Below are 72,089 nucleotides of genomic sequence, written 5' to 3'. Positions count from 1 at the left end.
GTCAACATCATCCTCCTACATGTCAAGAAGACTTGTTACGCTGCTGTGTCACTGTTCTTGTTGTAGCCATAATCATCCATGCAATTCTTTTTTCCCCATACTTATCTTCAGCATTGCTTAGGCTACTGTTCCTTCTAATACTCCTCTCAGGCCACTCAATGTCTCATTTTTTTTACTTTGTTTTTCATATGCTGCTACTGCTAGTGTGGTACCACTCCTACTAACACCACAACAACGGAATTTCGGTCCGGGATGGCGTAATCGCCATTTGCCATGCAGCCAGCGCTGTGCCTAGCTCTATTCTCAAACACGAATCACAGGTAAGATAAGCATTTTGGTGAGGTAGAATAATGGGCTAGGACTCAGAGGAAAGACTGACAGTAGTACTAGTAAAGTACTAGTAGGCCAATTGAATTCACTAACTCAGTTAGTGGCACTTTTGAACATTTTTGGACGTTTTAGATAATTCATCCTGGTAAGTTTGAGGAAACCAAACGTGCCGTAACCCCCGCCCACCACCCCACAAAATAACATCAACGCGTACACTATGTTGAAGCATGTAAAATAAATAATTATATATTTACCCTAACAAAAATAAACTAGTCCCACCCCTCCCTAACCCAAACAATTGTCCATTTCAAATAGTCCTCTGAAAAGTCCCAAATAATCCCCAACTCCCGATTCCCACCCCCCCAACAGTCTTTAAAAAAGGGCCAAGGGACACAGTCACTTCCGGCGGTGTGTGGACAGGCGGTCCCACCGCTCCTTGCGGAGGTCCCAGAGCTGTTGCTCAAGATTGTCCACCTTGCGCTCCAGGTAGTCCACTCTGAGGCGTAGGCGGCACAGGCTCTGGGGGGGCCTGCTGCTGGTGTTGTTGCAGCTGAGCGGTGGCGGGAGGCTGTCTGAGCAAGGCGCCGTGCTGGAGGCTGCTGGCTGGTGGACACGGGGGCACTGGAGGAGGTTGTTGACGCCCCCTCCTCCTGTTCCCGAGCCCACAGCCGGAGATATTCCACACAAATGGCCTCCAGCTTCTAGGCCCTGGCCCGGGCATCCATCTCCTGTCTGGTGAGCTTTTTTGGAGCATCTATATGAAGAAAGAAAGAAAAATAATGTAAACAATACTCTTTAACAATAACACTAAATTAAACAATTCAACAGAAAGTTGTCTCACAGTAACACTAACAATTTGCAAGCACAGTATAACATTTTGGCATGTATCTTTCCGCCGTCTTTGTAGGCCTATAACAGTGGGAGTTTCACGAATTCTACTACCAGGCAGCACTAGTATGGACTCAATACATAGTCTGAGAGTCAGAGAGTACACCAGTATTCTTCTTTTTTTCTCTAGTTTTGCGAAATTAATTACTTGTACGTGAACTTGTGGTAGCCGGCATAATGCGAGCTCAGTCAGCTTGCACCCAAGAAAAAGAGACACAAGCCATGATGATGCAGACTTGCATGCATTACTTTAAGCAGTACATGCAGGTGGGGATAGGGAAGCTCTTACTTTTGTATAGGGGTGGCACTGGCCATACTCGGTTATATCAAGGGCTACTGCTCAATGTAATTTATATTTCGCACTGCCCCCCTAGGCCTTCAGTACTACAAAAGGAAAATGAAGATTATTCATTTCTGATCATGTATCCAGCCGATCACATGATCTCTTTGATTATATGATGGATGACTTTAGGTGCTTTGTTGTGATAGATTGAGTGAACAACAGCGATAGTCCACCCATGATTAACACAGCAGAAAGAAAATTATGAACATAGGGAGTGAGTGTGGTAACCATAATTGCCGGAGGAAGGGACTTGACTTGATATAATTGTCAACTATACAATACATACACAATATATGCTGTGCTTGCAAAGTAAACTACTGTACTGTTACTTTAGGCAAGGGAGAGTTTCTGAACAATCACAACTTGTAGTATTTGGATTTCCTCTGCTTTGCTACTCTGGCACGGACATGCTGTTTGAACAAAGTAACACTATTCATGCACTGAGCGTTTGCTCTACATACACCTCTGCTATGTATGAGGAAGAAGATACCATCCAGGCTTCCAAAGTAAACGTCTATCATTCTTCTTAATGTCTCAACTGTAACAACTTTACTTTTTCTCAACAACCGAATAACACCCTTTTCATTTTATTTGGTAAACCACCGTCTTGACTTGCATTTAAGTTTCACCCAAATGATATATTGCAATGCACACCACACACAAATTTTCTAATTCACCCACACAGGCAGTAATTTTTTCTTTCTCCTCCAACCATCCTTGCTTCAAGCAGCCATGCATCTGATTCCTTCCTATCAGCCACCTCTGCCTGCATTCAAAAATACGTATAATTCTTTACAGTCATAAATGTTACGACTCGCTCGTCCTTCCATTGACCCTAAGTTCTTTCCCTTTTCGTTCATCACATCCCTCAAGTTCATCTGATATGACTTGGCTTCACAATAAAAGTTTCCCAGCTGATTTGAAGTCAAATAGAGGGGGGCATTGCTTACTCGAGAACTACCGCTGCTAATGCTATTGCTAAGTCAAGGGTGACTGTCTTCTCCGTGATTGGCTAAAATGTAGCTCTAAATCAGTAACTGTTCTTAACAGTACAGTGAACTTGTAGTAGTGTACTGTCTACTGTACAGTACATCATACACTCCTTTGGGAGCCTACTTTAAAATGTCAATAAGTAAGGAGTATAATAATAAATTACCACCGTCCGCCGCTGCTGAGCCATCCCCCTCCGCTCCTCCTGGTGGCACTTGTGGCGCCGCCGCATCCGCCCCTGGAGTGGACTCCTCCACGCTGCTGGCCCCGGCACTGGTGGTAGGAAGTGCCGCATTCGATGTTGTGACGCCTAGAAAATACAAGTCATATTTTTAGATGCCATACACCACCCCCTATTTCGTCTCGTAATGGAAGAGAAAATGTTAAACAATTTTTAATTATTGGGACTGAAAAGAAGTCACGGTTTTGGGGAGGGTGTTAACTTATATGCATAGCCATAACATGCAACTCTTTTTGGCACAATTGATGAATGCTTGCTCTTTAACGTGCAACATTTTTATAATTACAGACAGAACCAACTACTCCTCATCACCACCAGGAGGACTTGAAGTTCCAACAAGGTGAGGGCTCCCGAGTCCTGCACAGTTACTTCTGACTGAGGTATGTGGAAAGTCGAACTGCACCTATCATCAACAATGTCCTATTTCTCTTGTCCATACTTCTGTATGTGCAGAATAGTCCCTGAAACACTAGCGGTATGGTATGTGCTACTATCAAATCAAAAAGCCAACTACTAGCTTATTCTTGGTGGACATTGACATTTTTTTGTAGGAAATTGTCAAAGCACTAAGATTAAGAAGACTGGAATAGACAGCAAGGGCAACCCAGAGGACTGCACTGAGTACCTCTAGAGCTATTGCTGGATCAGAGTTTTGTTTAACACCGTTTGCCGACTGGGCAAGCTTAGCTACCTACACAGACCGACTCATAATAATAGTAAATAGTAGCAGCACAGAGAGTGATGGTAGAGAGGCAGGATAAGTATGTAGAAACAGTCTACAAGAAGATCAAAGACCATTTTGTAAAAAATAGAATTAGGAAACAGTTTGGAATGAATAGGAGCTGTAAAAGTTAGGGAAGTATAATTATATTAACAACAGAACAACTTACTGGGGCCAGCAGAAGAGCCTGCAGAGGACCGTTCCTGCCCACTCTGTTCCGCAGGAGTCTGAGGTGTTGCTGTCTTTTTGCCCCTGGGAGGTGCTGATGATCATGAAATAAACACAAACATGGATGATTGTTTTTTTGTAATATTTGATTTCTTTGACCACAATCTAAAATTATCTCGGGTAAACAAATTAGCAACAATTGTACTACATGTATTGACCTATCTGATCTGGTCAACTAGGAGGATAGTAGTACAGTATTGCTGGATTCGCAGACCGTCTACTTAGAAAGTTATGTAAATCACTAACTAAACCAACAACCAAAAGGTTCTACTACGACTGCCAGCACTCAGCAGCACACAACGTGACAGACACAGTCCGTCATCATGATTGCAGACCACTAAAAAATGTCCTACTACTAATAACAAGTCATAATATACTCAACCTATCAATCCATCACTATCTCTTCTTCTTAGGGGCAGCAGGAGTACAAAGGAAGGACTAGACTTGAGTCTCTATTCTCTCTAGCATTACGCAGTTCTGTAAAGTACTACACTCATACATATTCAGGCCAAATGAGCACAAAGTTGCAAACAAGTAAGCATAGTAGCAACGCCACTGAGGAGGCGAGCACCTGCAATCACAGAAGCTATTTAAACATTATTTTACCTGCAATGTAATCGAATAGGCAGCATTCTTGCTCTTCGGGAAAAACATATATTAGCAATATAACACAGAGCAGAAGAAAACAAAGTAGTTATTAAATAGCTACTCACCAAGGCCAGGGATCTCCATGCCTAGCAGGTCGAGCAGGTCCTGCTCCCGGTCGAGGAGGTTAGCCCACCGGTGCGTCGCTTGGTCATAGGTGCGCCGGACCCCCGACTCCCTACGCATGGCCTGGAACACCTTATCCCACCTCTGGCGACGCTCCAGAAGGACATACCCTTGACCGGGCCTGCCCCCTGCTGCCACGGTCTTAGGGAGGTGGGGCAGAACAAAAAATATAAGAACGGCCACCTCCACCGCGGTGAAAATCTCCCTGGCCACTACATCCTCCCCCCTCAATCGCCCACATGGGAGCCGGGTACATGGTGCGGGACCCTTCCCCTTGCTCTTCCCGGCTCCCTTTGCCATGGTCCTGGACAGCTGAAAAAAAATAGGAAAGAATAGGGAAAACATAAAGAAAAGAAAAGAGTTTAAAAATGTAGCTTTAAAAGTAACCAAAAGTAGAAAAAACACAAAATATTGATGTAAAAAAGAGAGGGATAGATAATGAGTAAAAAAGATCAAAAAAAGGTTCAAAGAAACAAAGGATTGGAAAGATTAGGGGAGGATTGAAAAAGCATGCCCAGAACCATAGCAATGAATGAAAAACAAGATGGCCGCGCCCATTGAGGACCGCGTGGGTAAGTTTGCGCAATATTTCCCCCGTGAGCACGCAAAAATGCACGCAAACACGTAATCGCGCCCTGCGCACAACGCGAGCATGCAAATAGCGACCAGAAACGGAAATATGCAACGTGAACAAGATGGCCGCGCCCATGTACGACCGCATGGGTAACTTCGCGGTCGATGCGCTGCAAGCATCCTGCGAACACGCAAAAAGCCCCGCGAACACGCAAAAAGCCCCACGAACACGCAAAACCCAAAAAATCCGATAATTCGCACGAATTCGTGGATTTTGCGGATCGCGAATTCGAGCATTTCGCCCATACTTACTTTAAACACTGAAAGCACTGAAATGGTAAACCCACTGTGACTACTACCACGATCAATAGCCTATGATCAAGAAAACATCCTTTCCTATTTTACCGTGTGCAAAGAGTGCACTTTCTTATTGTCATGGAAAGGCTCATTCTTTGAAGGTAGATATGTCGCTGTGAATCTGTGCCTGTGCTATGTAAGAAATCAGTCCTGTTTAATGATTGAAGTAATTTTAGCACGACATTTCTTGTTTAGCTCAAACATTCCCAAAGTGTAAACAGTGAAATCATCAGCACTGTGCGTTCACCTCCGGACTCGTGCAGATTTGTGTGTCAGACATAGGAACACACTGGTATAGCAGCATGAACAAAATATAACCATAATACCAATATTCATTGTATTTCATTCTGCTCCTTGCTAAGCAAGCCATCTAATTATTGTGTACCCTTTACTAAGCAGTTCAGATCCTATGAAGTGTACTGCACAGGACTGTAGTTTTTTATGCAATATCGGCACCAATAATTGAAACATTGCTAATGTCATCAATTTTGATTATTCTTCACTGGTGGCTCTTCCTGTAAATGCCACAAAACATCTTACCTGCTCCATCACAGCCGGGGAAATGCATACGTTCTCCTACCTATCGTATCCTCGTTCACGATGCCCTGCAAACCTCCTGACTGAACTACAATAACCTTCATTCCATTAGCTGCAGTAGTTTGGTGCTGCATGTTAGAACTGTGTGTGGTTAGATAAGAGGCATCATATTTCAAAATAAGAATTGATTGCTACTTTGAACTTTCTTATTCATTTCCTCTGCAGGTAGCTCAGTGGGTACATTGGACTGCAGCAGGAGATGTCTGCATTCTCACTTAACATGCAGCCAGTTGCATGTGACGCTCAAGAAGTCATTGCATCCACCTGGCGTCCGATTAAAAAAAAGCACTGTATGTGTATAACAGTGGCACCGGGCTGTAATAAACAAGATTTGAGTATAATAGCCGCAGCCCATTATTCAATAGATTTCTAACTACTCCAAAATTACACTGAACAATACATGTGATTAGATAAGCCCATTTCAATACGTGTACGTGTTTTAAAACGTGCGTGTGCCACTGCATTTCAATGTTGTGTTTTACAGTACACACAGAGCGGTGAGCATTTTGAAGGAATAGAGTGTAAGCAGTTTGGATTCTTAACTTTGAAAAATAGGGCAAGCCGACTGAGCACGTGGTATTTTCAGTGGCAGGAAAGATTACAACGTACAGTTCGCCAGGAATCTCAAAACACCCCCAAAACTCGCAGCTGATCGTAATTTGAACCCGCTTCACATGATCATGTTTGCCCGATTTTCCGTGTATAAGAGTGGCTGATGGCATCCACAACACTCGCTAGGCATCACTGTCCTGATTTTGCCTGGCCCTGCCTAAGCGCACACGCTTTTTATTTGTCACACGTCACACGCTAGTTCAAACCATTCCAGACGCTGACCGGTGCAGCTTTTATAACTTCCCCACATGGCATTCACACATCAGTTACTCGGGCCTGCTAATGTACATAACAAAAAAAGGTAAGTGCATGTCTTTATAACGGAGCCGTAGTATGAAAAAGAAAGAATCGCAGGGTGAAAGGAATGAAAAGAAAGCATTGGGCTAGTTAAAGTTACAGTACTAGAGCAGAACTTTTCCCACATTCCCAAGAAGTGCCCGGCACCTCTGGTGAGTTCTGACGGCGCACTGGGGTGCTGCGGCGCGCTGTTTGGGATCTACTGGTTTACAGTAAACAGCCCGCCCATTGCTTATCATTTGTTGCAGTGAGTGTCACTATTCTTTGTTGCCTCCTAATCAGTCAGCGCCTCTCAAATGTTACTTCAATTCCATTTTGTAGAGCAAGGCCCAAGCACAGATTGATTTAACTTAATCAGCCATCCGCTGCTCGCGCTCTGATTGTTTTTTTTTTTTAGTTTCTTCTCTATCCCATCATGTACATGTTGCTGTTTATTGCAACCCCCTGCCCTTCGTCCGTATTTCTTGTCCCTCTGTCGTGTTGCTCCTACTCACCATTAAGGGTCACTCTAAGAGTCGGAGACACAAATAGGCACTCTGAAAAATTAAAAAATACAACTTGACAGCTCTTCAACAAAGACCATAGGTGAAACTACTCCTGAAAGACGTTAAGCTTGTTCTGAACGGATTGTTCAAAATGAAACTTTTATTAATTTACACAAAGGGTCTCCGTGTGATTAGAATCTGACAAGTCTCCGAACAGATTTGCCCACGTGGTCTACTGCTAGACATCACCAGCTGCCCATGGAAATCAAAGCTGTGATACTGCTCAACTCCCACCCGGCATAACTGTAGAATGTCAAAACTTGTCCCAAACAGTTCTGAAGTCTGTGCTGCTCATGAGCAGGTCTGCATATGTTTCAAAGCTTTTTCTTAACTATTACCGATTTCGAAATCATCAAAATAAATCCATCAATAAATGCATCACTAGTTTTGTTTCATTTTGCAGGGACGGCTCCTCCATAATTGCAGTAGTGTCCTGATTACAGCCCTGGCACTTATTTACAAATTAGGCACTGGTTCAAAGTTGGTGGGGCATGCGGAACAGTGGTATAGGTTATGTACAGTAAAGTACCTTTACTTTTGTTTTGATGCCCTGCATATCAGTGCAGTCTCCTGCAGACCATAATTGTTTTCATTGTGAAAACCTGATGGGAAGGCAATGACTTTTCTTTTTTTTACCCTGAGAAGGCTTGTGGGGAAGTGCAGGCCCTCACAGGACAGTACATTGTTTCTTAGGCCTTGCCTACCAGTCACGGCTCGCATTACTCATGAGGGGGGGGGGGGGGCGCACAGGGGTGGGGGCTGGGCCGGGGGGAGTTTTATAATAAAATAAAAAACTTACCTTACCGGGTCTGCGTCGCCTCTGCTTCGGGGTCCTGTTGGTTGGTGCCTACAAACAGCTGAGTCACTTCTGGCAAACCCTCTCAGTCAATCCTGGAGCTGCTCCAGCAGCACCAGGATTGGCTTAGCAGGGCTGCTCGCTGCCCGCCTGCCTATTAGGAGACGGAGGTTTGAGCCTTTGCTCAACCCTCGCTCTCCTAATGCTCAGCCAGAGCAGACACTAGTGCGCATGACTGGGCTGGTCAGGAAAATTCACTGACCTTCACCAGTCATGCGCACTTGTGCTGCTGCTGCCCCTGGTCAGACCCCCACCCACACCAACCGCCTACTCCTGGACCAACATCAACGACGACAACACCATCAAGATCATGGACACCATCCACTCCGGATCACCATCAGACCCATGCCCACACCACATCTTCAAGAAAGCCAGCACAGCCATTGCACCCATTTCCGGAAAGTCATCAACGTCTCCTACGAGACCGCAACCTTCCCGGAGAGATGGAAGCATGCTGAGATCATCGCCTTACCCAAGAAACCCAAGGCAGACCCCAAGGACCTCAAGAACTTCTGGCCCATCTCGCTGCTCCCGTTCCGGGCGAAGGTCATCGAGAAGACCGTCAACAAACAACTGTCCCGCTACCTCGAGGAGAACAGCATCCTGGACCCTTCCCGATCTGGGTTCCGCAGCAACCACAGCACCGAAACTGCACTCATCGCCGCCACCGATGACATCAGGACCCTGTTAGACAACGAAGAAACAGCTGGCCTCATCCTCCTGGACCTGTCAGCCGCCTTCAACACAGTCTGCCACCGCACACTACGAACATGCCTCCACGACGCCGGGATCCAAGAGAAGGCTCTGCACTGGACCACCTCCTTCCTCTCCGGCAGAACACAGAGCATCCGCCTTCCCCTATTCTGCTCCGAAGCCACCGAGATCATCTGCAGCGTACCCCAGGGCTCATCCCTCAGCCCTATGCTGTTTAACATCTACATAATTTACAACAAGGGGTGGTGATGGACAATATGTTTAACATCTACATGGCACCGCTAGACCACGTCGCCCGACTGCACAACCTCAACATCATCTCCTACGCCGATGACACCCAGCTGATCCTTTCCCTCACCAAGGACCCCCACACCGCCAAAACCAACCTCCACGAAGGAATGAAGGCCGTCGCCGAATGGATGAGGAACATCCGACTAAAGCTGAACTCAGACAAGACGGAGGTCCTCATCCTCTGCGCTACCCCCTCGGCCTGGGACGGCTCCTGGTGGCCGACCGCACTGGGAACAGCTCCAACACACACCGACCACGCACGCAACCTAGGGATCATCCTTGACTCCACCCTCTCCATGACTAAGCAGGTCAACGCCGTCTCTTTCTCCTGTTTCAACACCCTCCACATACTCCGCAGGATCTACAAGTTGATCCCCACCGAAACGAGAAGAACGGTCACCCAGGCCCTCGTCAGCAGCAGGCTGGACTACGGAAACGCCCTCTACGCAGGAGCCTCGGCCAAACTCCTGAGACGGCTTCAACGCATCCAGAACGCCTCTGCACACCTGATCCTCAACATCCCTCGCCGCAGCCACATCACACCCTGCCAGATAGACCTGCACTGGCTCCCCGTCACCAAGAGGATAACCTTCAAGCGCCTCACCCACGCACACAAGGCACTCCACAACAACGAACCAGCATACCTCAACAGACGACTCAGTTTCTACACCCCCCCCCACCCGCCGGCTCCGCTCCGCCGACCTCGCCCTCGCCATAGTCCCCCACATCCAAAGAGCGACCTCCGGCGGCAGATCGTTCTTCCACCTTCGCCGCCAAGACCTGGAACACCCTTCCCATCCACCTACGGCAGACCCAAGACCTACTGACCTTCAGAAGACTCCTCAAGACCTGGATTTTTTAGCAGTACCAGCATTCCCCACCCCCAGGGCCTTGAGACCCTCGCGGGTAAGTAGTGCACTTTGTAAATGATTTGATTAATTGATTGATTAATCTGCGGCCAATTGCCATACCGCTCTATGCGGACGACATGGTGATCTACGTTAGAGACCCTGGTACTAACCTCTCCCTAATACTTCGGGAATACATAAAATTTGGAAGACACTCGGGTCTTCACATAAACTGGTCTAAGTCAGCGGTGAAACCTTTAACAGCTAATACCAAAGCTCCCCCAATGGAGTTCCCATTGATCTGGCAAGAAGACCCTATAAAATATCTTAGATACTATCGGACTCTGACTTAGTGATTCGACATAACTATGGTACAACAAAAGATAAATTAGAAACGCAAATAGAACGTTGGAACACCCTGCCATTGTCATTAGCGGATAGAATCTCATTAGTTAAAATGGTTATCCTTCCTAAACTGTTATATTTATTCACTAATATCCCCATACCCCCCCAACTCCAGTTTTTAACCGACTACGCTCGCTTGTGAATCAAGTAATATGGGCGGGTAAGCAAGTCAGAATCATCTTACATACAATGACATTACACTGAGGGAGGTTTTACAGTCCCTGGTTCTCTATCTTTACTATCTGTGTGCACAGGCGCAATATGCGTATTCTTGGTACCATCCGGTGCAGTATCTTCCACACCTTGCAGTGGAAGATGGGGACGCTCACCCCATTTCTCTCGCACATATATTGCCACATACAAGGCATCATCTGACAAAAAAAGAAATTAATACAGTTCGCACGACGTCCCTAGCGTGGCAGAGAATTGGCCAATTTACAAGTAAAATTCCACTCTACTCACCAAATATGCCAATAGCACAACACGCTGCCTTGTCGGTGATGCAAGAGAAGAATAATATGGGGCTCCTTGAACAGATTGGTATTACAATCATGGGGGACCTTTACCCAAATGGGCAATTTCTGACTCCAAATGACTTGACTTATGTAAACAATCAGACGCTATTGTTTAAATTTACTTATCATAGACTGAGAGCGGCTATCCAGGTATTATACCCTACATTCCCGGATGAGCCTCCCTCCCTAGACACGTTACAATTACTAATAACTGCCGAAGATAACAAACATATGGTGGCTCCGCTCTATAAAGCCTTGCAAAAAGAAATCGGTTTTAACACTCAAAAAGCGCTTAATAGATGGAATGAGAGATTGGACGTCCCACTGACAATGTACGAATGGCAGACCTGTTGTTCGCTGGCTATGGTAACCTACGAATAATACATTTTAAATACATACACCAAGTGTACCACACACCTGCGCATCTACATAAACACGGTCTGCGCGATGATGCAAGCAATGTAAGGCAGACGCAGCTGACTTTGTGCATCTGGCGTGGCAATGTGCGAAAGTAAAACTGTTCTGGGACCGAGTAGTGCAACTATTAAATGCAATTCTGAACTGTAAACTGGCCTGTATGTTACAACTATGTCTGCTGGGACACTTGACACAGTTAAAGTCTGCAAAGAAAAAGTTAGCTGCGATATTGCTGCTGCTGGCAAAGAGGAGAGTAGCTATACATTGGGACAGCAAAAAGACTCCTACCATGACTTAATGGGTTCTAGACTCAATTTACTGTAAAGATAATTTCCTGATGTATGCAGAGGAATTACTCACAGCTGCTAAACCCAATAGTTTCTGGAAACCTCTCATTGATTATTTGCGTGAACATCCTGATCTGTTAAAGGATAATAGCTGAATGATGTGTATACCAGGCAGATATAAAATTATTGTTCTATGTCAATGTTATATTGTACAATAATAACATAACTGTGAGGCAGAAGTGTAATGTATATGGAATGTATACTGCAGAATGACAATGATATTGGACTATGTATGATGTTATATATGTTAAAAATCCCAACCCCGCCCAAAAAAAGGTTGCAGCGTTCCATATTTAAGTTGTTGTTGTACCACGGTTTAGATATTTTTGAAGAGCCATTTTTTGTTGGAGTGGTGCAATGTCATCCATGATGTTGGAGATGGTAGAGTTGTAGGACTCAGTAACTGTACCTCAACCAGGTCAGCTTGGGAGGAGAGGGCAGATTTACAGTGGGCTGCTAGTACATCTGTATTTATTGATTGGAGGTCCCTTTTACATATCTTTGATTTTGTTGGTTGAGCCTTCCTCAAAGAAACCTTCCTGTTAATATGAATGAGGATGCTATGGTGGTCGGACCAGTCGCAGGGGGTAATGGAGTCCAATGTGATGGTCTGTTCTTTCGAGATGATGAGGTCTAGAATTTCTCCTTTATTATGAGTTGACTGGTCACAGTGCTGAATCAATTCTTGATCATTTAAAAATGATTGAAGTCAGGTTACAGCATGGTCACTGGGGTTAGACCAATGAAGGTTGAAGTCGCCAAGGAAGATTTGGGACACTGCTGAGTCGACATTGCCAGAGATGAGTTCCATTAGTTGCTCGATGAAGGGTAGATTGTCACCCGGAGGGTGATAAAAAGTGTGAAGTTTACAAACCAGCAGGTTATTACTTGAAATGCTGAGACCAAGGTATTTACAGGATGAAGGCGAAGAGTACTTCATGAGAGAAATAGAGAGTGAGTTCCTATGAATACAGGCCAGGCCACCACCCAGCTTCCGAGCTCTGGCTAGCCTAATTATGTCATGTGTAGGAGGAACTTGGATGTCTAGGATGGGAGTGGAGGCGGGATTTAGTCAAGTTTCAGTGAGGATGATGATGTCTAAATCATTGTCTTGGATGAGGTCAAAGATATCGGAGTCGTGTTTACTGTCTGACCTGCAATTGAGTAGTCACATTTAAGTTGTACTGGGTTAAGGGGGGACGGAGTCTGGATGACGTTCACTCTCGTGAGGTTGTCTTTACTGATGACTCTAGGATTATGAGGGGGTACACTGTTTGGATTAAAGTTAAACTATTATTTTTAATTTATGTTAAAAGTTTAAAATAATATAAAAAATTACAATATATTTTAATGATTTAAAATATAAAAAAACAAAAATCTAAAATACATTAAACATTAAATCCTCACAGCAAACCCAGCCAGAGAAAAGGACCACAGACCATCAGCTGGACACCAACTAAACAACTGGTAAGTGTGAAAAGTGTATAACTGCGGGGTCAAAGACGAAGAAAAACAGCATGTATCAAACAGGCGGATACCCTTAGACACCGGTGGAAGGGTCGCCCAGCAAGTAATCAGAAGGAGGACAAGTATGTAAATGAGATACAGGATGTTACGACAACTGGAGGCTGCTCCCTTTCGTTCCTAGCTGCACAAGATTGGAAATCCCTACTACTGCAACCGGCATTGCGGTATAGGCATGTGTACTACAGAGGCGGAGGACAGATTAAGGGAGGGTGAGGGCTGCCCCAATATGGAAGAAAAAAACTTGTGAACACCATGAAGCGGACACCATGCCTGGTACAAAAAAAACAACAAAGCACATGACACGAAGGGCCTAGATAACGGAGTGAGGGGGAACAGTGGCCTGATGCAGAAAGTTGACTGTAACTGAAAGAAGTAGGAGGGAGGAGGCCGCAGCTACAGCCCAGGGAGCGAGCGTTCGCATGAATTGCAGCTCTTCCCAAAACCTTTATTAAAGCCATTAAAGTGGAAGCGCAGCATGGGCCACTTTACATACTTTGTTAAAGTAAATGTGGTCAGCCACATGTAAACAAAGGCGCACGGACGCCATGAAACTAAAAGCACAGTTAAAAAAAAACTAGAACTGGGCTTGTGTGTGCACAGTGCTGTGCACACCTGTGTCCTGTTTATTGATGTCAGACATTGTGTGCACAGTGCTGTGCACACCTGTGCCCTTGCTATTGATGACAGGAGCTGTGTGTACAGTGCAGTGCACACCTGTGTCCTGCTTATTGATGTCAGACGTTGTGTGCACAGTGCTGTGCACACCTGTGTCCTGCTTATTGATGACAGAAGCTGTGTGCACGGTGCTGTGCACACCGGTGTACGTGTTATTGATGTCGGGAGCTGAGTGCACAGTGCTGTGGACACCTGTGTCCTGTTCATTGACGTCAGGAGCTGTGTACTCAGTGTTGTGCACACCTGTGTCCCTGTTATTGATGTCAGGAGCCGAGTGTACAGTGCTGTGCACACTTGTGTGGCTGAGTGTACAGAGCTGTGCACACCTGTGCCTCTGTTATTGATGTCAGGAGCTCAGTGCACCGTGTTGTGCACATCGACATTGGTTATGGATTTTCCCCTCACACAGCACTAAAACTCAACACCAATAGAAGTGCTTATGACCAACTCCCTTCACTCTTCCACACACTTTAGAAATAGTTCTTATCACGGGAACGTCTGGAAGGTGCTTTGGGTCTGTACCAAGAGGCAGGACAGCACCGTAGGCATACGACAGCACAGCTTTCGAGACTGTGTTAGCAGTGTGGCAGACAGTGCGCATCCTTACCGCCTCTTGTGAGCTGTGCACACTTGCTTTCCTCGGTGGCAGGTTGGTGACCTTACTGGTCTTTGCAGTCGCTTGGCACCCTCTGCTGTCAATCTGCGCGCATAGCGACAGCCATGCTACTCTAGAACACGCCTCTCCCACGCAGCTGCTGCCAGCCTCCCAGCACAGCGCGACTTCACTCTGATTAAACATTAACATGTGTGACGAGAATAATTCACCTGTGCGTTCATGCTCTAAGAAGGTCACAGGTTAAAAAAAAATAGTAATGGAGTTTATCTGCACATTACTGGAAAGGAACCGAGACGGCGTGCATCAAGTGGTGAATCTATAGCTTCACACGATTGTACTAGTGAGCACATATTAACAAAGGTATTTCGCATATTTATATTTTTTGGCACAGGGATGTTGCAGATTTGCCCATTTTCTCAGGACACCTGGTTCTTAAGTCTGCTGCTCAGCTGCCAGACATCATCTGTTTCTTAGAAAAGTTAAAGTAAATTTGGTTAGCCAATTGTAAACAAAGTGCACGGACTCCATGAAACTAAAAACACAGCTTAAAAAACAAGGGGGCGGGGGGGTGCGGGAGTGAAACCGATGGCGATCGCTTTTGGGAAAACAAAGCAGCGAGTGGTGCCATATGCTTTCAATTATCGTGCCTGTGTATGGGCCCGATAATTGAAACCATATGCCAGAAATGTGCGTAATAGAACACCAATAGGCCAGGGGCGGAGCGATGCTCCCTCCTCTGACCTATTGTGTGCTCTCTTTTAAATAAACTCGCAGGCAAAGGCCAATAGCAGGCCTCAAAAGTAAAAAAAACACGCATATCTGTAGTAGGTGTATGTACTGACTACTGTTCTTTAGCGATTTTAGTGTTGTTCTGTCTGTATCTTTTGTGTAACTCATGTAATCTCTTCCTTGAGTGACATTACAACTTGTACATTTGCAATTTTTCCCTCCTTTCACTCCACTTGTATATTTACAATATTTCTTTTTATGTAAATCATATAATCCAAAGTTCTTATGTAACTTAACTGATTCTTTTGTAAAGTGCTCTGACATCTTCAGGTAATTTTCGCGCTATATAAAATCGCATTAAATAAAATAAATAAATAAAATAAATGAGCGTGTTCATTTCCAGGGTCCATTTCAGAAACCCTGACAAAAGGAATCTCGTTGCGTGAACACTGCTGCGCAGTGTAACGCTAGGCGCAAGACCTAAAAAATAAAAAATTTAATATATTGAATATATAAAAAGAAAACATATGATAATATTAATCACGTAAAACAAAAACCTACAAATAATATATAAAATAAAATAATAAATACATTTATAAAAAATACATATTTTAAACTAGACTTACAACAAAAAATTATTTAATACATAAATGTATTTCTTTTGTTTCCGACCCTATTACACCACACCAATAACAAAATGCTTTAGCATTTTTAATTAAATTTACTTCCATAGTTAACATCATTAATAATCAATTAAAAAATATTATTAATATAAAGACTAATAAACATTAATTGACTACACACACTTTAACACTATAATATCCACAATACACACCTAAATTAAACTATTAAAAAAACACAATTAAAACTTAGTTTTAGATTAAAAACTGTTACTATTAACAACTAATAATAAAATAATTAAAATGTATTTAATACCTACCCTTTACCCCTATAAAAGTAAAAAACAACATACATAAAATAAATAATTGCCCAAAATAAATATCAAATAATTAACATTAATTAACAACTATATATTAATTAATTAAATACAAGTTACTTCCCACCTTTTACTCCTATAAACACCACAACACACACCTCGAATTAATCACACAATCATCATAATTAATTACTAATTAAAGTTAATTAACATCCAATTATTAATTCATCAATTAAAAATAAATGACTTCCCACCCTTTACACCTATAAACACCACAACACACACCTAAACTTATTTATACAATTACCATAACGGCGGACGCGGAGCAGACCCATATGACATCAAGCATGACACCTGGCTTGCTGGGTGTGTGAGGGTCCTAGTTCCGAAAGAAGGTATTCCCCACCTCCCCACTGAGTACTCACTAGGTGGCCAACTTGCCACCCAGGAACACCATACCTCTTTTGCCTTCTAGTTCTACCCAGGGTAAGTACGGTGGACCTTAATCAAGCCCTCATTGTCCCCCTTGTTGTTTACTACGGTAGCGTACTGCCATTATAGACAACATATCTTCAAAAGAAATGACCATGTGTGCGATGGTGAGGAAGGTTGAGCAGAGTTATCTGACGGGTTTGTGAAAAGTCAGGCAATGGTTGATTTAGTTGGGTTCGATGTTGTGGAGGGCTTTGTATGTGAGGGTCATTACCTTGAACTGGCATCTCATCTGGACTGGGAGCCAGTGGGGGTTCCTGAGGTAAGTGGTGATGCTGGCCTGTTTGGGAAGGTCGAGCACGAGTCTGACTGTGGTGTTCTGTATAGTTTGGAGAGGTCTGAGGTGCTGTGAGGTGGTTCTGACATAGAGTGGGGTTCCGTAGTCGAGTCAGCTGGAGACGAGGGCTTGGGTTACTGTTCTTCTGGCATTGCTGGAAGATGGCTTGAGCACTGACTCCTGCACTACACTGGGAGATTTTAATTTCCATCTGGAGGCAGATACAGAACCAGATACCGTGATTCCTATAGATTTAATGAGCAGTGCTGAGCTTAGACAGCAAGTAATCGGGCCCACTCACGTTGCAGGGCACACGTTGGATGGGATTTTTTGAAACTACCCACTACTTTCGTTTATAGGCCTGATGCCACTAGTGTGATCAGATCACACGGCTGTTCTGTTTGAGCTGGCCATCCCAGACTATCAGGCGGCGGAAACCCCCCCTAAGAAACAGATGGAAATTAGAGCATGGAATAAAGTTGGAGGAAACAATTTAAAAGAGCTGCTGGTGTCAACCACGGGCCAAATGCCCCTAGATGTGGAGGAGGCTTCCTCCATATACACAACCTGGCTGGAGGCTGCTTGTAATGGTCTAGCCCCAAAGAAATTACTTTTTTCCTAAAAGGTCACAACCCTCTTCCCCTTGGTACTCTCAGGAATTAAGGATCAAAAAATAATCTGTAAACGTTTAGAACGTACTTTGTGGAAAGAGTATAAAATAATAGAGAGAAACAGATATAAACTAAGCCTTTTGACCTATAAACAGTTACTTTTTAAGATAAAGCAAGAGTTCTTTGTTGGTCAAATTAATTTAGCCAAAAACCTGCCCAAAGAGCTTTTTAAAACAGTAACTAGTTTGGTACATACACAAACAGCAAGTATTCAAAAGAGCCAGGAATTATGTGAGGAAATTGCCAGTTTTTTCCTGGTAAAGGTGAAGACTATTTTTGCAACTTTTAAGGCTCCAATTGCTGATGGGACAGTGGGTCTAACAGAGGGTCACAAGTTGGCTTTAGGATCACAGCCTACCATGGATAAGTTTGCACCAATATCCCTTACTGATACCCATAAGCTTCTCATGTCAGCTAAATCAGGTTCCCCGTATGACCCATGCCAGTGGCAGTGCTAAAATTGGCCCCAGAACCAACTGCCATGTCACTCACCTCCCTATTTAATGCAATAATTGTAGAAGGGCATTTCCCTAAATCATGGAAAACTGTGTCAATTGTGCCACTTTTAAAGAAGCTGAGTTTGGACTCCAAGGATCCCAATCGTTTTTTACCTATTTCAAGCCACACACTTCCACCTAAAATGGTTGAGAGTAGAATGAATGCACAATTGAGTGCTTATTTACATGATGCCAAAGTTCTGGATCCTACTCAATTCGGGTTCAGAGAGGGACATAGCACGGAAACTGCACTCCTAAAATCTACTGAAGAGATCAGGGTAGCTTTGGACCAGGGAGGAAAGGCTGCTACGATCATGCTCGATCTTTCCGTGGCCTACAATACGGTCCATCATGGATTACTAATGGACCATTTGCTGGCCTGCGGAGTGCAGGATAAAGCATGGACCCTCCTGAAATCTTTCCTCTCGGATAGGCTACATACAGTCTCATTAGGTGAATTCCACTCTAGACCATTTTCATAGCCCTGTGGAGTTCTGCAGGGGTCATCTTTGAGCTCTACGCTTTTTAACGTATATGTTTCTTCATTGGCTCCTCTTATCGAGTCTTTTGGCTTCTGCTTTACCACCTATGCGGATGACATGCAAATTGTGGTGTCACTGCGACCGGGGCAGGAAAAGGTAACCAGAAAGCGGTTATTGATTGTATGGAGGCAGTTGGACGAGGGATGTCACAAAACTGTAAACAAAAGCTCAATCTGAGCAAAACTGAGGTCGTCTTGTTTGGGAATTATGCCAACTTTTGGGCCCCAAATTGGTGGCCAAACACTATAGGGCCTCTCCCGATTCCTACGAGGAAAATGAAACATTTGGGAATGCTAATAGATGACCGGTTTGACCTGGGCAATCAAGTCAATACAGTAGTCTCAGCCACAACATATATTCTCAGAACAATCAAGAAAATATTGCATTTTCTGCCAAAAGATAACCAGCTTACAGTGGTTAAAGCATTAACTATGTTGAGGTTGGACTATTGTAATAGTTTATACCTGAATATGCAGGAGCGCTTTCTTCATAAATTACAAATGTTTCAGAATGCGGCCGCTAGACTGCTTACCGGTACCCCTAAATTTGCACTGATCTCGAGTGAAATCAAAAGGCTACACTGGTTGCCGATTAGGAAACGCGTGAAGTTCAAATCCCTCTGTTTAGTCTTTAGAGCCCTACAAGGTACAGGTGCTGATCATCTGCAACAACAATTCCAGTGGTACATGCTAAAAGATCACTTCGCTCCTTAGGAGCAAAACTAGTGATAGTACCACCTACAAAAAAAGCTAGATGGGGAGGCAGATGTTTTGCTGCTGGTGCAGCAAAGGCTTAGAATAACCTCCCTCTTCATCTGAGGAATTCTAATGATTTATTGGTCTTCAGGAAGACCTTAAAACATGGCTGTTTGATCTATAAGTGGGTGCAAAGTATGTAGTATTAGGAGGAGAGTAGCTAGCACCAGGACACCCTAGGGTAACAGTTGTGCATTACAAGTTTCATAACATAACATAACATTGACGGGGATCCATTTGAAGATATTTCAAAGCATGCAGAGGGGTGGAAGCAGGAGGAGGACACTATGGTGATATGCCACTTCATGGTGAGTTGGCTGTCGATGATGATTCCGAGTTTGCTGGCATGATCTGCTGGGGCAGCAGTTGACCCGCGTGCGGTGGGTCACCAGGTGTTGTCCCATGGTGAGGTGTTGTTTACGAAGATGAAAACTTCTGTCTTGTCCTTGTTCAACTTCAGGCAGTCGGTGACGCTGGTCATGGCGTTCCTTAAGTTGGATCTGGTGGTGGTGTGGTCATCGGTGAGGGAGAGGATGAGTTTGATGTCGTCAGCCTAGGATATGATGTTGAGTACATGTGTGTGGACGATGTTGGCCAGCGGCATATTGTAGGATGTGAAGAGGGTGGGGCTGAGCTTCCAGGGCTCATGGCACTGGGCATGGTCCAGTTTAAGACTGGCGCAGACGGGCTTACTTTTGGCACACCGGTTGCACAACCACGCTGTGGCCTCCAATAAGTAGATCGTGGGGGAGGGAGGGGACCTGAGTGACAGGAGGTGGGCCAGCGGCTGAGCGGCAAAAATGATGGGACAACAGACATGGCATGGGGGCTCACTAGTACAAAAAATAAGACTGACTGACTTGGGTAAAGGGAGTACTAATGGGCAACAAAATTAGCAAAACAACATTAGCAAACAAAATGGCACCAAAGCAGAAGAGGAGCAGTCTAAATCAAGAGACACTTACAATGTCTCCAAGATGTCTTTATCAAACTAGGGAGCTGCACTATCTGGTAGACTGCGACCTAATAACTCGTTCTTTGATATGGAGCTGTGCAAGGCTCAAGTCATCCTATCAAAAGGATGGTAAAGAAGCTTGACCCTGATTAGGTAAAAATACAAGAAGAGGAAGGAAAACCATTGAATAGGATGAATAGGATGCAAGCAAATGATATTCACAAGAAAACCAACACACAGTAAGTGATGGGCTGACGCAACGCAACGCCCACTGTAATATTGGTACCATCCACAATGAGACTTCAACAACAGACAGCTAAAATCTGTTTGTGGGCAGGACCTGAAAATAGGAAAGATAATCTCTGAGTCATGTTTTGCTAACATCAAGCCATGTGTCAGGTGACACATTTGTTTACTTGATCTGGCCAATAATGAGCTTGTTTCCGGTCCAGGGAAGGCATGGCTTGGCAGTTCGGGCTGGACTGTTCCCATGAGGCACAGGGTCAGACTGATTTGCATATGGCCATGTCTGAACTGGGGTGGCAGAGTGGGCTAAAGAACGGTGATGGATTAAACCCAGATCAGTTGACTGGGGGTGAGTGCTTGTATTGTCAAAGCTCCGTCCATCATTTCCTTTGGTTTTTCTTTGTTCGCCATAAGTTGGCAGGGTATGCTCAGACGTGAGTCCCTTGCTCACTTTGCCACTGGATTCAAGCAAGCCGGGCTGAAGACGGCTGAAATGCCAGAAACCGGTCCTCGGTAGCTTGTTTCCGGTCCAGGGATGGCATGGCTTGGCAGTTCGGGCTGGACTGTTCCCATGAGGCACAGGGTCATACTGATTTGCATATGGCCATGTCTGAACTGGGGTGGCAGAGTGAGCTAAAGAACGGTGATGGATTAAACCCAGATCAGTTGACTGGGGGTGAGTACTTGTATTGTCATCGCTCCGTCCTTCTTTTCCTTTGGTTTTTCTTTGTTCGCCATAAGTTGGCAGGGTATGCTCAGACGTGAGTCCCTTGCTCACTTTGCCACTGGATTCAAGCAACCCGGGCTGAAGACGGCTAAAATGCCAGAAACCAGTCCTCGGTAGGTTGTTTCCGGTCCAGGGAAGGCATGGCTTGGCAGTTCGGGCTGGACTGTTCCCATGAGGCACAGGGTCAGACTGATTTGCATATGGCCATGTCTGAACTGGGGTGGCAGAGTGGGCAAAAGAACGGTGATGGATTAAACCCAGATCAGTTGACTGGGGGTGAGTGCTTGTATTGTCAATGCTCCGTCCATCATTTCCTTTGGCTTTTCTTTGTTCGCCATAAGTTGGCAGGGTATGCTCAGACGTAAGTACCTTGCTCACTTTGCCACTGGATTCAAGCAAGCCGGGCTGAAGACGGCTGAAATGCCAGAGACCGGTCCTCGGTAGCTTGTTTCCGGTCCAGGGAAGGCATGGCTTGGCAGTTCGGGCTGTCCTGTTCCCATGAGGCACAGGGTCAGACTGATTTGCATATGGCCATGTCTGAACTGGGGTGGCAGAGTGGGCTAAAGAACGGTGATGGATTAAACGCAGATCAGTTGACTGGGGGTGAGTGCTTGTATTGTCAACGCTCCGTCTTTCATTTCCTTTGGTTTTTCTTTGTTCGCCATAAGTTGGCGGGGTATGCTCAGACGTGAGTCCCTTGCTCACTTTGCCACTGGATTCAAGCAAGCCGGGCTGAACAAGGCTGAAATGCCAGAAACCGGTCCTCGGTAGCTTGTTTCCGGTCCAGGGAAGGCATGGCTTGGCAGTTCGGGCTGGACTGTTCCCATGAGGCACAGGGTCAGACTGATTTGCATATGGCCATGTCTCAACTGGGGTGGCAGAGTGGGCTAAAGAACGGTGATGAATTAAACCCAGATCAGTTGACTGGGTGAGTGCTTGTATTGTCAACGCTCCGTCCATCATTTCCTTTGGTTTTTCTTTGTTCGCCATAAGTTGGCAGGGTATGCTCAGACGTGAGTCCCTTGCTCCCTTTGCCACTGGATTCAAGCAAGCCGGGCTGAAGACGGCTGAAATGCCAGAAACCGGTCCTCGGTAGCTTGTTTCCGGTCCAGGGAAGGCATGGCTTGGCAGTTCGGGCTGGACTGTTCCCATGAGGCACAGGGTCAGACTGATTTGCATATGGCCATGTCTGAACTGGGGTGGCAGAGTGGGCTAAAGAACGGTGATGGATTAAACCCAGATCAGTTGACTGGGGGTGAGTGCTTGTATTGTCAACGCTCCGTCCATCATTTCCTTTGGTTTTTCTTTGTTCGCCATAAGTTGGCAGGGTATGCTCAGACGTGAGTCCCTTGTTCACTTTTCCACTGGATTCAAGCAAGCCGGGATGAAGACGGCTGAAATGCCAGAAACCGGTCCTCGGTAGCTTGTTTCCGGTCCAGGGAAGGCATGGCTTGGCAGTTCGGGCTGGACTGTTCCCATGAGGCACAGGGTCAGACTGATTTGCACATGGCCATGTCTGAACTGGGGTGGCAGAGTGGGCTAAAAAACGGTGATGGAATAAACCAAGATCAGTTGACTGGGGGTGAGTGCTTGTATTGTCAACGCTCCGTCCATCATTTCCTTTGGTTTTTCTTTGTTCGCCATAAGTTGGCAGGGTATGCTCAGACGTGAGTCCCTTTCTCACTTTGCCACTGGATTCAAGCAAGCCGGGCTGAAGACGGCTGAAATGCCAGAAACCGGTCCTCGGTAGCTTGTTTCCGGTCCAGGGAAGGCATGGCTTGGCAGTTCGGGCTGGACTGTTCCCATGAGGCACAGGGTCAGACTGATTTGCATATGGCCATGTCTGAACTGGGGTGGCAGAGTGGGCTAAAGAACGGTGATGGATTAAACCCAGATCAGTTGACTGGGGGTGAGTGCTTGTATTGTCAACGCTCCGTCCATCATTTCCTTTGGTTTTTCTTTGTTCGCCATAAGTTGGCAGGGTATGCTCAGACGTGAGTCCCTTGTTCACTTTTCCACTGGATTCAAGCAAGCCGGGATGAAGACGGCTGAAATGCCAGAAACCGGTCCTCGGTAGCTTGTTTCCGGTCCAGGGAAGGCATGGCTTGGCAGTTCGGGCTGGACTGTTCCCATGAGGCACAGGGTCAGACTGATTTGCACATGGCCATGTCTGAACTGGGGTGGCAGAGTGGGCTAAAAAACGGTGATGGAATAAACCAAGATCAGTTGACTGGGGGTGAGTGCTTGTATTGTCAACGCTCCGTCCATCATTTCCTTTGGTTTTTCTTTGTTCGCCATAAGTTGGCAGGGTATGCTCAGACGTGAGTCCCTTTCTCACTTTGCCACTGGATTCAAGCAAGCCGGGCTGAAGACGGCTGAAATGCCAGAAACCGGTCCTCGGTAGCTTGTTTCCGGTCCAGGGAAGGCATGGCTTGGCAGTTCGGGCTGGACTGTTCCCATGAGGCACAGGGTCAGACTGATTTGCATATGGCCATGTCTGAACTGGGGTGGCAGAGTGGGCTAAAGAACGGTGATGGATTAAACCCAGATCAGTTGACTGGGGGTGAGTGCTTGTATTGTCAACGCTCCGTCCATCATTTCCTTTGGGTTTTCAATAATGACAATAGCCACTTATGTGTCACTGCTCTGTACAATTGTTAGGCTTCCAGTTGTAAGTTTTTTTCCACAATGTTTTGCAAGATTGACCAAATAGCTGGATAATTATCTCTATTTCTGGAATTGCCTCAGCGGGGTTCAGTGTTAATACTGCCACATCATCGGCGTAAGCTGGTATTTTGGTTTCATACGCACTGACAGTAATTGGTTTTATTTTCTGGGTCTGTAACAGTTTAATAATCAGAGGATTGATGTACAAAGCAAATAGTATCGGGGAGCAGGGACATCCCTGTCTCGTTCCTCTCGATATAATAATTGCACGAGATTCTAAACCCATTACTAGGAGCCTAGCTCTTGGTTGTTGATACATGGCTCTGATCAATTTAATAAGCCCAGGCCCAAAATTGTTTAATTCAAGCACACCCAAAGGAACTCCCATGACACCCGATCAAAAGCTTTTCCGGCATCTAGGAGGATCATCGACATCTGGCCCCCTGTCCCGGACATGATACCAAAGAGCGAGATTACTCTACAGGTATGATCTGTTGTACCCCTACCAGGGATGAAATCATGGTGCCAGGGGGAGACCAGATGTTCAACGACCCTCACGAGCCGATTGGACAACATTTTTGCATAGAGCTTAGAGTCAGAGTTAATCAGGGAAATAGGTCGGTATGATGATGGATTCTCGACTGGTTTCCCCTTTTTAGGAAAAATGATTATATTGGTCTCTTTCCAAGACTCTGGTGGGGTGCCACTCAGCTTTTTTCCAATAAACAAATCCAATAAGAGAGGTAATATTTGTACTCTAGTATGTAGTATTTTATTGAGTACTAAGGGGATTTTGTTTGGGCCAGCAGCTTTCCCAGAAGCCAAGCCAGACAGGGATAATTGCAGCTCTGTAATATTAATCTCTTTTCCGAGGTCCTCTCTGGTTGTGGTATCTAGGACCTTACTCCACCCAGTATCTACTGTAAATTCCCTTAAAATTGTTCTAATTTCATCCGAATCAGCCATGGTATCACTTTGCTATAGCTTTTTGGTAATATTGTTGGAATATTTCGGCAATATCACCTGGATTTGTATATTCCTGGTCATCTGCTTTAAAATAGGTTATTGTATTATATGAAATCTTCTGCCGAGTGCGTAAAGCCAGCTGCTTACCCACCCTCTCTCCATTTTCATAAATACTGTTATGGTGCGACTGAAAAGATTCTGCTGCTTTCTGGGTCAGCCCGCTGTTTAGTTCTGTTTTTAGAACCAGTATGCGGCGCATATTATGTTTCCCATCTCCCCCCCGAGCTATTAATGCAACATGTTCTTCTTCAGCTCTGGCCAAATCTTGTCAATAGGTGATTTTCACTATCATGCTGGTATTCTAGCCACAAAGCTGATTGTCTGCCCTCTAATGGCAGCTTTAAAACAGTCCCAGACAACCCCCCTAGAAGCACTGTACCGATTCGTATCGAAATAGCTTTGAGCCCAAACAGTTATAAATTTTATATAATCTCTATTTACCAAAAGCTTCCTATCAAATGTCCATTTAGAGTGGTGTCTGGTAAAGTTGATTACGTTAATTGTCAGAATTAGGGAGCTATGGTCCGAGATTATTTTGGGACATTTTATAACTTCTGCTTGGTCAGCTAGATCCCTTGTCACTAATATATAGTCTATTCTGTCATATTTATTATGAGGGTATGAAAAATACGTATACCCAGGATCAGGTTGATTTTTAACATCCCAGATATCCACCAGATCGTAACTGTCTCTAAGTTGGCTGATAGCTCTAAATACCCTTGGTGTGCGATCTTGACCAAGAGGCAAGCTCCAATTCAAGATCCTCAAATATTTGTGGGTCATCTTGGTTCGAACCGTAAACTGAACAAATAGTTATACCCGATGCCAATTTTATAATAACCCACCTCCCAAAGGTATCCACTGCTTTACGCATAGCTAGTCCTAAGGATACTTTGGCTAGAATAGCTACCCCACGAGTATTTTACGTTTGTGTGCTACAGGCAAGAATATTGTAGCCTCCAACCCTTAAAAATCTTTTCTATCCCAGGGCAAATGTGTCTCTTGAAGACAGATTATATCCGAAGATTTTTGTTCAATTATTTCACTTAAGTGAGTCCTATTTAGACCAGCCACGTTCCAAGAGCAAATTGTTATCTTCCCCATTACAGTTTGTTAGTTAATTTCGAGGATCCTACCACCCTAATCATAAAGCCCTGACAAGCTTTCAAAATATCTTGTGCCTTTTGTGTATCTTTTATCAATAATACCAATTTAATGCCAAATGAACTGCCAAATAGTATATTTTTGTGTGTGAAAGGCATAATCATCCGCTTTCAATTACTATATCAGTATTATTATTGGAGTTGCTTTTTTCTGTTTTAGTCCCCTGCCCCCCACCACCATTCCCCCACCCTCCCCAACCGCCGCCCAGCACCCAATGTGAGGCATACAGACTCCACTAGATTCTGTTAGTGATGAGCATGCGACACATGACCAGAGCTCAATAAATAAATAAATAAATAAATAATAAATCGATCCATCTTTACATATATAACATACATGCTGAGCTCCAAAATCAACCATATATATATTTATATAATTTTTTGTGTTCCGCCTTTTCTTTCTTTCTTTTTTTTCACATGCTATATTGTTCTCAGTTTGGGAATATCTGAGTCAGAAAGATTTGCTAGGCCAAGCCTAACTAACCTAACTTAACCCATCAAGATATTCTTTGGCCTTAATTTCGGAGAGAAAAAATTTAGTTTGCCCCCCCAAATCACTTTATGCCGAGCAGGGTTGTTAAGGTAGGCCTGTGCTTTCTTGTCTTGAAACGGCTCAGCCTCCACCGCCTTTCGACGGTGGAGTGACAAAAATCTGGGCGCAGAAAGTAGGAGACCCCGTTTCTGGTTCGCTTAGACTCAGGTCTAGCTTTCTCGAAGATCGCCTGGCGGAGCAGAAAATTGCCAAAAAACACAAGAATAGCACGGGGCTATGCCCCAGGTTTCGCTGGTTGTTTTAGAGTGAAGGGCACGCGGTGGGCATGTTGGACTTCTACAGCCCAATTCCACCCAGAAAGTTCTGGAAGAGAGTCACGCAAAAGGTCCACCACATAGGAGCGAATATCTTCACCCTCCACCCCCTCGGGGACCCCTAAAATGCACAAATTGTTCCTACACTGGCGGTTTTCAAACTCCTCCAGCTTCCATCTAACATCTGCCAGCTCAGCTTCATGAGAGTCAACCCGTTCCTGGTTCACAGCGATCTCTGATTTGTTCGAAACAATTCTTGATTCTAGTTCAGTCAGTCGGTCCTCAAATGTACTACAGGTCCTGGTTAATTTGCGCACAACCCCTTGCACCTTACGTAGGGCCTCTTGAGCTTTGCGCCCATCCTGGGATGTCTCCTCGCGATGCGACGCGATGGCCTAAAGAATAGTGCCCCGAGTTGGAGCAGCTGGATCTGAATATACCAGGTGATCAGATTGCTGTGCAGGATTTGACACGCAAGAGGAATTAGTAGTTTGGTTGGTCGGGGTATAGTCCCAGGCCAAATCCTTAGCTCCGTGGCGACTCTTTTTCTTTTTCAAAACAGTTTTTAGTTTAAGCCCGGGGTCTTCCATTTTTTCCCCACTTCCACTCTCATCAGTCATGCAGGAGGCAGTATCATTGGACCACTCGCCTTCATCTGAGAAGGAAAAGAAGTCGCTGGAGTCCCTCTCCAGCTCCGGGTCAATGATATTTTCATTATTCTCATTAACATGGCCTTTGTTTAATACCCTATTAGGGTCATTAACCGCTATTTGAGGTGTTAGGGGTTTGTGAGCTGTATTGTCTATATTACCTGACTGAGACAACTGAGCAGCCTCCCGGATTTAGTTGCAATATCGGAGCATACCGCCCCACCAGCATCAGCCCCACCGTCGTCACTATCTATCATCAAGTGGGGTAACGGTGAAAGCATACCTTCGTCTCCACGGATATCAGTTTCAAACAGGCCCCTCGCGCTCAAATCAGGCGTTGGCACCAAACTATTACTTTCTCCGATCCCCGCCAGGGTCAATGCTTCAGGGACAGCGGAGCCATCAGGTAACGTGCTTACTAAGCCAGCATCCATGTATTCGTCCTCAGTTAATACGGCTACAGCAGTCTCCGTTCCATCAACGATTCCAGTCTTGCTCTTCCCCTCTTGACCCGGAAGCAGTCTCACCGGGGTCCTCCTTAGTAAATCCGCTACCGTTGGGCCGGTTGTACTCCCCTTCTGTGTGGTAGTGTTTCCGTGCTTCGGTGTCCTAGCGGTCAGAGCATCCCCATGCTCTTCTACAATTCTTCCGCTTGCCTTGTCCCCTGGCTCGGCGGTCTCGCGCTGCGATAGCCTCGCTGCCCTAGCCTTGGCAGCTGCCGATGCCGCTGCGACCTTAGGAGTCATGAAAGCGCCAGCATCAACACCAGCACAGAACGAAGGGTAAGCTTTAATTCTGGCTTTTACTTTTGCTTTGGGATACTCCTTCCACAAATAGCGCAAAACTGCGAGCCCAATTAAGGTGCCTAATGTCAGTAACTGATTTCTGGCGGGCTTTGTTTCTTCAAGGCAGGTTTCCGTTATCATCTCTTCTGTTCTCCTCCTTTGGTATGGCTCTTTGGCTCTTAGCCCAGCATTACCGGCGCATTTTTCTTGAGAGCTCTGGTCAGCGTGTGCACTGCAGTTTCACACAACCGCCATCTTGCCTCCCCTTTATTCTGATCTTCTAGCGTGTATTACAAACTGTCTTTGAAAAATCGCAGTTTCCTTTACAGACAATTAATTCCAAATTAGACCGCCACCTCAAACATCTCTGGGCCCCAATGCTGAGTGTGCTGAGTGACGGAAGGCCAACAGACCCGGTTCCAGCGGGAGACTCCCGGCCATTGCAGCACAAATGGCTTTATTTTCGGTGCCTCCCGCCTGAAATTGCCTCTACTTTAATAGAATAGAAGTCAATAGGTAAATACATTCCCCCGATTTTGTTTTCAAAATCTCGAACTTTTCTGTTCTAAAATGTTGGCATGTTTCATAACCTCGGGCCAGGAACCAAACGTAGTTTAACCAATATATCAACATTAATAAATGCGAAATGTGACTTCGACCTTAATTGGACTATTATCACTCGGCCCCACAATTTAAATCGACCTCACGATAAATATGATCTCCAGCCACAGCCAGTATCCGGGCTTTAAGCCAACATTATGAATTGACGTCTGCTAACATTTACCATCTGTGGCAGTCATGGCCCTGAAAAGGCTCTATTGCTCGTCAGAATCACCAGTGCCCTCGTGTCTGCAGCCGTGATCTCATAGCATGCTTACATATTTCACCACTATTATTCATTATACATTTGCAGTTCTTAAATTCGTGTATTTTTTCTTTTCTCTGCAGAATGATGCTGTTTCCAATTAAAGGTATAATTCCGTTCACTGACGGATGGGCGCCATTTTGCCTCCAGCCATGATTTATCTGCTAACCGAAACAAGCAGGTTAAAAGTGTGTGTAGCACAGCATATGATTAGACGCGAGGTTGTGAAGCAAACTCCCTCTGACTCTAATCTCAAAAAATGTTGACTCCTTCTGAGGTCCGTAATTGGGTATTTTGGAATTCTTCTTTGCAGCAGGCCTAAGCCTGTCTCTAGACTGTCTTTGAAATGCAGACCCCCGAGGTCAGGTGAAGTAATTGGTTAATTTGACCGGCAAAGCGAAAATCCAAAGCAGGAAGCTTACTTTCTCTATTGTCTCGAAAGAAACCGGCATGGGGCTTGAATAAATCAAGCATCCTGAAGTGATAAAAGGTAAACACTGTAAAATGTCTGACTAAATTAAATGAATTTAATGATGGGTCTGTAGCAAGGCGAATAAGAATTTCCAGTGACTTCTTCTTGAAAGATTTGGCCGAAAATTACTAATGTGCCTTATTCTTGTGGAGCACTGAAGTGGGAATAGTACTTCACAAATTATTGCCCTTGTGGGCAGTAACCACTTATGAAGGCCCTGCGTGGGTAAACAAGCGGGGATTTCTATGGGAACCTGCCTTTCCACAGCCAGCCTTAACCAAACACAAATTTTGTTTAACTTAATCGCTGGATGAATAAAAACATCGATGGACTGATGCAACAAGGAGTGGTAGACCTCATGTATATCTCAGGAGAGAGGCTCATGTTTTATGGCATTATTCATTCTTTGTTATTTGCCATGGTTTAACAACTAAACCAATATTTTGTTCTGTTACGCTGTTGTACAAAGTGATATTTATTTATTCATTTAGTCGTTTTGTATAGGACTAGGTTGAGCATGGGGTAAGTAATGGGGAATAACATCATCGAAGAGGTTTTGCTGCCAACTTGAATCTGTAATTACCATTAGCACTCTTTTTCTTTTGGAAGCTTCCACCAGCTTCAAATGTTAAATGCCTGTGCAAAAACCAGAGCACGTGCAATTTGATTTCAGATCCTACTGGAAGTAAGTGCTTAAATTTGAGAAAACTATTCCAGACTCTCCGCCTGATTTGTAACCAATCTCTTGCCTCGGGTATTGTTCCTGCCCAGTGGAAGCAGGCTGTGATATCTCCCCTGTTGAAGAAGCCTCCTTTAGACCCGGAATGCTCCAAGAATTACAGACCTATCTCCTTGCTGCCTTTCCCAGCTAAAATTGTCGAGAGTTTGGTCAGTTTAAACCTCTCCAAACATCTGGAACAGCATCTCTTATTAGAGGACGATCAATTTGGTTTCCGGCCGGCTCATGGGACCGAAACGGCATTGGTCACCGCCGTGGAAGAGCTTCAAAGGCGTGCAGACAAGGCAGCGGTTCTGATTCTGTTAGACATGTCTGCCGCCTTTGATACGGTTAACCATGAGATCTTGCTGGGCCGTTTAAGTGATGCTGGGGTGAGAGTTAGCGCTCTGATGTGGCTTCAGTCATTTTTGCAGGATAGACAGCAGGCAGTGTCCTTGCCCCCCTTCCAATCGGCGTTTTCTCACGTTCCACACGGGGTGCCACAGGGATCAGCAATTAGCCCCATCCTTTTCAACCTGTATTTAAGACCTCTGATCTCGCTTATTAAAGCCTATAAAATCAAAATTATAAATTACGCTGACGATACGCAGATGATCCTCTCCTTTGAGGGAGAAGAATCGACACCCGTGGAGGTATTCCACAACTGACTGCGTGATACGTCACGTTGGCTAAAGAACAATTCCCTTCAGTACAATGCTGGGAAGACAGAGGTGCTTTTTAGCGCTGGGAATAAGATCTCCCGTCCGTTTCCAGAGAATTTTTGGCCTCCTGACACAGCGACTAAAGTGCGGCCAGTGGAATCAGTCCGTAACTTAGGGGTTATGCTTGATCAGAAGCTCAGCATGGAGACTCATGTAAAAAAAACGACCGCCTGCTGCTTTGCTATTCTACGGTCTTTGCGGAAGATCCTGCCACTACTGCCATTTCAGGCACGAACCCAAGTGGCAAGGTGTACGATTCTTAGTAGGTTGGATTATTGTAATTCTCTACTGCTGGAGTCCCCTGGCTTCTTGCTGGATAGGCTCCAAAGAATGCAATCAGCGGCCGCCAGGTTGGTTCTGGGGCTTCCTAGGAGAGCACATGCGCCGGTAGCCCTGGCTAAACTGCATTGGCTCCCGTTGAGACAAAGGGTACAATTCAAGGCCTTATGCCTCGTTTTCAAGGCCCTCCATGGAACAGGCCCTCTACCGCTGCAATCCAAATTTGTTTGGTACACCCCAACCAGGCTGCTTTGATCTTCGGCAGCTAGGCTGGTGGAGAGTGCCTAAATTTAGGAAGACTAGATCAGGGGGCAGATCCTTTTAGGTGGCCGCGGCCAAGCTGTGGAACTTGCTCCCGTGTGAGATTAGGCATACTAGGGAGCTCCTTCTCTTCAGAAAAAAGGTTAAAACTTGGCTGTTTCCTAAGTAAATGCATTCTGTCTGTTCTGTCCTGTCCCGTCTGACACTCGTCCGTCCTTTTGAGCCATCAGCGCCAGGATGCCTGCAAGGTGATAGTGTGCTTTATAAGATAAATAAATTAATAAATAAATAAAATTCTATTTAGGTCAATTGTAGTCAATGCTTATTGATCTAAGTGACTCTGGATGTGTACAGTAGATTTATGACGAAAAAGGGCAAGTCAGAGCTTACACAGATTTCTGCCATGACCATCTCCAACACCTACCTTAGATGGTGATATGATACCTTCAATGCATTTAGATTTAAACAATGATCAGAAAGAAAACGCAAAGACGTACACCATTATGAGGCAATATGTAGGACATTTCAGGGTTGATTTTTTGATTGTCTGGTGAAAAAAATATCCAGGACATAGATTCTGAAATATTCTACTTTTCTAAGATGCACAGGGTAAAATGATATTGACAATGTGGGCTTGTTAGATCAGAGTAGGTTCTGTGCTATGATTGTCTCAAACCAGAGGGTGCAGATTGTCTGATGAATCAGTGTTACCGTTGGTGCCATTAATGCTGCAGAAATTGTCAATTTGCAGTCAGTTTGTAATTGTTCTTATTCACTGCATTAGTCACAAATTTCTTATGAAGTGGATGACCAACATCTGTTTCATATTCAGGTGTATGAGACCCACCTCAACAGAGGCATTGATTAGATCATTAAATGACATACAGTGAGTTGGTTGGCACTCTTAACTAGGTGAGCTTGACATAGTTCATGTGTTGACAACCTTTTAAGCTCCTTGGTGGCGACTGCTGAAATTTCAATGGTGCAATATGAAGAGAGATCATTTTATTCTATTAAATATTCTGGATTCCTGTGAAAAACATATTTAGAAAGTTACTCTGAGATTCCAGCACCTGTATTTAGAGTATTCTCAATTGATACTTATAACACAGTTGTTCCGGCAGTGCTTTCGGATAACCTTGAAATATGCAGCCAATCATGCTGATTTTGGTCTCAAGCTCAGGACTAGAAATCTTTGATGACATATCTGGATGTAAATTATTAAAAAATAAGAAAAGATCCTGGCTGTTTTTATCATGATGTCATAATTAAAGCAAACATTCTTTCTGATAACTGGAACAAATCAGAGGGGAAAGATTCCAGTGACTTACTTGAAGCCAGGGAGAAGGGCACATCTAAAATGCCACCAGTCCCATCACTAAGGGCCCGATGTAGGTAATTCTTATTTACCACTTCTTAAATACCGAATTTTACCGATTCGGTATTTAAGAAGTGGTAAATATGAAGGGGGGAGATGTAGGTATTTCCAGATGTGTAAATACCGAATCTTTAAGATTCGGTATTTACCGAATCTGGAAATACCGAATCGGTATTTCCTATTGATTCCTGTGGGCTGTGAAGCCCATAGGAATCAATGGGCAATACCGATTCTGTAATTACAGAATCGGTAAATACCGATTTGCACAAGGGTGCAGGGGGTGTCACTTTGACACCCTCTGGCACCCCCAAAACAGGCTCGGGTGCCATGTGGCAGGCATACATGCCCTGAGGGCAGGTCTGCCTGTCACATGGCATAGGTGTGCATGCACACATGTGCATGCACATCGGAATCGGTATTTTACCATCAAATTGGATTCGATGGTAAAATACCGATACTGTAAGGCCTCTGGGACTCTGAAGAGTCCCACCTACATCTCGGTGCCTCAGAATCGGTAAATTTACCGATTTTTTATTTTACCAAATCGGTAAAATTACTGAATCGGTAATTTTACCGATTCGTTAAAATAATGCCCCCTACATACCTGTCACCCATATACCGGTCGGTAACGGCCGAAAATACCGATTTTCGGCCGTTACCGACCGACCTACATCTGGCCCTAAATCGTTTAATAGATTCAGGAAGCCAGTCTATCCAGTGGATCCTTTGTGAACTGCTAGGACAACGGGGCTGAAGTCATACAAACTCAGGATTCTCTTGGGAACATGCCGTTTACTGGGCATCTAATAATAAAATATTCAAGCTTCGTGTGGGGAGTGGCACCAAGGAGAGTCTATTTCAAGCTGTTAAATTGTCAGTCCACTCTATTTTTCACATGCCTAGTTTTGCAGTGATTTTTAAAGTCAAGCAACAGTAATTTGGTTAAAGTGGCAAACATATGGCTTGATCCTGGGAACTGCAACCCATTCATAATATCCAATGCATTTAAATAGGTAGCATTTATAATTGAAAAACATGTATTTATGAGGGCCTGTGGAAATAGTTTAGCCTTAATATTAAAAGTAGAAATTGGAACTAGCTTTATACCCACTGAAGAGGTTTTCCAGACATCAGGTTGTTGAGTAGTTGAAGAGTGCTATTCACAAAGGTAAATTTACACATGGGTAAATCTACAAATGTAAATTTACTCTTACACTTTGTAGCAAATGTACTACTTTTGGCTATTTGCCATTTACAAGTCTAACTTTACGGCGAAGTGTATACCCACATGTCCCACCCCGTGAAACTAGGGGGTGGAGCCTCATCTGCGAGTGCAAAGCTACAACTAGTAACTTTTTACCTGTGGGAGAGATCTACCTATAGTAAAGTAAAGGGAAAAGTAAAAGGTGTATTAAACTTGAAAAAACGGCATATATATATATATATATATATTTATTCACCAAACTCCCGAAAGCATTGAGGATGCACTCGACAGTAAGCCACCATCTGGTTTATTCTTGCAACAACCCACTACAGCACTCCAGAAGTTACTTTCTTTATTTGCCTGACACATTTCGAGGCCAACGCCTCTTACTCATAGGCTGTTTCAGTCACAGATGAATCATGGAGGGCTCTTTTTTATCCATTTACGTCATGCCGACCCCCAGTGGATCTCGCTTCATGCTTGTTAGTCCTTCTCTGCATGCTGGGACTTGTTGTCCTGAAAGAGCAAGAAATCAAACCTTTAGTAGGTTCCATCTAAACATCTGCATATATTGAGACATATTTTGCTCCCTTGGTTGGATCCAGAGCACTGATATACATATATATATATATTATCACCATACCACACTTTCCATCAAAGAAGGCGCTGACTCCGTGTATCTCAATTCAAACGATTTATTATTCAATCAGTTTCTGCTCAGACGCGTTTCGGCGGTTTGCTCCCGCCTTGTTCACTAACATCTGACCATTTTACTGTGCGCTATATATACACATCCTTCATGTCATGGGTTTCAATTAACAACACTAATATGGCATTACTTGTTGCTATGGTAACATGGTTCCACCCTTGTAGTGACGTGGTCAGTTACACGACTCAGCACATTACCTCCATGGCAGTCTGTTTTCACTTGCTTCCACGTCACATCTCATATTAGTTTAAAACATTACATCCATGTCTTAAAATTGCATTTTACAAGGGCGAGAAATAATCTGTATCCGCACTGGTGGTCACAAAAATATTTTACATTAGTCAATCGTTAATACGATGATGTTTGTTTACATATCCCCCTTTTTCCTCGTGTATGTATGCACTCTCATTTGACATGATTCGCTGTCTAGCTGTGGGAGTGAAGGAACCACGATTGTGATTGGGTTTGCCCTGAAGCATGAGGATAACCATGGAAACCACACCGCCGGTAAACGGTTTGCTTGCCTTGTCAGAGAGCCCGGGCACAACTCCATACTCTCTCGGAACTGATGTCCCTGTTTACGGCATAATGCCGGAAAGTACGTGCGCATAAGCTCACTAGACGCCGGCTAATCTCAGAGGATGCAAGTGCATTACTAAACAGTTCATAGTGATCCTGTCCGGGCGGCAAGGGACTTTCGGCACCTCTGGGTGTCGTGGTAGTTATGGTGTCGATGTTTGGGGAAGGGAATCGGAGGGTGTGTCATGGATATACTGTCAATGTGACCATTGTGCGTGCATGAACCCAATGTGACATACTGTTACATAGTTACAGTGAAAAGCGCATGAGTGGCGGATGTTTTTGTAGGGGTACTCCGGAAAGAGAGAGAGGCTGTCAACTGGATGGCTGATTTATATGTGGACACTAAGGGCTTCGTCTGCATGTAACCCTGACGGGATCTTAGAATTTAGGAGAATAATGTATCTCGATTCTAAGCGGCGTAGTGCTAGTTTGCGATTCCCGCCCCTCACATTCTTGGGGATACTGTCTATGACGAAATACGTCAGACCCTTTGGATCCCCACCATGAGCTTCATGGATGTGGCGTGCTACTGGATAGGCTTGATCCCTGTTAGCAATGGCTCGCAGGTGCTGCAGGATTCTCACATGTATTATTCTAATTGAATATATTAAATACAATTATATTTTATAGATTTTATAGCTTTATTTGAAAACTCCCACCCAAAGTAAAAAGTATGTATTTATTTATTAAGCATTAAAAATGACTGAAAGTATTGTTTTTAATTAAGTTACATTAAATTACTTTTTACATTAAATAAAGTTGGAATTACATTTAAATTAAAAGGGTTATGAAAGTGTTTCAAAATAAATATTTATTTTCTAATTAAATATTATTTTTAACATTAATTTAAATTGATATCTTATTAAAAAAATCTAAATAAATAAATGTATTTAAATATAATTTCCTATGAGGTTCTCTTGTAAGTCCCTACCTCCATCATGCCACACATAACTTTGGGAATTGCATTTTGTAGTATGTGAGTAGTAATTTCAAAGTACTACTAAATGTATGCAATTTATTAATAAGCCCCATAGTGTTCCTGGAAAGCAGCTATCAAAGTTACTTGACCCGGTTCACAGGTAATCAACAATAGACAATTAACAGAAAGTGTAGTTGGCTGTAACGAAATATGGAATTATACTGTAGTTATCAAGATTTTTATGGTGCTCTTTCAGTTAATGACTTTGACTTCCTTGGTTATTACTTTGTGGATAGATCAGTTCCATTGATAATATATAATGTGTGAATATGTGCTGTCCACATAATTGAACACCCACTGCAAATGTTGCATTTTTAAACATAAAAAGGTTTTCTTTCTGAAACAGATCCCAATTCATTAAAAACTGAATTTCCTGCACTTGAAATGAAATTTAGCTCTCAAGGCCTAGCAAAATTGTAGCAAAATCTTATCAGTCATCTCATGCAAGGTTATGTTGCTAAGTTTTGGAAACTCAGTGGTTACTTTGCATTTTTTATGTTGGGCACTGTAGTTTATCATTGGTACTCCAGAGTTTCAAATACTAATGCTCGACAATACTTTTTACGCTGTAAGGCACTATTATAAAAATTCATGAACCATATTATTCAACGGGGGCAAGTTTGTGAGTTTTTGTGTATACCTGGAAGTATTTGTCATTCTATCTCTTACAAAGATTTTGTTTAGACTCTCAAGTCATTGGAACAAAGGTGTCAGGCAGAATGCTACAATATATCAAGTATGCTATATGTCTGAGTTTTAACCTGGTTTCCCAGTCTCTCGATCAGAAAGGTGAACAATTCATTGGGGTAGAACATGGGCTACTGAACATGTTGTAAAGTCCAAAAATGTTTTAAACAGCCAGCAATCCATTAATCTGTATAGGACACACTGGTCACTTTTCTATGATATTTGGGCACAATATTAAATTCCATGTTTGAATGTACGTAATGGGAACAAATGAAAGAGAGTTGTATGAAAGGTTAGCAAGATCAAAAAGTTGGTATCTGTAATCTTACAGTAGAAGATTCTTTTTCCCTAGTAACAACGTGATCCATGGGTGACTCTTCCTCCTCCTATACAAGGAAGGCAAATATCAGTTGTTAACAATGACTTACTCCTAACTAGCCTCTAAGTTACCGTAAGGATAATATAGAGGTTTGGTAGAAAGGAGCAGGCAACTGTAAATTGATGTAGAGTGTAGGTGATATGTTTTCTTGTTCAACAGTTTTCCTACAGATCTAATGCTTTGATAAGACGTTATTACTACCTTTTTCCCTCATTCCCCTTAGAGTGCTGTGATGCAAAATACATGCAAATGATTCTTTATAAATGTGTAAGAAATTGGAGTGGTGCATTTTCCCCTACTTTATAATTTTTCCCACCGCCTTCACCATACTTGCTTTAGGCCATGAATGGGCCATTCAGGGGCTCAAGGCCCATCGTCTTCAAGCACCTGGGTTTAGACAATTGAAGTGGCTGACTAAGGATATCACTGTTCCTGTCTACCCCAATACCCTTTGTTCCTCTCTCTTCATCCTCTTCACCATCATCCTCACCTCTTGCACTGTCCTCTGTTCTACCTCATTCTGTTTCTTCTATGCTATCCTCCTCATCTCTTGTGAAGTTCACTGTTTCACTCCACTCTCGCTCCTTTCCACTGCCCTCCTCATCCCCTTCAATATCCACTGTGCCACTCTCTCCTCTCTCTTATAATCTTAGTCTCCTCAGATGCCCTCTGACCTACTTTGCTCTCTCCTCTCTTGCATCCTCATCCTCTGCTCCAGTGTCCTACCACTAATATAGAAACCTGGATTCAGTATCAACTTTAAATCTCAATGTCACTGGAACTACAAAAGGTAGAGAGATTATCCAGACAGTATAGAATGAGGCATGTCACCTAGTCACATATTGGCCCACCACTTTCATCAGTCATTGCAAGATTTAATTACAAGACCGGAGGCTACCATTATGCATTATTCTTTTAATGCAACTTCAAGCAGCTATTTTAAAGTTACATCATAAAGCAAAGCTCTAGATTGTATTAATGTAACTATGGCAGCAGGAACACACAGATCTGCCTCTTTTAAATGTGGCTTCAAGCAGCTAAGTTGTGTTTTGCCATTGCTCTTGTCACTTGTACTGTGTTTGTCTTTAATTATTTTTGACATATCTCTGTTTGTGATTGCCCTTATGCTAATCTTCCTTTACTATGTTTATCTTTCCTTGACTTCTAATCTCCAAACATGTTTTTTTTTGTTTCTATAATGCCATGTGGCTCTAATCGTTAACTTCAAGTCCTTGAGGCTTACTTTTTGTTTCTGATTTTATTGCCATGGGATCCTGACTGTCCCGATTATCTTCGTGCTCCTGCCCCATTCAGCCAAAGATTTGCCGCAGTTTACTTCTGCACTCAAATTTTCTCGGCTCACCGTTGGCTCTACCGAGCTCTCCTACTTTTCGGAGGAGAGACGCCAATCTCCTCATCCTTCCGCTCCTCTTCAGCACGGTAGCCTCTCTTCATCTGCTCGTTTCGGAATTGAAAGCGCGGCTCAACGCGGCCCTTCGCTTGCATCTCCAATTTACGGAGTGCAGGCCACGTCACGCTCCAAGTGTGCTCCCATCACATCGAGTTTCCTTCGTGCTCCGTTGTTCGCCGCGTCTCTACCATCATACAATAAAAAAAGAGAAAAGAGGGCGTTACACCAATGGCTCTCCCATATTAGAGTAGAGACCATTGGCAAGTATTTTTAAAGCTACATTCCCTGCTCATGATGTTGCTTAGCAACATGGCTCACTAACAGCTGTTGCTCTGACGGTTGACACCACGATACGTATCCCTTCCTCCTGGCTCAGTTTTTCTGGTTCTTTTTCCAAATCAACTGATTCCTGGCTCCATTTCCGATTCAACTGTTTCCTTTGACCATAAAAGATATTTAAAAAAAATAGGGTATCTACCTTTTAATCCCATATATACCATAAGCTACCTTTAATCTCAGATATATATTAAGCTTGTGTCCTTCTTTTTCATTGAATGAACCTAATTAGTGTTTTTTTGGCCTCTATCCTATTATGTCTGACCCTGAATTCGATGAATCTCAAACCCAGGCCCCCGCTCCTAATACTAATGAGGAGCTCATTAAGAAAATCATCCAAAAGGAGATGCAATCTTGTATGAGGGAGACTATTAGAATTGTTGCCGGTAAGAGATCTCTTTCCGACCCTATTACCGCCACTGCTCTCCACCGAGGGCACATTGATCAACTTAATAAATGTGGGGGTAAAAGATTAAGAAAAGGCAACAATTCACAACAAGAGAGCACTCTGGGAGGTCCAAAGACCTTGAACCTATTGGGATGTTTACGCACCCCACGAACTGAAGGAGGACTGAGCTCCTCAAGTACTATGGGAGGCCTACGTGCCCCAAAAAGACCATGTGTCCATGACGGCAAACTCATTCGGATGCCCTAAGCGGCTCACACTATCCAAGTGCTCTAACAGATCCCCTCTTAACTGATGACGATCATATTGCAAATGAATCCTTAGATAAATATATTTTTGATTTAGACCAGATTGATAACAATGATGATTTTGATTTCTCGGGAGAGGAACTTCCCTCCTCCTCAAAAGAGATTACTTTTGATCCCTTAGGCAGGGAAATGTTCTCCCCTGATAATATTCAACACCCTAGGAGTTACAATGGTGGCCCCAAAAACATGTGGCCAAGTTTATCAAGAGGCGGATTAAGAACCCCCTTGAAAGAGAGACTAGGAATATCCTGAAGGCAGAATGCCCAAGACCCATTGTCCAAGATAAATTGTGCCTCACCCCTAACTTGGACCCTGAACTTATCAAGTTTCTATTCAAAATGGGCAGGGGCCCTAGGAAAGGTATGTCAGGATTGTATGTTGGACATGCTCGGCCCCTTATGCCATATGATCGACTTACTTGAGGAGAGCTACATCAATGAATCCCACCCAACATTGATTTATTAAGAAGATGGAGCCAGAGAACACCAATCCTCTTTGGTAACGCAAATGCCGCGATTAATACCGAGAGAAGGAAAGTGGTTTTAACAAAAATAGACCCAAAGCTCTGTGATATGGCTGAGAAGGAATCATCGTCCAATCCCAATGGGCTCCTCTTTGGTGAGGATATGATAAAGGGGTTGGGTAAATACATGGCAACCTTCATGGCTTTGGACAAAACCAAGCTAATATGCACAGAGTCTTTAATCCTAGTGTTTTTGCCAGGGCCGGCAGAAGGGGTCGCTCTGCTGGCCACCCCTACCAAAGACCCTTCTTTAGGCAAAGAGGTTTTCGGTCGCCCCTTCCAGACCAACCCTTCCTTCTACCCTCAACAAGGACAATTCTCCACTCAAGAGGCTTCAAAACCAGGGGCGTTAACTCCTCCAACACTTCAAGTAAGTACCTTTTCTCCTCATCCTTCCTCTTTAACAGAGAAAGTAGGGGGTCATCTAAAACATTTCCTACACACCTGGAAACGAATTACACACAATCCTTGTACTAGAAACTGTTCAGGGGTTCAAAATTGATTTTACAAAAAAGAACAATCAAGTTTTAACTCAAAGTAATAAATCTGACTCTAGAGCAACAGTCTATTGTGGCAGAGGAAGTACATTCTATGTTAATGAAGGGAGCGATTGTAGAAGTCCCTTGGGAATGCAAGAATTTCTTGAGCAATACTTTTCTGGTGGAAAAGAAGAACAAAGGGTGGAGAACAGTAATAAACCTAAGAGAACTGAACAAATCTCTCACCTACAATCATTTCTAGATGGAAGGTATCCATCTCCTCTGGGACATGCTTTTAGAAAAAGACTGGTTAGTGAAACTAGGTTTAAAAGACTCCTACTTTACAATTCCAATTGCAGAAAAATCCCAATCCTTTCTTCAATTTGAGTGGAACAACCACATTTATCAGTTCCAAGCTCTCCCCTTTGGTTTATCATCTGCCCCTTGGTGCTTCACCCAAGTTATGAAGGGCACTACCACAGTCCTGAGAGAAAGGAGTGTCCGCCTTATAATCTACTTAGACAACATACTCATCATGTCTCAAGACCACTCTCAAATTCTGAAAGATTTAAATTCTACCGTAGATTTATTAGAGAGTATAGGCTTCATTATAAACAGGGAGAATCCTTCATGACTCCCTCAAGGTCTCTAGAGTTCCTGGGCTTCACGGTAGACACCGTGAAGTCTATGCTATAACTTCCCCCAAAAAAGATTTCCAAGATTCGGAAAGAAATACGTCATGTTCTGAAACTCAACCTTGTAACCTTAAGGGAAGTAGCAAGACTCCAGGGGCTCCTGTCACCTTCAATCCAAGTTATTTTCCCTCCCGGGTCCTTTACACTTTCGGGCCCTTCAAAGGCTGAAGGGCAGAGTCCTCTGATCCGGCCTTTGGTACGGAGACAAAATTCACATAGACACAGAAGCCAAGACAGAACTGACTTGGTGGTTAGAAAATCTGGACGCATGGAATGGCAAAGCCATTTTTGGCATTTCCTGGAATTTGTTATGGAATCAGATGCCTGCCTTCATGGCTGGGGTTCTTGCTTTCAGAATCAGAACACAGGAGGTTTATGGTCCTATTCGGAGAGTTTGCACCACATAAACTTTCTGGAGTTAACTGCCGGGCTTTATGCCCTAATGAGTTTCAAACATTCACTTCAGGGGAGGTCAGTCATTCTCAAAATGGACAATATGTCGACCTTTGCCTACATAAATTGTCTAGGGGGAACAAGGTCACCATACCTCTCCAACCTAGCCAAAAAAAACTTTGGATGGTCTGCTTAACACAATATTTTGCTAACGGCAGAATACCTTCTGGGTCAAAGCAATGTTTGTGCGGATTGGAATTCGAGGTTCCTCGTAGATCACCCCGATTGGAAATTAAACACAAACTCATTCAAGAGCCTAAATTATCTTTGGGGCCCCTTAGAAGTAGACCTCTTTGCGACCAGACTCACATTCCAACTTTCCAGATACTTCAGCTGGATGCCAGACCCGGGTGCTCTGGCTGTGAACGCCCTTCTTCAACCTTGGATAAGAATTCGGGGATACGCTTTTTAATGAAATCCAGATTCTCTGGCCATGGTAATAGGAGACTCGCAATTTCACTGTCATTTATGAGGTATAGCATTAAGATGCTTCTCAATCTGGGCCAGAGTGGGGGCTGTGCTGTGCACTCCACACTCGGGGAGGTTTATGAGGAAGGAGAGGACCAACACTGTGACGTGGTGGCTGTCAGTGTGTGCAGTTGCAGGAGCACTTTCTGCTTCTTGAGCCCCAATTTTGTGACACAGTTATCCAAAGGCCTAATTTGGGGTGCTAGTGGGAGAATTTTACTTTTTTGGGTGCAGCACTGATTATTACGCTAGGTTGGCTTTAATTCTTTTCACTGCAGGTGATAAGATGGCTACTATTGCTCTGACAGAACTCGAAATTCAGCACACATTTGAACTTTTGGAAGCTGTGTAGCAACTTACCCCTGGTCTTGACCACTCAGGGTGAAGTCAAGTGGTCCATGGCCGCCCAAGTTGTGCTGCCTCCACAGAGTTTGTGGCAGCAACTTTGACCTGTGGTGCGACAAGTGGGCAAGGGAGAAGTGCAGTTGAACCAGATTTAGAGGTAGGGTGGGCTGCTGCGTTGCCCCCCTCTGGTGCTCCGCGGATAGACAGCAACGCTAGTTGAGGGACGGGTAGGTTTTGAACTAGGAGCTCTGGAGTAACCATGGCCCAGTTGGAAGGAGGTTACAGAAGGTACCTAGCCTACCTTGGTGTGGGTCACGGCTAAATCCAACAATCGGTGACAGCACAGTATGTCTTGTGTGAGGCTTACGGTGGGTACCCCTCTTGCTGCGGAGGGTAGTAGCGGACAGAGTTGGCGTACCAGAGGCAGCTGGAAAGACGGAGGGGCCAGCAACCACACTGACATTTTTAGAGATGGAGTTGGACAAGGTGGCAATGTCAGGTGACAAGTTGAATGTGCTGAATGGGCTAATTGATGAGCTGCTGCAGAGAAGGAAGTACGAGCAACGTCTGGCATAAAAGGTGTTGGATAATCTAAATTTTCCATGTAAGGCAGTGGACCTGGGGCACTCTTTATGCAGGAGCATTACATTCACGATGCGGGGGCTGTGAAGCCATATCATAAGACTTACTTACCCAGCCAAGTCAGGGATGTCTTGTTGGTCTGGAAGCGGTTCTTGCGACGTATAGTGGAGTGATAATGAGGCTTGAAAATGTCTGCTTTAGATGCTTGGGTTTTGTAGATTTTGAGATAATGGTCTTGCTATACTTGGAGATGAAAATCTGGTTTCAAGCTAAGCACGCTATGGGTCTGGACAATGGAGTGCTGATATGCTTTCTTATTCACAGTGGGAGAGGTTTAGTGTTTTGGCCCTGTATGGAATGAAGGAAGGGCTTTGGGTTCCTGAAGACATGTGGTACATTGGGCTGTGAAAGTGTACATACTTGTAGAATATTCGCTAGCAGTGTCAACGAGGAGGACTTACCAACAAGGTTGAAAGGAGCGTATAGCCGACAGTGCTACAACCACAGGATGGGGTTATGGTTGATATACGAGGATATACTGGAATTCATCTGGGTCAAAAAGAGAAGGGGTTATTTGTGATTACCATAGAGGGCAAACTGGCATGTATTGAATTTTATGGGAAGATGTGATGGGGGTATGACCCATGCGGTTGAATCTGGGTCGGATCATGTTAGACGGCGGGTCCTGACTGCATGGCAAGGTGCACTGGGTAAGGTGCCCATTATCGATTCGGGTCCTGAGGACAAAAGTGGAGCAGGTGAGAGTCATATGCATGTCCTCCTGGGAGGGACAGCTCTGCAGAGCAATATTCTGTCTGATGTTCTTTGGATCTTTTAGAATTTCAGAGTTGATAAGTGGGAAAGGCAGTATAAGGATGGTGGTGGCCAACCTGGTGTGGAGGGCAAAGAGGTTGGATTTACTTTTGAGGAGGTCTAAGATTGAACAAAAGGGAAGGAGGCAGTGATGTGCCTACACCACTCAGGTGAGGCATAGGTATGACCTTAGGTGCAGTTACAGGGATTTGGAAGTCAAGGGGCTGGGTGATGACTCCATATGCCTGTGCTACAGTAAGCTCAGGGCACGTGCTGGGAGTTAAAAGAATGTGCTTACGGGAGTTGGCTTGCCGGCATTGGACTTTGACATGCAATTGTTTTGGATAGGGGCAGTGACGGAGGGCTAACGGGTAGGGGTGCGGGCAGACAGACTTTAGGGTTTGGAGAGGTGGTGGAGCAATTGAGTGTGGAGGTATGTTCAACAAGAATTAATGGATTGTTTGCTTTATTGGCAGGTACTACTTGTCTAGAGACTCACTGGTGGAATATATGGATATGCATGTACTCCTTGGTGAAGTGCAGGCCAAGAGGCAATTTTGAGGAAACCAGCGGGGGCTGAAAAAAGATGATGCCACGGTCCATTGGTTTGGGCTTGGTGGGATGCATTGGGGGCAACTGGTACCGGTCTTGTTCAAGGACAAGGCAAAGTGGGGGAAGACTGATGTGGTAGTCATTGACCTTGAGGAGAATGACTTGGTGCCATCCACTGGGTTATAATTGTCCCATGGATCAGTGCTTGGAAATGCTGTATGTCTCCTGGGGGTCCACACAGGTATTTTGGACTAGGCTGTTGCCTAGGAGTGGTGTGTGTTTAGCTAACGGCGGAGATAAACAGAATCAGAAAGAAACTGACTAGGGAGATGACGGGCTTCGGCAAAGTGAGATGGGTTTGGGGGATAGCACACCAGAGCATTCTGTTTGAGTCACAGTACCTGTTCAGGGATGATGGTATGCATTTGTTCGAGCAAGGCAATAATGTAGATTTAATCACAAATGTGAAGTGCACCACAATAAATAAGTTCCAAAATGATTTAGTCCATCCAATTAGTATGAATCCAAAATGTTCTTTAATCTTCACATGCATATTGTAAAAACAGCCAATAATGTAGACAAAGACCTTGGAAGAGTGGATGAATGAAAAAAGAAGCTCTGAGTTGTGGGGGACAGAAATAACATCTCTGGAAAGAGTCTTTCTGGTGGTGGAGGAAGACAAACTGTTTAACTGATTGGAGGAAGGCGGAGGTTAAGAACAAGCGAGGGGCAAAATTGGGGGTCTGCTCCAATAAGTGGGCAGGCTCAACGAAATGGTTAATATGGGCCCCAGAGTGATGACCACAAGGTGGCAATGTAGCTTCTGGTGCGAGGACCACAAAGTCATTCATGTGGGTTACGGCTAGCTACTCGGGGGCTGTTATTGTTATGCATTGATGTCACTGAAGGACAAGCACAGGAAGGCAAGCCATTCAACTAATTGGGGGAAAGATAGGGGGGTGTAAGACTGAGCAAGTACAATGGAGCTAGGATTTAGCACAAGGATGAGAGCTTGGTCTAATGAGCAGGCAAGCACGACATGATGGTTAATGTGGGTTCTGGTGGGAGAATCACAAGGCGATTAATGTGGGTCCCAGTGCGGGGACCACAGGACTAATGACGCTTCAAATCTTGTGTGCAGTTCAGAACTGTATGTGGGGTAGGAAGTTGGGGATGTGAGTTACTTACTAGAGGTGGGCTGGTTAGAACCTTGTGTTAGCCCACTTGACAGAGTAGATTGTGCAACTGTGCCAAAGAACTGGGTACTCTGCTTGCCAGTTTTAAATAAGACAGCTTGTTTGCACTCGAAGCACATGGAGTGATGTGATAATTTCCTACCAAAAAGTTAATCAGAAGAACAGCTATGCGAGTTCCCATAGCAAGAGGTTCCTTTTTATGCCATACATATGTTATTGTTGACAGTTCCATGCAATAAACCTCTTCACTGGCATGAAAAGATCTGGTTCCCAAAACTTCCCTCACTATATGAACTTTGACAGGATCAGTATTCTGTTTTTCCTATTAAGTCTAGAGAGCAACTTCCAGCCACTGTCAAACCAAACTCTTTGCATCTTGCTGAAGCCAGCCGGGCCCTTCATGAGCTGAGCATACCCTGGTGTGTCCTGAACAGCACCAGTCCTACTGTAACAAGTTCCTTCCTCGAGTCGAATGTTACGTTTTGTTATTTATTCTTTTAGAGCGTTCGAATGCCCATAAGCATCTTGGCGCTAACTGAAAACCAAAAAAGACCCGCAAAGAATCGCTAATTAGTGGAAAACAACCATATTTTCAGAGATTTCCTGAAAGCGGGAGACTGGGCATCACTTTTAAAAATAGTGGAAGATCAATCCAGGCTTTTGTTTCATTAAGCACAAAACCTCTTCCACCCCAGGTAGCGTGCTTGACACTGGGCACTAGGCAGTTCTGGCTGGCATGACTCGCAGGTGGGGGGGGGGGGGGGGCAGTGGGCTGCGCGGGGAGGGGGTCGTAGAGGTGGAAGAGGGGGATGTAATTTTAAATAAAAAATAAATAAACTGAAACTTAACTTCGTCGGCCCAGTCTGGTCCCGCGTTGCATCGTCCTGTGTGTCTCTGCTCCTGATAGGAAACAGGCAGCCTCCCTCCCCTTCCGTGAGCCAATCACAATGCTGCAATGGCAGCGTTAGGATTGGCTGGGAGGCCGACCACACATGCTATGGGGAGGCCATTTTATCCTGCAGCCTACATGGAGAAAATGCAGAGGGCGTATGACTGGTTTGGTCCGCCCTGGGGTCGACCACACAGTCAGGGCGCTCAGAGTGGGCAAGCCACTCCTCCCCTAACCTACAGCAGGACTGCCCACCCGCCCGCACGCAACTAAACACTTCTGCTTTCTCGCAGTGCGAGAAGCAGAAACATAAAATGGTATTTATAAAACCATTTTATGTTTCAGCTTCTCGCACTGCGAGAAAGCAATGGGGCGACCCTCTTCCACCCACGTGAAGGAGCTGTCCCTGGCACTAGGATCTTTTTTGGGCAGATGCTGATCATAAAGAATGCCTCTCAATCATGCCAGGCAACATCAGAACTAAACTGAATTTCCACAGCAACATCACCAAACTACAAGCGAGGACATAATAGAAAAACTGATTGTGTTATACCTAGTCTACTCTGGCCGTATCCTTAACTGTACATCAGTTGTAGATAGTGAAGGACTGTATAGCTGAGCTCATAGTAAGCTTGAAGGCCACCTTTATGTGTAGAACATGAAATATCCCCCATTAAGAATGCTTCAATAGGGGATTCACATTTGTGCTGCTACAAATGAAACCTTTGTTGTTATGTTACCTACGGTTTTGCTCATAGTTCTAACAAAAAGGACACAAAATGGAAATCAGAATTGTATTTTTGTAAGAATGGTATTAAATTCCCAATATACTTAAATCATATAGTGCTATGAAGGGCAGAATTACTGGATACCCCTTGAAAACAGTGAGTTGTGAATGACAATAAAACATTGAGTGACAACTGACTCCAACGAGAGTCGCTGGAGGTCCCCATCAATTATAAAAATTCATTAGAAGAGTGTTGAGACAGAAGTGTAAGAGATAAAATAATATCCGATACGGTTCAAACATTAAATTCCCTTTAAAATATTAGATTTTTTAATTGCATTTCTATAGTGCTTACTACACTTAAGGCATTGAAGCACTTAATTGCGAGTAGCACACAACTCTGGAACCCAAAGTTAGTAGTTAATCCAATAAAATACACCTGGCATGCTTGGGACTATTACGTGATGTTACGCTTTTACATTGTTTGAGAATAGTTTAATTTGGGATTTGGTTTTTCACACAATAGCAGATCATGTTATTTTGGTAGCTTTGTGTCAAAACCTAGGGTTGTTTGTCCTGGAATCTCTGTGCCTTCCCCCAATGCACCCTTAGCAAGTGGTTTGATAACATGCAATGCAAGGCATTTTGGCACTACAACTCCATCAACTTTTACCCCTAAGCTGTTTTGCACATTTAAGTTGATTATCACTGGCATTTGCGCCCCTTTATGTCACACACCAAAGTTTAGAATTAAGTGAGTGCGGACGCTACGCTATAGTATATTTGGGCCGGTGCATGTCTGTGGAAGTGTGCAGGCAGAATACACAAGTTAAATCTATTGGTTTGGACAATTATTTTTCCAAAATACTCTGAAGCGGGGACAATAAGCTAATTGATTTATTTTTATGTTTTTGAAACCATACTAAGTTTATGTAATATGGCCACTGCTGGAAAGTAGGGGGAACCCACCACATCCTAATTCCGGCAGTTATTTTCTAGGGAAACATGCTGACTTTGTCCTAATGTCATTTTCCAACACCAGGACAGAATTCAGCAGCACCCCAATGTGTCTGCATTCAGATCCAAGCAGAAACCTTCAGGCAGTGAGTTTAAAAAAAAATATTTTAACGTCCTTGTAGGACATAAGAAAGGCTTGATTTAAAGGGTTATCAGCCCTCCTTTTGCTCAAGTATCATCCTGGCTGGGAGCCTTGTGGAGCCTAACACCTAGATGCCAATGCTATGGAAGGAAACAAAAGCATGTATCTTATCACTTCAAAAGTACTTAAGAGAAACTATGATCTAGAGGCAGGTTATTAACCTTGTTTAAATTCCTATTTAAGAGATGTGCTTGCTGAGTAAGAATGTAAGGGTAGCGTTGTTTGTTGGCAGAAGGTCCATAGCTGTGAGGGGAACGGCTCAACGCTACATCAGGGGACCCAAGCGCCGTGAGGTGAACGGCTGTCAGCGCCAGTACCGCGAGGGCAGGGACTGCAATCCCCAGGTGCCCCGGCGGTTGGGGCGCGTCAGTGATGCCAGCGCAGTGCCTGGAGGCGCGTGAAAAGGCCGGAGCGCCGAGCGCTCAACGGGAGCGTTGTTTGTTGGCAGAAGGTCCATAGCCTGGAGGGGAACGGCTCAACGCTACATCAGGGGACCCAAGCGCCGTGAGGTGAACGGCTGTCAGCGCCAGTACCGCGAGGGCAGGGACTGCAATCCCCAGGTGCCCCGGCGGTTGGGACGCGTCAGTGACGCCAGCGCAGCGCCCGGAGGCGCGTGAAAAGGCCGGAACGCCTCTCGCCCCACGAGTCGCACGCGGGAGTTGCCCGGGAGAAGCCCGGGACAAGGGCTGGGCAGTCTGTGGCAGTCCGGGGCAGAACGAGGCTGGGCTGGGCCACAGACCCTGGCCCAGGAAGAGGAGGTCGACTTGAATCCCACCTACTAGAGTCACAGTGAGATATTATTAACTTATGTTTGTGAACTAAGGTTGTAAATTGTACCGCTACGTATTTCCTCTTCTAACGGTGAGTGGTGGTGCAATACATCTAACACAAATTGGGAGTGTCTTATAGTAGGTAGCAATATGTCATCACTAAGTGCTCCACCTGTCCTTGGTACTCTGGATAACTACTTAGTAAAAGTGGTCAAGAAAATTAATACCGAAAGACGACAGTCCTTAGGGCTAAGTAGTTAATCTTTGCCTTCCATCATGTGCTCCCCTTCTCCGACTGCGCCGGGCCAAGGTGATCTTAGCATCGGTGATAATAACGATCCTCTTGTTCTGGAACTGCCTGAACCTGTTGAGTTGGACTTGGAGGCTTTACCAGATTTTATAGCACAACATCCTCCTACCCCTGCACCAAGAGTGGTTAGAAATTGTAGAAAAACACAGTTGAAACGCATGGGTACCCGCTCAACAAAAAATAAAGCAGTCATTCCCACCACACCTATTAAAAACTTAGAAAAGGTAGATGATGCACCAGTAGGATCTAATACCGTTAAATTGGATGATGAACAGCTCAACCAACTGGCATCTCTGATTGATCTGAAGATAAAGGGCATCATAAAACCTTTAGTGTCTAAATTAGACCAATGTCCGCTGAAATAAAAAGATTGGGGAGCCTCTTGGTTAAGCACAAGGGAGTATCAGGTGTGTCTGATGACACTCCTGTCCTAGGCAAGGTTAGTAATGAAAGTCTGGTTACACCCTCAGCATGTACTGCTGTCCCTATAGAGTCTCTGGTTTCTGTAGAGATATCCCCAAACAAAGCTCCAAATATCCCTATTCAGGTCCCAAAAGTGACTGGTGCTACCTCGGGGGTGAATCAGGGTTCCAAGGTCCCAGAAGGGAGACCAGGCCCACATTTACAGCCCCTCAAAAAGAGAGAGTTAGCTTTAAACTTACCAGTTGAGGCTTGCCCCCACACTATTATTCTTGCCAATGTCCCGAAAAGTAAGGAGGGTCAAAACGAACACTGGTCTTCGTTAAAAAATAAAACACTTTTCTACTTGTCTAGTAAAACAGACTTGGGAGAATACCTGGAAGATAATATTTTAATGGTCAGAAGGGTCCCCTGGGTGGGCAATACTAATAAAAGCTTAGTGGGAGACTGTGTGGTTGTAAGCATTAGAGCTCCAAGGTTGGTTGAGGATATATTGAGAAAGGCGGGGTCATCTAGAATCGAAAAAGATTATGTAAATCTTTTCCCCCTGGGCTTCTTTTACCCACCACCTCAGAGCATGCAAGCAAATAGTGATTTAGGCAAAAGGAGATTGCCTTACGACTTCACTGTCCCCGTTTTAAATAGATTCGATACTTTTTCAAATCTGGACGACAATGAATGACTAGGTAGTCAAAAAATCAATCTTGCTCCTCTTGTCGAGATTAACGTTCGTGATGCTATGACAACGGCAGAACCTATAGGCTCCAGGGATCCTAATATATCCAGAATGGTAGAAACTCCAGGTTATCGAGACCGCTCTCTAAAATGAATGACCTGGAACGTAGCTGGTCTTAAAAATAAGTTTAATGATCCAGCATGGAGGGAGTTTATTAATCGGCACGATATAATAGGCCTTCAGGAAACATGGGACACGGGTGACATCTTGAGCCTGGATGGTTACGCGTGTTACCACATTCCTGCGGTCAAATCTCACATGGGAAGGCCGAAGGGTGGCTTGGTCATCCTAATTGCAGCCACTATCCAAGGGGTATATACCCAACTAGACACCGGTTCTTGGTACATTCTGGCTGTACAAATTTGTTTAAGTGGGGTGGGAAGGTTCTTAATAGTTAGTTTTTACAATTCGTATGACAGAGTAACCACGACCGAGCACCTGGGCATTTTAAATTTGTTTTTGGAAAATTACAAGGAGGTAAATGATAGCCATTGTTTCCTCATAGTTATGGGAGACTTCAATATTCATGGTTGTCCGGACGAGTGTTCGTCCTTAGACTTATTTGGCCCTGTCGAACAGGGTGACGTCCACTTTGAACATTCTGAACAGGGCGGTCTCCTTGAGACAATCTGTAAAAACAGGTCAAGGACAACCAATATTTGCCCGGCGGTATCGCCTCTTTAACCCACAAAATCTTAATCAATGAAGAGGCAGGCGCTGGAGACTGGAAGGCAGGAAACAAGGTTTATTCTCTCCGGAGGAGAACACATCAGTTCGGACAGCCAGTATCGTCACGAGGTGCTCTAACCGCATCTCTGAGGCCTGGCCTCTTATACACAGTTTTGTGATCTTTATTGCAGGTAACACATTCTTGCAATGCTTTGAAGTATGAAAGGACATCCTCGGAATCTTCCCTTCAGGCCCGTTCCCACACACATTTACAGTTGAAGTCCCCACCCCGGTCACAATAGGTGATGATTATCGCGCAGCTGGACATTCCGCCGATTCACGGAATGTGTGGGGTTGATCGGATATCATAGGGTGGGGGCTTTGATCAATTCGAGGGTCCTTTAATGGGGGAAGCTTCCTACTGTACGGGGGGGTAATAAACAGTATCCGCAGGGCCAGGTGGCGGCCTGGGAACGAGGAAGACAAACGGGCACGCAGGAAAGGGGGTTTGTATCAAAGGGCCTGGGACCATGAAAGGAGTGAAGGGAGGTGTCGCGCTGGGAACAGGATGGGATTCCGAGGCAGAGCTGCGCTGAAGAGGGGTTTATGACCCAAGGCATGTGAGAGTGGGGGGGGGTGGCCAGTGCATGGGGGCTTGTGAGGGCGAAGGGCTGTGCTGGGGGCCAGTGGCGTGCAGAGGGTGGTTCTGATCGAGGCACCTAAAATGGCGGGTGCGTATGACAAAAAGTGTGGCATCAGGGGAAAAGGCAAGATGGCGCAGATAATGTTTACCAAATCGTACTAATTTTCCACAGTCCTCCCTTTAACATTTCCAAGACATCTTGCTGGCCTATTTCCTATCCATGTCTACTGTGGCGGTCATAAGTAAAGAAGTAGGACCCAGGTGAAGGAGCTATAAACATTACATTTAAAATCTTTCATCTTAGGAGGCGGGCCTATCGATAAGCTCGTTTGCAGGAAATTCATAGTAATGCAATATCGGACAAAAACGATTCTGTAGTGAGAGCGTTGGGTACATTTCATAGATGCTTATAGTCATTCTGAATATGAGCGGATAGGTTATTACATATGTGAGGTCTTTTTGTATTCGGTTGGAGCATAATCAATACAATGGTGGCTGGGAGAGAAATGAGACGTAGTAAAAACGATAATCAGAGGTGTCATTGTTCGAAGGGGAAGTCCTATTGTCATGGACCATTATTAGTGAGTTCTCAGCATTCTTTGTCGTCTTCTGTTGGCACTGTGGAGCACCGGCGGTGGAGCTACGTGTCCAGCTCTATTCTAGGTCCCGCGTTGCAGGGCATGACCTTTTCCTCGCTTTTCTGGTCAAAAAGGTCCTTTTCGCCCTGTGTCCTTTTGAGTCGATTGTCAAAGAGTTCAGGTGGAAGAAGGGGGGTGTGTGAGTAGTCCTTAGGGTAGGTCGGAGGAAAAGGGATGGAGCAGGGCCAGATCGGGAACAGACCAGGGGGACGGAAAATTTTAGGTAGGCGGGCCCATGACCGAGTTCAGAGAGCAGGGACTTTTCGGCACACGTTGATCATCGAGCAGGGGCATCAGGTCAGCCCTTTCCTCTCATTTTGTCGGAAACAGTGCCTCGTCCTGCGACTCCTTACTGTTGCGGTCTCGTCTTGGCCAATGTCGCAGATGTTCCACGATCTGTAGTCAGGCCGCGTGCTCCCACATCCGGTCTCTCTCTCCTCCGACAGTGGTACCCTTAAATGAGTTTGAAAAGACAGTCTTTAGAGAATTGGCAGAGGAAGGTAATCACATAAGTCTATTTCTCTCCCACCTCCAAGCAAATGAGAAACATCCGTTACATTGGGGTTCACAACCAACATATAAATAATTGATGATGGGCTTGCTGGATTTCCTATAACTTTCTTTCGTAACTATTTCTGTGGTGTTTGTTGGTGTTACATTCATTGTCGTGGTACGAGATCTGGTACCTATTCATTGCATTTTGTTTATTACAGTCACATCAGTTCTTCTGGCAGAGACCCACTTTCCTAGTACGAGCCTTACGAAGCTATACCGTTCTCCAGGGCTTTATATTTTACGAAAAAGTGCAACGTGCTACCACCATGGTCTGATAGGTATCTTTCTGAGGAACGAACATAGGCTAAACAATTTTCCATTCGATCAATGCATCCTACCTTTCAGCTAAACATTTTACTTCTAACAGGGTTTATTGCAACAATTTCTTCATTTTGGTCTAATCTTAACTTTGCAAACATCATTCTAATTCCTACATGGTCTCTTACAACCTGACTACTTCATTAAAAAACCGAGGTCTTATGGAAAACAACTAGGAACATAGCAAACTGTGGTGAGGGACTATCGTCTTGCTTTGTGTCATGAGGGCGTTATCTAGCAGAAGGCCACAGTTCAGTTGGTAAGCGTTCAGTGACATTTCTCGAATTCTAAACTCTGTAGCTTGCTCATCAACAAATCATTTCTAGGAACAACGGCTGGCCTGTGTTAGTCGTAAGTCGACCCATCTCTTACAACCGGGGGTGAGGGACATTTTTAAAACTCTCGTCCGGGGCAGCTGATACAAAACCGAGGGCGTTCTGGGAAGATGGGGATGTTTCGGTCACTTTTACTGTTTGGGTATTGAGACAATTCGGGACGGGGAAGGTCGCGTTATCTGAGGCATTTTTTTTTTATCATAGAAGCCACTGACATGTAGTTCCCTTATTACGGGTCAGATTAGGGAACCTCAGTCGTCTTACCTGTCCTTTACTTTTTGGCCAATTCTAGGTTTCATCAATATTTAGCAGAAAGGAGAGGTAGTGACACGGCATCAAGGTGATTTTTATTTAAGACAAATTTTCGCAAATACTTGTGGTAGCTGGAGCCAATTGGGTGGTGCACCAGGGGTGGCGGTTTGCCAATTAGGTGCTAGTCGTTCAGGAGAGTGAGAGTGTGGAGGAGAGAGAGAGAGAGAGAGAGAGAGAGAGAGAGAGAGAGAGAGAGAGAGAGAGAGATGTGCAACAATAGGCTAAATAGTACACGTGCGACATGGGGAGTGGCCGTGTATTAAGATAGGCTATTCAGCGCATTACACAACATGAGACATTACGGGTCTGTGTTAGAATTTTGAAAGCATGCAGTTTGGGACGGACGAGCATTAGGCCGGGTACAGGGGACATGCATTGAGTAAAAGGCACCATTGTGTCGCACTTCTCGCACTCTCGGTCCTTTGACTAGTTAAGTCAACGCCTCAGTCGCATAAAAACATTTTCTCATAGTCTCAGACATACGTGACATGTGCCCATTCACGCAACACGGATTAGGGGTGATCGTGTTTCATCATATCATACAACTTATTGGCTCTTTCGTTACAAGAGCAGTTTGTGGGTGTGTTTAGGTGCCACCTTGCAGCGTTAGTCCGCTTCATGTATCAGACATGGCGAGGCTTCAGAGCTTCACCATACCTCAGTCGTGATTCCAATGTAACCTGTAGAGGGAGGAAAAGAGGGGAAAGGAGGGGGACAACATTCGAGCATATCAAATGCATGGGCACGAAAGTCCTTTACTTACCACATACTCGTCTTATCTCCTCGGGATAGAATCCCTGGGGTCTTGGTTTCTGAAGCCAGGGGGGGGGCAGTGTGTCCTTATAGGCCGTGTGTAGGGAAACGTTAAAAAATCAGAGGCACTTAGTGCGAGGTATCTAGTTGGTAGATGTATCTAGCTATCGGGGTCCTTAAATCTTTTTCAACGCTGTGATGTTCTAAGGCATATCAGCTCTTCGGCCAACTCTGTTCCCTAGTACCTTTGAGTGCCGTACCTTTATAACATTCTATCATTTACACCGCTTCACTTTACCCGTCCTCAGAAGTCGAGGTCCTTCTCCATGTGTTAGTTCCTGAGCCAGTCGCATACTTGGAGGCAGAGTATCGTGTCTTAGATTCGATCCTCCATCCGGGGCTGAGCAACCATTTTCTAATAACCTTAAAAAGAGAGCAAAGCAGGGTGCACAGAAAAACTCTCCCGCTGTTCCCATATTTAAAGAAAAGCATGCAATACCTGTTCATAGTTTGGAAAACCTTTATTTGCACAATCGTTCAGCATGTAGATATGAGAGTGCAATCGTATTTGGCCGGACACGGCGATGGCTGAAGCACGTACAGTAAGGGGGGTATTTTGCAGCATTAAAAACATTTAAAAGGGTTTATTTATTCATTTGCAGGAAACTAAAAAGGTCTATCAATAGGTGAGGGATCAAGGGGCATTCATTTCATAATTGGAAGCACAGTCAGACTAGTTGTAATCAAATTTCCTAAATGCATACCGTGGGCGTGTGTCACAAGCGAGGTTATGTATCAGTTACAATAATATCATAATAAATCGTACATTGAAACCAAATTTTTTTTTAACAGGGTCCTTTTACATGTTCGTCGAGTGAACCCTCCCTCTTTGTCGTCAAGTGTACAAAAGATCATATACATACCTCAGAACATCAAGTCTTATTAGTTAAAAAACACCACGAGGTGTTCGTAAGTTCTTATTGACACCGGCGCCATTTTGGGCGGGGCCGGGTTAGTCCGGAAGTAGCATCAGGGACAAAATGTTTCCCACAACCGGCGGTTGGACCAGAGTCCTTTTCGGCAGTTCAAAAAAACTCGTGCTAACAGAAGGGGTGGCTATGTCGTGGTTATTTCGTTAGCGATCAAGGCAGTTGTTCCTCATCGGAAGCCTGTAGGGGCCAAGGGCTCCTGGTGACTTTTGTAGAATCTTCAAGGCTGTGGGGTTGCTGTCGGAGGTGGGGGCTCGTGCCCCGGTGGGCAAGCGTCCGGGTTACACTGCTGGTCAGAGTTACTTTAGCGGCCTAGACCCGCCTTCCAGGGGGCCCAGACGCCATTTTGAGGCCCTGCAGCAGCCGCCCTTCGTCGAGTCTGCAAGAGTGGAAGAGGCCCGTTGGGGTGAAAGAAATGGAACACCGTGCCGTAGGAGCAGGACATTCGGCTAGGGTGCAGCTGTGGTGCCCCCCACCTGGGGGGGGCGAGGGAGACTCGTTCGCGCCGTCTCCCTCTCCCAGTGCACCCCACGCCACCCCTTCTCACGGGCATACATGATGGCCACTCCACATCCCGTGCTCCACAAGTACTCTTGAGGGCCATCGTATGTCTTGTGCTGCGCAAGAATGGCCGGCGCCATCCCATGTCCTGTGCTGCGGAAGTATGGCCGCCGTTGCATGTCCGGTGCTGCGCAAGTATGGGCACCGCCCGGCTGGAGGATTTCGGCGCCGGGCCGGGGGCTGGGAAACCTCCTATCCGGGGAGGTGGGAGAGGCTCGTCCGCGTCGCCTCTCCCTCCCAGCCCACCCTGTACCAATTTTCAGCAGAGGTATTTGTGATGGCCGGACCGGGAGATACGAGGGAGGGGGTCATCTGCACCCGCCCCCTCCCTACTCGTGGTCCGGGGGACGCCACCCCACGAAGAAGAGGAAGGGATGGCCATTTCATGCTGGGCTGTCAGCAGGCCCCGCCCCACACGTGCTGTGTGTTTCACCTTCCGGATGGGCGTGACCGGTGACCTGCGGCATTTCGGGAACTTCCGGAGTGGGGGTAGGTATTTTGTTTGGACAGGCATGTCTGGGTAATGGGGGATTGTCTATGCAGGCCTGTAATTGCTCCTTTTTTTTTTTTTTAGAGTGGGGGGGGGCAACAGAGAGTAATCAGTCCCATTGCACTCGAAGTTTGAGTTCATTAATGGAATGTATACTAATCTGTCCGAGACTACTCTGTGTATTGTTTCTGTAGGTTATCCGAAAAAGGGTGGCTTTTTTGTGTTAGGGAACAGTAGCGGTAGTACGGGGTTCGTCACCGGGTAACTTAAAGCTAGACTGGGTTTCCCGTCTTAGCGTTGTTCGATCTATGAGGACTCAAACATGTCGCTGAAATCGGTCTGGCGAAATCTGTGCCATCGGGCATAATCAAACGTGGTGGTTCTATCTGGCCTGTCCGCGTCAGTCTGATTTATCTTTGTCTCACGCCTTTTCCCTTTCTGCCGGCCTGTTATTTCTGTCGGCCCTCTGCTCTTACCCACGTTCAGTAGAGTCGGGCATTGGGCTTTCCAGTGCCCGGAAAATTTACAAAAAGCACATTGGTTTTGCCCTAAGTCTGGTCGTCCTGTGCGTAGTGTCGGGGGATTACTTTCGGGTCGTTGTGTCTTGGGGTTGTCCTGTCGATATATTCCTTTACCTACTCTGACTTCGTCTCTTTTCTTTCGTTGCATTGCTTCTTTGCGCCACATACCGAGACTGTCGAGCATAATAGGCGTTGTCTTATTACTACAAAGGGCTATTTCTAACGTTTCTATTTTATCAAGATCGAAGGATCCTATCAGTGGCCTTGTTTTCTTGATTTTCTTTGGTATACCTGTGCCACAGCTTACTATAGGCTATGGTAACTAATCCATACTTTGTGAACATGTCTTTATTAGGGGTGCCTTCCAGCGGAGCTAGATGGTCCACCTCTAATAAACGGTCCGGGCTGAACCAACTACCAATCAGTGGGGAGAAGACAGACATGACGGCTCACAACGAGGACAAAAAGTCAGCACTGCCTATCTTATCACTGCGTGCAAAGACTAGACAGAATATTTCTATTCTACGTTGTTTGCAGGCAGTGAATACCTCATGAACCAATATCAAAAAGTCAATAAACAATCAGTGGGGAGAATAAGTAGGCCCGCAAAAAGGTCTGCGTCCTCTACCCTTTCACTATCTGCAAAGAGGAACCTGTTCTTTCCTGTTTGCAGACAGAGAATCTCCAGAAAACAATCCGCGAACAGTAGTTCGGGGTCAAAAACAATTAATCAGTGTGGGAGAGGGAAATCTCCCGAGAGTTCAAAACAATCAATCAGTGGGGGAGAAAGATAGGCACGATGGCTGCGTTACCTATCCTTCACTGTTTGCAAAGAGAGAGAGCCTATTGTTTCTCCGTTTGCAAACAGTGAATCTCCAAACAAGTCAACAAAGAGTAATACTAGTATTTTCCAATCAATTAAACAATCATTTCGCAATTTGTCGTGTTTACACGACCTTACCCGGACCGTATGGACAGTTTCTTATCTTCCGAATCCAGCGCCCGATCGTCCTCTTTTCCTCGTATTCCTCGCGGCACTCCTGATGGTTCCCAGTCAGGACCGTAGATCACTCGAGAGAGGTCTGTTCGGAACCAGTGAAGTTCGGATGATCGGCTGCCAGACGAGGGTCTATTGGGCAAGAGCTCTCCCGATCGTTGCAGTCGTTCACTCTGTCGTCAGGACCTCTCCCACTGGATCCACGTGTCGCTGATGGGCCCCACGTTGGGCGCCAATTGTAAAAACAGGTCAAGGACAACCAATATTTGCCCGGCGGTATCGCCTCTTTAACCCACAAAATCTTAATCAATGAAGAGGCAGGCGCTGGAGACTGGAAGGCAGGAAACAAGGTTTATTCTCTCCGGAGGAGAACACATCAGTTCGGACAGCCAGTATCGTCACAAGGTGCTCTAACCGCATCTCTGAGGCCTGGCCTCTTATACACAGTTTTGTGATCTTTATTGCAGGTAACACATTCTTGCAATGCTTTGAAGTATGAAAGGACATCCTCGGAATCTCCCCTTCAGGCCCGTTCCCACACACATTTACAGTTGAAGTCCCCACCCCGGTCACAATAGGTGATGATTATCGCGCAGCTGGACATTCCGCCGATTCACGGAATGTGTGGGGTTGATCGGATATCATAGGGTGGGGGCTTTGATCAATTCGAGGGTCCTTTAATGGGGGAAGCTTCCTACTGTACGGGGGGGTAATAAACAGTATCCGCAGGGCCAGGTGGCGGCCTGGGAACGAGGAAGACAAACGGGCACGCAGGAAAGGGGGTTTGTATCAAAGGGCCTGGGACCATGAAAGGAGTGAAGGGAGGTGTCGCGCTGGGAACAGGATGGGATTCCGAGGCAGAGCTGCGCTGAAGAGGGGTTTATGACCCAAGGCATGTGAGAGTGGGGGGGGGGTGGCCAGTGAGTGGGGGCTTGTGAGGGCGAAGGGCTGTGCTGGGGGCCAGTGGCGTGCAGAGGGTGGTTCTGATCGAGGCACCTAAAATGGCGGGTGCGTATGACAAAAAGTGTGGCATCAGGGGAAAAGGCAAGATGGCGCAGATAATGTTTACCAAATCGTACTAATTTTCCACAAATCCTGGCAGATAACGGTTTGATGCTCCCATCTTTGAGGGATAAGGAGATACCCACATTTAAGGGGAATGGTTGTCATTCATTTATTGATTATATTTTTATTAGTTTAACTCCTGGGGATAGGATTCTTGAGTATTCGCCTATGTGGTCACACTTTAGTAAAGTGACCACAACCCAGTAGTTCTGACTCTGACGGGTCTGGTCCTGAAGTCCACGACAGTGCCAAATAGAACGGACAAATCGGATATTCATCTGACAGATCAGGCCCGCAGACTCAGATGGAGTAGGCTCATACCGGGAGACTTCCATACTAATCTAATATCCGCAGTAGGATCTGAGTTGGATACCTGTATGAATCTGGAGGCAGAGAATGAGGAAGTTTTAGCGGCTTACTCAATCATCTGTGCCCAGGTTTGTTCAGATCTCAGTCAAACAGGGAAAGCTAAGGCGCCTGCTAAACAAGGGTGGTTTGATCACAACTGTTCAGCAGCCAATCAAAAACTAAAAGCTGCCCTTAATTGCAAACCAGTGGATAGGGCCATGGTGGCCCTGGTAAGGAAAAGATATAAAATAGCCCTGGACACAAGAAGACGAGAGATTAGGGAAGCCGCCTGGGAAGACCTAACCTCAGTTGACGTGCTCAGGAACAGTGCCAAATTCTGGGCCGTCATTAATAAACCTTTTTTCAGGACTCCTGTAATGACCTTTTAGATTGTGGCATCCAGGAACAGGCGTGGTGCTCGCATTTTAAGTCAGTCTATGAAGGGGAAAATAGTGGGGAGGGGAACATAGTGACCCCTCTCTTAAATCCCTATACTTTAAAGGAATCTGAGCTAGAGGTAGCAGAGGCGATCGGGAAGATGACCAGTAATAAGGCTTCAGGTCCCGATGGTGTCCCTGCTGATCTCTTTAAATCAGATGTTAAGACCTGGGCTAAGATTTTAGTCAATGTTTTTAATAGGGTTTGTATGGCAGGTATTCCGGACACCTGGTCCAAATCTGTCATCGTACCCATTTTTAAGAAAGGAAATAGGGGGGATCCAAGTTGTTACCGCCCCATTTCCCTTATCGACGCCGCAGTAAAGGTGCTAGGACGCGTCGTCCTTGGGAAATTAACATCTTGGCTGGAGGACACAGAAACACTCTCATGTCTACAATATGGGTTCAGGAAAGGTCGCGGCACAGTAGACCAGTGCATCAACCTTTACCTGTTAATAGGGAAATACACCATTGCTAAACGAGGTACCCTGTATTTAGCATTCATGGACCTTTCCTCGGCTTTTGACCGAGTGAATAGGTCCAAGCTTTGGGATTTGCATCTCTAGTTAGGAGCTGACAAAAACATCGTGTATTTCCTAGCTGACCTACATAGGGACCTCTCAGCCACAGTTAGATACGACCGCTTGGGAAATAGCACAGGCAAGATTGCGATCATTAATGGTGTTAGGCAGGGCTGTATTTTGGCCCCCTTACTTTTTACACTTTACATTAATGAATTAGGGGTCGTCCTAACTGATGCATGTAAAGACTTACCAAGGGCCGGTAAATTTCCCATTCCGGCACTATTGTATGCCGATGACGCTGCTTTAATAGCACGAACAGCTGTGGGGTTGCAATGTCTTTTAAATTCATTTTCTAGTTTTATGAAGGGACTGAATCTGAGCGTTAATTTTCCTAAATCTCATGTAATGATTGTGGGAAGTAAACCAAAAAAAATCAAGACCATGACTTGCGAAGAACATGTTTTGTCCAGAGTGACAAGATTTCCCTACCTGGGGGTAATTTTTGATGATAACTCTACCTGGTTACCCCAGCTGGCTGCCAAACGGAATGCCTTTGCCAGATCAATTCTGGCAGTACGGGATTTTGCTCGCAAATTGGGCGTGAAGCCTATGGAGGCGGAGCTGAAAATCTATAATGCTAAATGCACTGCTATAGCGATGTATGGAGCTGACTTGTGGGGGCTAAAAAATGTAAAGGTTTTACAGGTGATGGAGGACAAATTTTTGAAATCTTTGTTATGTGTCCCACAGTCCACTCCGGGATATATTGTCCATCAAGAGTGTGGGGTTGATTACCTGGAGGATCGCATTGCTTTAGCTCCGCTTTTGAAGTGGATTTCAATATGGCTGAACCCTGAATTAGAGCTGAATCATGAAATATTGAGGGATTGCCTATCTTTGGACCATGCTCATTCTATTCCCTGGCTGAACTATATTCAAAAATTGGCAGCAAAATTGGGCTGACCGGAACTGTATCATTCCCCGTATAATCTGTTGAAAGGTGACATCAAATGGGCGAAAGACACATATAAACAGTTGGTATCTCTGGATAGAGAAGAAAAAGAACTATGCAAACCAACCGTTAGGGCCCACCAAATGCTAACCACCACTGATGGCATAGAACCTTATTTGAGTCTTGTTAACAATATGAACCATCGTTTTTTATTGACTAAATTTAGATTGAATAAATTCCACCTTCTCCTCACTGATCGTACAGGATGGACTAAAGACTCGGAGCTGGAGATTTGTTCTTGTGATGGTTTCTCACTTAAAGACACTATGCATTTCATCTTTTTTGGTAAACATCTGTGTCAAATTCGCAAAAAATGTATTATTCCCCTTATCAAGGACAAGGGCTTTAGACAAGTTAAGCCTGCCCTTTTATATTTACAGTTGTTGTCTACAACATGGGAGATCTTCAATGTAGCAAATTTTTTAACAATTGCCTTAAGACTGAAGAGGAAAATTAATTGGATATATTGCACATAGTGGTATATATAGGTCCGAGGACTCAGTATCTTGTTTAATCTTTTTTTAATTAGGCTCTCTGCCGGTTTTTATCTTTTTAATCATAATATTTATAATGTACATTTTATCTGCATATGAATTTGTTGTGATAAGGTATGTAATCTAACCTACCTTTTTTAATTAAGGTCTTGACTCTGATGAATTTTGTAGTACACTTTTATGGTTATTGCAATGAACCGAATAAAGTATTTTTGACTGACTGACTGTAAGATTTATCTGTCTGTACGAGTAATTATACAATTATTGATTTAAATACCAGCTTCTATTAATTTTATTTCTTTCTTTTACCATGCTCCCAGTGTTGGGTGTCACGGCGCTTTACAAAACAAATAGAGAGTCAATAAATCACACAAAAGTGTAATTCAATGTACAGGAAATGTTACATAAGACAATGTGTGTTATACGGTGTAGGAATCACGTATTATCCATACTTGTAGATATTACATTTTTCGAGTGATTGGTCGGGAGAAACACAACATCTGGATTTAACCCCTTGAGTGCTGGCCACGTTCAACGGACATCACGTGCACTACCTCGGTAGTGCTGCGCATGTCTGTTGAACATCGCGGCCCCGCCCGCGCAATAGAACGTTCCGCACCAACGCGTAACGTTCAGCGCAGCAGAGGGGTTAAAACATAACGCAGTGATTGCAGTTGTCTGGGCTAACACGGCTTAATATCACCTCCCAAACAAAGCCTTCTTTGCAATCATAGAATAACAACAGAATGAGAAAAAATAATAATGATGTAAACCCATCACTTACAGTTTGCATGCAGCACCTTGATTACGTCAATAGATCACTGTGCTACATTAGAAGGCTTGCAACTTATGAAATGCAAATAATAAAATTGTCTCAGTTTCAGAGCAGTGGCTTACTTATCTATCTAAATAAAATACAAATCTCTGATCTGCGTGTTATATGATGTCCTCCATGCTACTTTATGAGTCAAAACTGTGACTGACCGAAAGACATAACTGTGTGAACCACTAAAGTTATCTTACCTTTATTATAATCCTTTCAAAATTACTGGGCACACAAAGATCTCTACAGCAGGTGTCTTAAAGGTGTTAGATATGTTAAAATGGAGCCTATTTGTGGTCAATTAAGTAACCAAGAAAACATATTTACTGTCACATGTCTCTGCAGCAGTTTTTTTAAAATCAATGTGAAGTTATCACAATCTCCCCGTGCCTAAAATGTATGTGTATGTGTGTGTCTCTGTCCTCATGTAACGTAACTGGTGCTGTGTAAAGCGCTCTGATACCCGATTCAGTTTGGGTCTAGTTCGCGCTATATAAAACTCAGCAAAAAAAAAAACAAAAAAAAAGTTGAATGCCAGAATCTGCTTTTCAGGGTCCCGCCCTTGTGACTACACCCCTTTTCCTCTGCCACACATGGACCCCCCAATGTTTGGTTCCCGGAGTAAATTTGTACCAATTTCAGCGCTGAATACGGCCGTTAATGACCACAACACGAGTTTCTGACAGTCAGTAGCCATTTTAGGCAGGCTGGCATCTGGCGTTAATGCAATAAAACCAAGGATAGAAATTGAGCCCTATAAACATGTCATCCATATGCAGAGGCCAAGATCCCGGCTCACTGCAGGTGGACTGATCAAACAGGAAGGTGAATGTAAACTATAACATATACCGACAATACAAAACAAAAACTCAAATTAATAAGGAAGTCCGATGGCTTCATGACATCCTTTTATCTTGATAAAGGTGAAACAAAGCTGTAATGGCACACTAGATGCCGTTTGAGCTGTTTGTATATATCGATTTCAATTATTCATAACCTTTGTTGCTGATTTGCCGGTAGGGAATGCAGCCTACATATTTTGTATCCATCTATGTTACATAAAATAAAAAGCTATTCTACCTACCTGACTTCGCTTTCTTTTAACACACACACACGCACTCACAAACACACACACACACACACATATATATATATTTTATGTTGCACCAGAAAATTCATTAAAACCTAAAGCGAATATGACCTTCATTGACCATCTTGTGTAAAATTTCAGCTGGTGTAAAAAGAAATTCCATCACTTTTCTGCATGTGTAATAGAGAGGTGAAGGAAAAAACTTGGCTCCAGTCAACATTATAGTAATATATTACAAGAGCAAAATGGAGAACATGGAACGTGAAATCGTTACAAAAGTATGTGACATTTATTGTTTGCCAATGGATTGAAATCTGTAATATACTTTCAAAATGCTGGTACTTTACAAATCTATGCGAGGATGCAGCAAAATGGTGCCTTTATAAAAACATATTACGAATGAGAGGCAATTATTTTAACTCATACTTAATCTCGTACAAATGCTAATAACTTTACATTTGTTTTCCGGAATTATTTTCATATAAGACAATAAAAACATCACACAACTAATGACTGTATTTTTTAGCGGTGGTGAAAATACTAGTTTGGTGCTAGTCACACACTTTCCTTATGTGAGTGGCAAAAATAGTACAAATGGCATACTGTGTTCTGCCTTACAGCACCATAAGAATGGGAATTCGCAATAAACTCAAGGCTGCTTTACATGTGTGCGTATATTACCAGTGGTGGAAATAGGGCCGGCTCCTTCGCCAGTGATTTATTTTTGGCCTTGGCCTTGAGAGGATTTACCAGAGTGATAACAGGTAATGGAAAGTTTGTAATCGCTACATACATGCTTTCCGTCTTTACAAGATGATCCCGTCTACAGTGCTCACTTCCTTTCCCTAGGGCTGGATTTTCCTATACATAATATCACAACATAATGCTGTAATAATAGTTTACCTGGGAATAATTCCTTTCATGAGTTTACATTCAAGTTTTGTGACTAGGCAATGGAAATTTTAACCAGTAGTTGAATGAGGCACTTGTGTCATTTTAGCTTAGGTGCACGGATGACTTGATGACTCGGGCCCAGGTAACCTCTGTACACAATTTAAACTAGACTTTATTGTCTTAGTCCCTCATTGCTTCTTATTTTATTTGAACTGTAAGAAGCCAGTTTGCAACCCACCGCAGTACTGTGTATAAGGAAGGAGTTAATAAGTGAAAAGGCAGGTGTCAGGTTAGCATCTCGAGAGGGGCTCAGGCCGCCATTTTCAATACGTCACCATTCTTACGACAGGCATTCACGCAGCCAGCCCTGTATGATGTAATTTGTAGAAAAGCATTGGGAACAAGCCGGTGGTCTGTTTTCACTTACATTCATCATGAGAAAAAAAAAGGTTTGGTTGACCTCCACAGGAACTGTTTCAGGTTCTCTTTTAAAAAAATGACCCGTCGAACAGCGCTGCCAGAGATTTGTTTTTGATCGAGTGTGCCCAGGAGTTAATGAAGGGAGAGTACTTATCGTGGCACATGTATTTCATAAGATGCTCAATGGTGCATTGTAGTGTGGATGCAAGGCAGAAAAAATAAATCAAGTGGAGAAAGCAGCCAGGCAGCGATGCTGACCTTTTTTTGATTAAGAGGGCTATTCATCTTTTGATAACAACTACAGCCTACGGCAAAGGCGGACAGAACAGTTCTTAAACTTTTTAAACATGTGGGGTTAGGAAGAAAGTTCGAAATACATCATAAACACCGGTGTGAATACCTCTTCAAGCAAAGTGAAAACCCATGTGGAGCAAATGCAGAAGATGGGTGAATAACGGTCTGTGAAACTTTTCAATCTGTGCTGTTCCTGGCCTATGTCAATAGTAGAATGTAAGTTCACCCAAAGTGACAGAAAATAGTGCTTTGTGCTACTTTGCAAAATTTGCACCAAGGGGGCGTACCAAAGGTGGTACATAGGCGTTCCCATACAACCATCCATGGTTTTTGATGTAAGACCCTTTCTACTAACATTTGAAGTCAGGGCTGAGCACCAAAATGTACACCTCCTCTAGGCAGGGGCAAAGTTCAAGAAAAGTTTTAATTTCTTCAGTATTTTCTAACTCTGTGCATGTGTTGCACACTTCAGCATACATACAAAACGGGAAAAGTTTTAAACTGTGTCTGAGCCTCGTGTTTTGGACTGAAAGGGGACTCTTCCTGTACAAAACCTATGCTAGACTCACACAGACACTGTTGTACTATAACATAAAGATATGTGCATGGTGCTAGAAAGCAAGAAAGTGCTCCAGCGCAGGGGACAGCAGCAGCAGATCCATACGTTAGTAGATATGGTGAGGTTCTGTATCCCCTTTTCACAACACAGACCCTTTTGTTGCTTTGCTGGGTGAAAAATACAAACATTTGACCCTGAATTTCAAATTCATTGTAGGAATCGTATGTAATTTATTAATGCTTACATTACAACTTTTATTGAAAACATTTGTTTTCTTCCTGCAAAAAACTTTGGAAATCAAATCAGTATGTTAAGCGCCTGAGCTAATATCTGAGAAACACCTACTGAGTAACTACTCCAAGTACTTATGACAGATTGCATGTACCATGCATGTTTGCTCAAGTAGAAAAGCCATCAATGGAATCTTGTGTTCTCTCAATCTCACTACCATGCACTGACCACCCTCTTAGACCCATTGATACTGGTGGGTATTCTGGAGCCAGGAGGGGAGAAAACATCGACACGTAAAATGTATGAGACCACCAACTCTTTCCATGGAGGCCACCAAAATGGCCGCCTGACTGTAGCAGATTTCAGAACATGCCACCCAGGCATGCCTTGAACCTGTGCCCTTGAGCTAAAAGGTTCTCTAATCCTTTGCCAAAGTACTGAGCCATCCCAGCTGCCCGCATATGTGCATTCGCTGATCCAGTCCCTTCAAGTCCTTTGGGCTGCCAACGCCTGACCCAAACCTCATTAACTTTCAGAGAGATGTACATTGAAAAAAGACATGGCCATGGTGAAGGGAGTGGAAGGAGAAAGATGCAAGGCCACACAAACATGAGGTCATTCCTGTCACTGGGTTTCTTTTGTGAAAAACATGTCAGGGCTCACAGAGTAATTATTCTCTGATTAATGAGCGCACTTGATCCGGACCAAATCAAATGAATATATTTCTCCCTGGACTTCCAATTTATCAGAAGTAGGCAATTAAGGCCTCACACACCTCCGCGTGCTCTCTTGCATGAAACAGGGAGCCCACGCCAGTCCAGTAATAAGGACATTATTGTTCCAAAAACAATTTTCCTCACTAATCTCACTCCTGGCAATTTGCTTTGCTTGTAGACTTGGAAACAAAAGGCCTTCAAAGAAGCTGGTGGGAGGATCTCTCTCTGGGTTTATTTAATCCCGTTCCAAATGTGGGAGTTTTCTGCTTGACTTCCACTTTTCTCTTCATGCAAAATGGACAAATAGGGCTCCGCTGCTTCACCTCTTCAGATCAGGGGGCTCGCGAGGATCCAATTACCCACATGGGCTGTGTGAAGAGGGCTTTATTCCACAGCAAAAGCCCCCTCCCCCAGTCCTCTTAATTACCGTTCCCCCACGGGCCCAGAGGTGAGGTTTGCTTTGTTGATTGCTAAGAAATTAAAAGCTTTCTTACCTTTTCGTTTTATAGTTTAATTCAAGCCGTGAGATGCTCTCAGGCCTGGCAAATCAGCAGCTGTTTTCAGCCATGGCTTCAGAATTGAGCCCCCCCCCCCATTCCTTTGGTAACCAATCCTATTGCCGGCATGCACCACTGCCTGCTTTGAAGACTCAGCCCTTGAAAACATTTCTGATTTAAACAAAAGAGCTCAAGAAGAGAAATTTGTAATGAATAAATTGAGACTCCCGGTATACTGTAATTGTTCATTACAGAGCCAATTAAAAGTGAATTAAAAGGCCATGCACTGTTATTGGATGGGAGAGTGGCGGGTCTCAAAGGTGCAAAGCTCACTGAGGGAATGTGTTCTTCCCCGCACTGTAATATGAAGTGCCTCCCGCCAAGAGGTTCTGTTTTATTTAAATGCTCATGTTCTTCTGAGTCAGGACTGGGTCAGCGCCTACTAAAAGAGAAACATGTTAAAAAGGTAAGGTGAGGGAAAAATGCCCCGGCTAGAGAAAGGCTTACTGTGTGCAGCCTTCAGCCCACGGGTTCGAGGCTTGCCAGCCACTCAGTGCATCGTTTTCCAGAAGTTTCTAAAAAGGGGGCTCTCGAAGTCGGCTATTATAAATCGAGCTTTGAGTCTGTGAATGTATACATGAGCCTTGGTAGCAAGGTCCATGTAACTAATACGCTATTGTTAAGTTTTTGGGCAATTTTATTTTTCTTATGTAAAATGGGATGAAAAACAGGAACATTAGCAAATCAACAATATAGTTCCATTCTACTAAATAAGTAATTGCCAAAGGTCAAATCTATAAGAAATTAAATTAAATGTATTTGTTTATGATTTGGCAATTTGTAGTGCGTGCGAATGGCACTTAAGGTGATCTGATACTAGGAACTAACTGTGATAAATGGAGGCCTGCAAGTACACTCTAAATAGCCTTACTCTCTGAGCCTCTCTGAATGTCAGGTGGTTGGTGGATGAACAAAGACCCAGGGGGAGAGAGCTCTATATTTTTGTAACATGGAAAGAAACGCATGATTATCATAGTGGGTCTTTCTAACTTTAGGAAAACCCAGTAGAAGGATTGTGTGACAGATATAAAGTCTCAACAAAAAATGGACCAAATTCACAAATATAATTTTCTTCATAAAAATAAGTGTACAATCGAATGTATCTTTTTTTTTTTTTTTTACTGCCTGCAAGGATTTTACAAAGGAATTCCTGGTAGAAGTAAGCCCATGAGTCAGTATTTCTTTGCACCCGTAAATCTTACTCATAGGTGCTACAATTGGCATTCCAAGGTGGTCCAAGCTGTGCATAGCCTTGCAAATTTGTGAGCACCAGCAGCCAATTATGTTTGTAGATGATTTCCAACCTGGAGACGGGATGATTTGTACTTTAGCAGAGAGCTGGCATAAAGCTCTTTCCATGGTGGCAAGGGAATTAAATCATTCCCAGATTGGTGTGTATATGGGAGAATGTTTTTCTCAGTAGTACAACATCGTTTAGATTTACTATTTTGTTTTTCAGTCAGTCCTAAACTGTTTCGAAATAGGAAGCAAAGGTAGCTAGGATAGAAAGCAAGAGGCTCTGAGAGGCGAGCCTAACAAGAAGCAAGAGGCAGCATTCTGGACTAATTTTAATTGATGGATAATATGTGGACGAAGGTCGAGGTAGAGGGCAATGCAAATATCAAGGTGAGACCCAACTACGGAGACCCGAATCCTATACAGAATCTTTCAATTTTAAACATCAATGTGTAACTGTAGGAAACTCTGACTTTCTGTAAAACGAAACATGGAAGATGGGGAAAATGTAATGAACACGGGGAGAAAATGTGCAATAACAAGATTGGAGAGTATTAGAATTGGAACCAGAGACCCAGCAATCTTTTAAAAAATAACAATCATTTTTTAGGATATTTTAAACGTTATCTGTTTTGACAATTTTCTTTTACAACAATACAATTTTACGTGGCACCCCAGTGAGTACAATATACGAATATTGTAGAAAACACAGGAACGTTGTATAAGTTAAATAACAATATGAGCTTGTAAATCAGTGGACACCAGTACATGCCAATACACAGTTCCAAGATACAACTGAAATCAACTATAGTGTTTTTCGCAACAGTCCAGTATTTGGCCAAATACCCTTATGCCAGCAACTGGACTCAGGAGAAACCATTTTTAATTGGTCAATGTGAATTTACTCTTGATAAAATACTGCCACCCACTTCTGAATGTCATGCCCCTCAACCATTGCATACAAATCTGTTTTTAAAGTAGACCTTTTCAAAGGTTTGTAGCTATAACTTATTTCGTCACTGCTTTTGGTTTATTTGACTCAACGGAGTGGGTGGAACCTGCAGAGTTTTACTTTTCTGAGTTCCATGGAGTTACATCAAATTCTGCGGGATTCCACGGAGTTCTGTGAGTGGCATAATTTTGGCACGTTGCCCTGCTCGCACTGATTTTTAACACTGGGAGCTTGTTCTGTGCTGTAAAATCACTGCGAACAGCACCACACACTGCGCCAAAGGGTGCTGCTTCTTTCTGCAGCTTGAGTAGATTTTTTACTCAAGCAGCAGCATTCACAATGCGAACGGTAATGACTTGCTGCAATCGCCCGTGTTGAGAAATCGTGCTGGAATTTGTCCCAGTGCTCAATTTTTCTTGCTTCCGCTCGCCAACTTAACATTGGCAGGCTGCATGCGAGAAGAACTCTGCCATGCGACGCTTCGCAGTGTTTTTCGGGAACTCTGCGCTCTAGGCTGAGCGCGGAATGGGAAATCTAGGGGGCATATTTACAATAAGTGGCGCATCCCTGCATATCAGCAGGGATGCACCACTTATTGTGCGCCATGCCTCCGCCACAATGGATGCGCTGCATTTAGAATGCGGCGCCCCATGAGGCAAAAACAGCACAGATGTGTCACGCATCTGTGCCGTAAATGTGGCGCATTGCTGGAGTTGCGTCGCAAGTGCGACACAGCTCCAGCAAGGCTCTAGGGTGCCCTATCCTTCAAATGCTGCGTCAATCCTTACGCCTGCTTCAAGCAGGCGCAGGGTTTTGACGCAGCATTGGCCTAAAAGTGACTGAGTGAAATCTTGTAGATTTCACTCAGCCACTTTTAGGAGGCGTTCCTGCGCAGGAACGCCTCCTTATGGCGCAGGGCTTTACAACGTGACGCATCTCCCAGATGCGTCACGTTGTTAATACCCCGCACCATGGTGCATCATTTGCGCCGCTGCTGCATCACAAAAGTGACGCAACGGCGGCGCAAAAGAGGCGCAAGGGACTTTTAAATTTGCCGCTTGGTGCCTAGTACCTTTGATAAGGTGAAACTCATAGGCACTAAACAGCCGCTAGAAAAATATTGTTGCAACAACGGGAAGAAGAGGGTAGCCGCAATGAGGCAGTATTCAAGTAACAAGTCATTCTGAAGACAGGGGGGGGGGATTGTTTCAAA

The sequence above is a fragment of the Lissotriton helveticus genome, chromosome 2_1 (assembly GCF_964261635.1).
Source record: "Lissotriton helveticus chromosome 2_1, aLisHel1.1, whole genome shotgun sequence".
NCBI classification, from domain to species: domain Eukaryota; kingdom Metazoa; phylum Chordata; class Amphibia; order Caudata; family Salamandridae; genus Lissotriton; species Lissotriton helveticus.
The sequence above is the reverse complement of the archived record's forward strand: the minus strand, read 5'-3'. Positions refer to the sequence as shown.